Consider the following 60,948-nt stretch of genomic DNA (forward strand, 5'->3'; position numbering starts at 1 on the left):
GGTTCATTAGACGATTAGATCGGCAGTTCGGCATCTACAACACAGATCATAGGAATTTTAGTGTTTGTGCCATAAGTGCTTATAATTCAGTATGATTACATGATTTTGACGATTTAAAGAAAAACATTTATACTATCCAACACTCATTACAAAGAAGTAATAAGATCCAAAACATTCATTACATGGGTTTATTACATAGCATCATCTCTAGTAGCTACACTTGAAGACTTACGAGAATCGTACTACGCATAGTGTCACATATTACATCTCATAAGGGGTACATCATGGGGTACAACTTATGGAAGCCACTAACATGACTCATGACCACGCAGGGTCATCTACTCTAACTCGTACACCGCAGCTGGGATACGACTGTTCTCGATCTCGATCTCCTCGTCAGACTTGTAAAGTCGGGACACGTACTTCAAGGCCTCGGTGAGCTCCTTAGTAGGCTTGGCTCTAGGTAGGGTAGGGCAGGTGTCTAGGTTGAGGTGAGTCGGGGCTAACTCAAACTCCTCTATCCTAGGCTTTGTCTTGCTACGAATCTCCTTGGGTAGCTGATCCCACATACCCTTCATCTCCCTGAGACGCTTCCTGTCAGACTTCTGCCAAGCCTGCCATGTCCTCTCACACTTGTCCTGTAGGTACTCGTTCTACCTGAGTGCCTCGATCAGGTGATCCTGGTTGAGAACAGCCTTCTTTCTGAACTCCTCTAAATCCTAAGTCACGGTCTTGTTCTGAGATTGAATTTTCAGCATATCAATCCCCTTAGACCTTTCTCTATCTCCTCTACGGTTGAACTCGCCTTCTTGTCATCCAACTCTCTCTACAACTCCAAGACCTTGCTGTCGAGGTAGCAGTTCCTGTTGCCTAGGTCGGCGGCTTTGTCCTATAAGTCTACGACCTCAGCTCTATGGACTTCTTCATGATGGTTGAGCTCGTCATGTAGCTTGGCGACTGTCTCAAGCAGACTAGCTCGCTCCTGTGCTCCCTACGAGTCTTGCTCCTAGTACTCCCATAGAAGGGCCTGATCCTAACGTCTCCTCTACTCCAGCTGGGTCACGTACCTATCCTGCTCTAGTAGGTGGATAGCCGAGACGCGAAGGCATCTATCCTCCTCGGCAAGGATAACTCTGCCAGCTGCGAAACTCTGCTCACTAGGGGTAAGGCTGAGGTCGAGGGCCTGGGGAAGTAGACGGAACCCTATCGTCTTCAGGTGCTTGTAGTGGTCCCTCATCACTTTGTGAAGTGCCTTGTGTGAGATAGCTTGCAGTCCCTCCTCGACTGTGTCCTCTATAGTCAACTCAGTGAAAGCTAGGACATAAGGTAAGGTAGTGCTAGCTAGGAACTCGATTGAGGTGACAATCGATCCTTCGATTCCTCCTTCCTGAGCTGGCTTCCCAATGCAGGTGACCTTGACAAGCTCGTTAGGGACTCCTAACATGACGAGAACTCGACAGAGGGTCTATGCAAAACCCCCGAGCTCATGTAGGTCGAAGGTAAGCTTGGCGTGGTCCAGAGGTAGCGGTCCTAGAGGCGGCCAGTCGACGTTCATTGCCGTCTGCATGTTTTAAGGAATAGGTGTTAGCAGGTCAATAATAGATAAGCCTTGCATAAAGTAAATTCATGGTCGGTATATAACCGAAAGAAGGGTTGTTCACGTCCTATTCTATCATCCATTTCTGAGGGTTTCATCCTATGGTCAAGTATGGCTCTGATACCAACTGAAACGACCTAATTTCCACGAAGGGAAATCCACAGAGTCGAAGTGTAATAAGACCGTTGTAGATCATATTACCCAAATTTCCAGTCGAATACCACATCCATACAATGATAATATCAGAGTACAAATAGTGCAGAATTACATAATTTATTACATCGCCGCATTGGCAGAATCAAAAGTAGCATTCATTCAGAATAGCTTAAAGATAAAATCGCCAAACTCGAGCGTAGGAACGAACCCCTCAACCGTCAAACTCCTCGGAGCTATACTCCTCAGCAGAACCTGTGTGCCAAAATTTATCAGTACGATTTGTACTGGCCACTCCCACCCTATGAGCATTGCTTTGTGGAAATTGGATGCAAGTTGGATATATTCAAAAGGAACCTATAAGGCTAGGGTTTCCTATGTTTTAGCATATCAAGTGTATAATAATAGTTGGTCAAGTTTTAACACCATCCCCACACACATTCCACACCATTCCCTTTCCAAAGCCAGGTTTCGATCCTGGGATCGATATACCACCATCCACACCATCACCGTACCATCGCTTAGTCGATAGGCCAACTCCCTCTCGGCACTATCTCAAGGCCCGTAGCCCCTGGCTACGTCCGACACTCTCTCATGGGGGAAGGAGAGAAGGACTCATCTCACTATCTAGTTTAAGCGAAACCCAAGAAAGGTCCATAGCCGACAAGTCGGCACATGTATCGATCGATCAACCATACACTCTGCAGAGGTTTTACATAACCACAAGATCTGCCTTCTTCATTGACCATCGTCAACTGGGCTAATTCCGGCCGCTTGCTAGCCTAGGATAATGCCACTCTACCATTCAGCCCTGGTACACCCCAAGTTTAGTCTGGGGTGGTTGAAACTGTGAGTCATGAGCTGGGTCCACAAGGTCTCCATGAAGTCTCAGAAGGGTGTGGGGGAATCCTCTATGCCCCGTACCTCCTTACACTATCCGCTATCAACCTAGTAGTAGTGGCAATATCCTACCAAGTAGTCCGGCCGTCCCGCACCATATAGGGCGAGTGGTACGTAAGGCTTCCTGGTGAATCTGAGTACTAGTAAGTCCTTAGGGATGACCAAGCCAGAATGTCTTCATCAGGGTTTCCATTTACCGTGCCACCATAGCACCTCCATCCCGGACTCCTCCCATCACAGGTTCACACCTAGGACTACCTCATATACCATTTACACACCACAGGTATCCATTTCCAAGGGTGCCTAGGTAGCACCCCATGGCAAGACTTGCCCTAGGCTTGTTGTATACTCCAACTTGGTTGACACAACCCTCACCCTCTACACACCTAAGTCACACACGCAGCACTCTCCCCATAGTCCAGATAACACCACACATTAATGTAGTATAAGCGTAGTAGAAGTACAAGCAATGAAATATAGCAGTAATCGTGTGTCTATCCTGATAGCAGGGTATGCAGGGGTACGGTTGCGTCAAGGTAAAGGTCATCAAGTAAGCATACTACCATGCAAGTCCTATCATTGTATGATTATAACAGTAAGTAAAGCAATAGCAATTCTATATTAGCCATGCGTAATAGGTGCTACAAGATTGGGTGGGATGTGGCACCTTCAGTATAGTTGTCTCCATTCTCCTCATGATACTCACAATCCTCGTCCATCTGGTTCTCCTCTGAGTCTGCAACGATCGCATTATAGTCGCGTTAGCGACGTCTATAGAGTAGCATAAAGAAGCAATGAAAATTCAAAAGAGCCAAATGCACTCAAACATGGGTTCATTGCGTAAAGCTTGATTTTAGATGAATTTTGGTCCTGGTTTTGTATTTTTCTAAGGTCGTATGAATTAGTTATGAATTTCCAAAGTTTAAATCATCTCTGAAAATGGAAAAAGGCTGAATTAATCCTAGGCTGACACGTGTCACGCTGTGACTGGTCCACGTGGCAGCATGACATCAGCATGACATCATCATTTCGATTTCGAGCTGACAGGTGGGGTCCTGCTGACGTCAGCATGACGTCATCCGTTCCGACAGGTGGGGCCAGAGGCTCTTGGGTCACTGACTTGTGGGTCCAGTCAAAGTCAACATCAAGTCAACAGGCGAGTCAGCGGTCAATGGGTCATGGTCACTGACAGGTGGGGCCAGAGTTGCTGACGTCAGCATGACATCACCTCATCTGTGTTGTTACTGATAGGTGGGACCCACGTGACGTTGTCATGATGTCAGCATGACGTCACTTACTGACATGTGGGTCCAGAGTCTCTATGTCGCTGACATGTGGGGCCAGGTCAACCATCAACGTTGATCGGTCAATGGTCAACCAGGTTGGGTCTCGACTGGGCTTTGGTGGGCCTAGACAGGGCTGGATTTGGGTTGGGCCGGCCCACCATGTGGCATGTTATGACGCTGCCACGTCGTAGCCAAGGGCCCCCACTAGGCTTCGTCTACCGTTCGACCCACACTGTGTGGTTCACGGTGGACTCATGTTCATGGTCCATGGACCGTTGGCTATTCTTCGGTGGACCGAGTCCACCCTTCTTCCCTTTGGCTTAGCCTACGTGCACTGAGTGCAGGCGCGTGCGGTCGGTGAGGGGAGCCCTCTACTTCCATCCCCGGCGCGTTCCCGTCAGTGGTGTGCTCACCGGCGAGCTCCTACGGTGGCGCTGGCATCCAATTAAGGTGGGGGAAAAGCTTCACCAGGCCTCAGCGAACATGGTGGTGGGGTCTAGGTGGTGGCCAGGGCTTCCCAGGGCATTGGCCATGGTGGTCGGCGACTTGGTCGTGGCGGTGCTCGCCGGCGGGGCAGCTAGGGGCTGTTCTAGGGGGTCCAGGTGCCCCGTTCCCATTCATATGGCTAGCGGGCGACAGGGTAATGTGTCGACGATGACCTTTGGGCGTGGCGAAGTCCGCGCGCGGTGATGGTGCACGGCGGAACTCCGGCCGAGGTCTGGTGCTCATGGCTAGGACGCTGTGGCCGGCTAACGGGGTCTCGGTCTACGTGGCTACCCTCCGGGCGTTATGGTGGTGCTACAACTACATCCTAGTCTAGTGAGGTGGCTGGGTGCGCCAGTGGTGGCCGTGCCATGACGGCGATGTCGGGAGCGCGGCGTGCGCATGCTCTGCTACTGCATCCAAGGGCTGGGAGGAGGTCTCAGCCAAAAGACTCACCGAGCGGTGCTGGCAGTGTTCGGTGGTGGCGCGGTGGCGAGGCGCGTTGTTGGGGTAGGCGCATGGGGCGGCGCTCCGGCTTCGGTGATCGGCGCCTCCGAGCTCTCTCTGCTCGCCTCCCCCTCTTCTGAACTCCTTCTCGGCCCTCTTCTCTCGGTGCGGTGTAGGCTATTGGGCCACCAAGCGGCGGCGGTGGATGAGGAATCCCTAGGGCTCTAGGCATTGCTTTATAGCCCCGGGGTCCGAGCTCCATCTATGGCGGACGGGGCGGAGGGCTGGCGATGTACCATTGGCATCGAACAACATCGCGAGCGTGGGTGGTTGGTGCGGAGGTTGCATGGGCATGGCGCCAAGGGAGTAGGGCTAGACGATTCGCATGACCCTAGACCCACGCCTGTCACTTTGGTCGGGTCTCGGTCGAAGGCGGTGCCGGCGTGGGGAGGAAGACGACACTGTGGTGGGGTGCGGCTAACGTGTGGGGTCCGATGGCAGTGGCAGCAAGCGAAGCTAGGAGGCGCGCGGGCGTGAGCAGCGCGCTGGGCTGCTTGCTGGGCTGGCCACATGAGTTGGGCTGGCTGGCTGGCTAGGCCGGCTGCTGTTGCATGCTAGCAGGCCGAGCCAGCTGTGGGCCTTTTCCCCTTTCTTTCTCTTTTCTGTTTTTATTTTTCCTCTCCTTTGTTTAAATTCAAATTTGATTTTGGAATTTGAATTCATAATTGGTGTACCTTATTCATTGGAGTTTTTGGTATGAGGTCCACAACATTCTTTTATATATATATTAGGAATTTATTTAGCTATTTTGTATAACAAAAATAAGTATAGTTTTGTTATACAAAAAATGGAAATAGTTTTCTCTTTAAGCATTTATTCTTTGGTTTGATTAATAATTACTTTATGGTTTATTTCTTTTTAGGAGTTGTTAGGCATTATATAAAACAAATGAAAATCCAAATCACCATTTGAGTTAACAATGTATGCTATGTTTCATTTGTCAGTATTTAAGTAAACATGATTAACAAATGACATGCCATGCTCATGAAATTGTTTAGTTGGTTTACAACTAATGCAACACCTAGGGTTGGCTCCTACAGATGTCACTCAACATTGCATGGGGTTATAACAAAAATTTTGTAGTTGTGATTTTTGGTGTGTGGATTTTTTGGTTGTTACATCTTCGCTACATGAAGACACAATGGACATACTTTCCATTGACTCGATCTCAAGTGCATCATCACAATTGGATTTTCCATATAAATCAAAAAGTCTAGTCCAAATGAGATGAGCACTCTCTGAAGGTGGTTTTCCATTGAAGATTGCCTCATCTTGAACCTCTACACTCAATGTACTCAACATGACATTAATAGCTTGAGCATTGAGTTGCACGCATATCTCTTCCTCTTTTGACAAATTTTTGTAGTTGCTCCAATCAACTATAGGAAGAGGTATGCTTGCATCTACAATATGCTCAATAAGAGGACTAATATCTCTAAAAGCATTAAGTACATGAATTGACCAAGATAGAAAGTTTGAACCATCATTTTGGAGAAGCACCGGCTCCAACTCGATAGGCATCGACATCCTTTTCTCACGGCGGTGAAGCTTTAGGTGAGAACCTTGTCTCTGATACCAATTAAAAGGACCTAGGATGCCGTCTAGAGGGGGGTGAATAGGCATTTCTGAAAATTAACACATTTAAATACGGAAACAATTAGAAAAGGGAGTTTTCAAAATGGAAACTCCAGACTAAGAGTAATACCACCCCTCACAAGTTAGCCACAGAGTAAACAAGGTATAAAGAATATATCTAGAAGTTACAACCCTGCAACACAAAGTTAGAACAAAGAATAAATATTTTCAGCATAGGTAGGAAATACCGGATGTGTCTGGTAGGTGTACGGTATACACGGTTTTAGTGGAATAGCCCTAAACTTGCTCCTTTCGATTTCTAACTTCAAATCAAATTGTAGGTACCTACTAGATATGACAATATACATAGATAACCTACACAAGAGCAAGAGCAACACAAATATCAAATGAAATATGAATTGAGACACGATATTTGTTTTACCAAAGTTTGGACTCGTTCGAGTCCTACTCTCCGTTGAGGGGGCTACGGGTGACCCAGCGAAGGTCAGCCCTAGAGGGTACCACAAAGGTCACTCTAGCCGGAGTCTTTTCCAACTCCTTTTCCTCCTTCCACTAGTTGATTTTGAGGCAGTGGAATCGACCCTTACAAACTTTTCAAGGCACACCACAATCTCTTGGGTGCTCTCCGGTGATGCCTAACCGTCTAGGACCAAAGAGTCCAAGAGTAACAAATGCAAATCATCAAATAGACAATATGCACAAGTGCTCAAGTGGTGGCTTTCTCTCTTTTTCAAATTCTCTCTTAACCCACAAATGGATTTTGTGATTTGGATCACACACTCACTAAGAGAGGGTTTGGGAGAGTTAGCAAGGCTAAAAACGTGTATGTGTATCAGCAGAATCAGCAGCCTCCAAAGGTGGGGGCTTGGAGGTATTTATAGCCCCCTTGAAAAACTAGCCATTTTATAGTCGTTGCCATGCATACCAGATACGTCCGGTGTGACTTACACTACGCTAACAGTAACAAAGTTACAGTGACGTTGTGAGGCATTGGAACTCCCAATGAATGCTAGAACTTCTGACCATCGAAACTCCCGACTCTCAGCACATTTGAAAACTATGGTAACTGAGTTAAAGTATGTGGGGTGTCAGAACTCCTGACTTATGCCGGAACTTCTGACCATCGGAACTCCCAACTCACGTCGGAACTCCCGACCCTCAAGACATTTGAAAACTAGTCGTTGGCCTCTGGACGTCCATATCGGACATGTCTGGTATGAATACCGGACACGTCTGGTATGACCACCACAGTAAACTCTCTAAGTCAGTTAAGCGCAAGATGTCAAAACTCCCGACCATTGTCAGAACTCCCGACCGTCGGAATTCCCGACTCACATCAGAACTCTCGAGGAACCAACCCGAGATCAACAATATTACAATTGCTGGGCAAATACTGGACACGTCTAGCAAAAACCAGGTTAGCTTTTTTGTCTCTCAAATACTCAAAACTCACATGGGTTGGCTTGAGCACTTATGAAACATTATCTATCAACATGATGCATCCCTCTTAATAGTATGGCATTCCTATTAACTCAAATTTAAAAGTATAACAAATTTAAACATTTTGAATTGATCTCTTTCAACCGAAGCCGTGTATTCCATTCTTCATCAAGTGAGGGTGCCAACATGTCAACTTTAATCTTTTTCACTTGAGCATAGCCATCTTGAGCACATGACTTGATTCCATTCATTAAATATGAATAACTCCAAATGCATCAAGTCACTTTCAACACTTTGTCCAATATAGATTTGATCCTCCACATCAATATGACCATCATAGCTTGATTAGTACCTCAACTAAATGCAAGTACTTTCTTCTTCACCCTAGCTAGGTTCTTCGGCCGCTAAGCCATCGCTTGTCCTTTACCCTTGCTTAGTACCTCGAAGCCTTTCCTTGCTATCTTCACCATATCAAGCCATCAAGTCACATCTTATGTTGAATCATCCATTCATTTGTATTGTTATCTTTTTCATTTCAATTTAGCAAGCTTCAAATATGATACTATTCCATATGCAATCCCTCATGTCTCATCAACTAATTTTTACCGGGCTTGCTTTCACATAGTATATGGAAATCCCACAATAAATAAGCCTTTGCATGAATTCCATTTGCATTGTTGTCTTGTGCTTGAACTAGATTGTTTATACAACAACACATCATTTTGGCTTTCATTAAGTACATGTGAGATAACCTATTACCTGTCCACACTTAGCAAACGGGTTAGACCTTTAATCGCGTTGTCATTTAATCATCCAAAACCCACTAAAGGGCTAGATGCACTTTCACTCACCACCGCCTTCGCATGGTGGGCTGTGGGCTAGACATGGTTCGCTCCTCGGTGGGTTTTTTGTCCGAATGAGTTGAGTTGATGGGTGTCTTTATTGTTTCTTTGTGCAAATCAGCGTTGAAAAGCGCCTTTCGGTGAAATTTTCCATGCATTTATGTTTATGTCCTGCAAAACAAATGAGGGCACCAAAACTCGTGGAACTTGTTAGATAAAATAATATTTTGTTATGATGTAGCCTGAAATATTATCATTTTAATGCACTTTAGTGGGCAAAATATTTGAGTTAAGGACCGCCAATAGCTGCCTAGGTTCTAATCCTATCAACTAGCCTATCAACTAAGTTAGGAAGGTAAAGCACACAACCAAGGTATACACAATGTAAATGAGGAAGCCTAATTGATATAGAGATGCAAACTTCCATCGATGACTCTGGTATTTTTACCGATGTATCGAGAAGCGCGCAAAACTTTTCTCTAGTCCTCATTGGAGCCCCTCACAAGGAAGTCCTCGCAAGGGCCAAGCTCCTAGTCAGATAACTCTGTGGATGGCATTAGACTGTCCCCATGTGCAAATGGGTCTCCGAAAGCCTCTCCCAGACCGCTCCTTTTTGTCTTCACTATCGAGCTTTCGGCCAAACTACAGTGGGCCTCATTCCCTCTGGTACATAGTGGTGGCCACATCACAAACGCAATTGGTGTGGTCTCGCAATACTACAAGCCCTATCGAGTGCAAACATGGTACGCACAAGCACCTTTCTATTCAAGGTGGGCAAACCTCACTACACACTAGGCCTAAACCTAGAGCAAGCGCAATTAAGCAGTTCTAACTAGCCTAAGCACTTCGCAAAGCACTCACACTAATCACCTAATCTTCTCTTAAGCACTTGTGGTGGTTAGAGCACTTGGTGGGCTGTCTCAATACTCATATAATCTCAGCACACTCCAACAACTCCAAAATGGCTGGTTGGGTCATATTTATAGCCCCCAAATGAAACTAGCCATTTGGAACTTGGACAGCCTTCGCTATGAGGCAGTGCCTTCGCTATGCGGTCTGATGTTGGATTGTCAGATGACTAATCTTATCAGAGTCTGACGTCTTTGTTTCAGGTGACCGTTAGCTAGCCATTGTTGACCATTGTCGTCGTCTGAGTCACTGACGACTGGGCCATGTCATTAGATGGTTCGACGTTGCCCCTCGGATGGGTCCAACACCCCAAAACCTTCTCTAGAACCTCTCTGTTGCCCATCGAATGCTACCTCTGATGGTCCGTCCCCCTGACTGTATACAAGGTCTTACGCCTGCTGCTCTGCTTGCTGGCTTCTATGAATAGTGCTACTAGTTAGTCCAACGCCTTGATTCTCCTTGGTCCAACGCCTACCTAGCTTACGCTAAGCTAGGGTTTCCCCTCTACCAATTGGTCCAACACCTCAATGCTCCGACGACTTGCGCATGGACCATGTCAAGACTTGTAAAGATGAATTCTCTAACCATATCAAGGAGTTAAAAAGATATTTTGTAGAGACATTAGTTGCTTGCCTATGCATATTGATACACATTTATAGACACATTTATATAACATGTGTTATTGTGTAGTTACATTGTATAGCAGCGCTTCATTACGTGTTAAGATTAATAGAGACGTTCTCATAGATATACATCTATATTATGTGTGTACTAACATAGTCCATGTTGTGTATAGTGACAAGATATCATGTACTAAGAAATATAGAGATGGTTTAGTAGATACATTTATATTGTGTGCCTACCAAAATAGATACATTGTACAACGTGTGGTTGAACTTGCAACCTTTTGCATGCAACCTTACCACCACTACCACTATGACAAGTATGGTTGAGCAACTAGAGGTAATAACTTTACGTGTCTATACGCTATTGGTGATGAAAAATGAGTCTAACACCGTGTCATTTTGAGACGTTTTCAATATCATTCTAAAAAGTGTTTTTACATACCTATTGATAGTGAAAATGTGTCTAATGTTGTATCATATTGAGATGTCCTTCAAATTGTTTCAAGAAGTGTCTTTATGTACTCATGTAGAGACACTTTCGGCCTACTTTACTACGAAAGCATGCCTAGAGCGACTTTTTCTTGTAGTGTACTTGGCTATTTCCCAAGATGCCCTTACATAAAGCACTTGTCCAATTCCCCCTAGGGGCAAATCTATCCAAGTTTTTCTTCAATTGATCCAATGGACCCAAAACCTTCTTGACTCTACTTTTTTGCATCGACACAAGCTCCAAAATTCCACCACATGTCTATTGATCTCACAATCTCTAGTTTTGAGGCCCAAACCGGTCAAACCTATCGTCGATGGTTTTAAGGCCCAAACCACTAAACCGTCCATGCCTGGTTCTAAGGCCCAAACCAAAGAACCCTCATCCAATAATTTTGAGGCTCAAACCATCAAACTGTCCATCCCTGGTCTTGAGGACCAAATCAGCAAACCCTCATGCATGCCTCGCCAAAGCATGACTAACTGATGTCAACGTGTGTCTGACATTCATGTCCTCGGCTCGGCGACCCAAGTGCTTGCGACACCTCGCTGTGACCTGGTCGAACCCCACCCTATGACTTAGTCAACGTCGTCTCCATTACCCATGTACTCTTTCTCTTCATGTTCCTAATGTGAGCCACACACGGTTTGTTCTCTGGCCTCTGGTCCTTCGGCTCAAGCCTTCTCATCCGCCCTTCACTGCTCCCGGTCCATCGCACATTGACTCCACACTTGACCTTCTCCATTGCCGATGACCGTCTTGGCACACCCAACACTTGCACATTCACAAGCCAAGAGACATGTTGCACAACACACTCAATGTAACAGAACATGATGCCTTCGTTTAACTATTAGCATAACCAATCATATATGAATATGAACTCAACCAAAAAAGCCTTAAATCTCTCACATCTTATGTCAATCATTCATCACGCATGGATCATAGATGAGACCAAGACACTTCTCAACTTTGGTCTCTCATATATGGTATGTCAACTTTGGTCTCTCATATATGGTATGTCATATATTCTCTAATTCATCAATATATCTCTCATCGTTTTGTTAATAGGCAAACGAGGTGCTTTAGACTGTCTCCAACAAGCCATGCATACCGCTACCCAAACCCATTTTGTGTCCTGCACAGTGAAAAAACGGCATCCAACAGAATAGACAAAGGGAACACCTATTTTGGATAGAAGCCAGATATGCGTCCTCTTTCCGTCGTATCTCTCCTCGACCCAAATCCTTCGCCGTCGACATGCTGGGCCCGTAGGAGGTGGCGAGGAGCGATCAGCGCGGCGAGGCGGGTTCACGATAGGGAGCCGCCGTCGCGGTGAGGCGGGACCGCGACGGGGAGCTGCCGGAGCAGTGAGACGGGTTCGCGATAGGGAGCCGCCGGCGCAGCAAGGTCCGCCTCGAGGCGCTACCGGTGGGTACCGTGGCGAGGCGGCAGGCACGACATCACCCACGTCGGGGCCCGATCGATCCGGAGACAGGCGATGGAGACGCGAAACCCTAGGCCGGCGTTGTCGTCTCGCCAGGGGCCGGCTGACCAGCCGGCGTGTCGGGATAGGTCACCACGCGCGTGCAGCGCGGGGATCAGTGGCGTTCGGGGCGAGGAGCGAGGAAGAGAGAGAGGGCAAGGGGAGAGACCGAGAGAGGCAGAGAGAGAGAGGAGGTCGAGAGCAGAGAGAGAGAGGGAGGAAGGAGGGGGAGGGGGCCACCAACGTGCCACCCGCGAGGGCGGCCGTCGCCGCGCCAATGTCCGGGCAACATCGAGGTGCGCTCGCGCCGCCGCCCTGTTTGTTTCGGGAGATCGGGAGGAAGAGGGAGGGAGGGGAAGAGAAATGACAAGGGGAGAGAGAGGAGAGTAGGAGTTACTGTAGATGGGGGAGTTATTTACGTTGCCGTTGGAGAAGCTAAATTTTAGTTGCGAACCAATTTTTACGTGCATGACTCGAACGGGTGTTTTTGTTTAGGTTCTCTAGACAGTCTTATACACCCTCCTGCTGACTGAACCACCACCCCGTGCATCCTCTCCCCCATCGGCGGTCTCCCCCCAAGTCGTCTAAACCCTAATCCCCAAATCCCCGACGCAGACAACACGACGCGCACCTGCGTTCGCGAGGAGGAAGCATGAGGTACAGCTCGTTGCGATCTTTCCGTAGTTCTTGTTCCTGGATTCATGAGACGTGGTGTGGTTGTTTTTGGTGCTCTTCTGGTTGCGGTGTGTGTGGGACGTGTGATTGTGTGCGAATAACATGGCGCTATTTTGCTCATAGGTTCTCAGAGGGTCGCCTGTTCTAGTTTGTTGGGTAAAATTGACTTGGAGACACGGATGCGCCTGAGAAATTTGTTGTTACTGACTTGTTTAGCGTGGTCGCTAGGAAATCTGAAACTATCAATCTTCTGATTGATGTAGCCATGCTCTTGATGCTTTCCGTAATCCTACATCTAGCGCTTATGTTTGTGCTTAATACTGCTTCCTTAATCGGGGTGAAATATGAGATGATTGCGTCAAACGGCCAGTAACCTGCAAGTTGCTGGTGTTGCGAGATTCGAATATTCTGTGGTAGCATCTCTTGGTTATGCAATACCTGCTTAGAGGATGAGATATATATGTTGATTTTTTAGTATGGTTTTGAGGAATTTCATGGGTCCGATTTTGCTTTGCAGTCGCCACCCAGTCACTAAGTGGGCACAGAGGTCCGACAGGGTGTTCTTGACGATAGAGCTGCCCGATGCCAAGGATGTGAAGCTGAACTTGAAGCCTGAAGGCCATTTCAACTTCTCGGCAAAGGGCTCAGATGACTTGCCCTATGAGTTTGACCTTAAGCTGTTTGATGCTGTGAATGTGGAGGTTGGTTTACTATTTAACACATGCTTTCTCTTGTGGATGTAGCATTTTTTCAGGTTCTAATTCTATCGGTCTTGCTGTTTGCAGGAGAGCAAAGCAGCTGTTGCCCCAAGGACCATATGCTACCTGATCAAGAAAGCTGAGAGCAAGTGGTGGCCAAGGCTGCTGAAAAAGGAGGGCAAGCCACCTGTGTTCTTGAAGGTTGACTGGGACAAATGGCAGGATGAGGATGATGAGGATGTTGGATGTTAGTATTTCAGTTTTGGTTGATTCTGTTTTTGTTTCCTTACTACTATTTAATTTAGCTTGAAGTGACATATTATTCATAACATTGCAGTTAATGACTTTGGTGATATGGACTTCTCGGTAAGTGTCTAGTGAAAGTTTTTTTGATGATTAAGATGGGAGCAAAGTTTCATGGTGCCTTGTCATTGTAGAAACTGGACATGGGAGGTGCTGATGATGACGATATTGAGGAGGATGAAGATGATGTGGTTGAAAGTGCTAGCAAAGGTACATCATTCTCCTTGTCATCCCAATTGTTTATTTACTTAAGGGCAGCTGTTCCTAGATTTAGCCATGGATTTACACTATCATGGGGGTACAAACATTCTACTACATATTTGGGTGGTTTGGATACTTGAATAATCTCTTGTTGATAGTTAACTTGTAATCCAGAATATTTCTGAGGGTGTATTGACATAGTAGTAGAAGCTCTTGCAACCTCAGTATGGCTCATGACTCTTTTCAAGTGACATCAACAGTAGCATACAATAGCTCAATAGCTCACATCAGTATCACCCTGTCAGAAAACAATGACGGTTTCTAGAATTTCAATTTTCTTAGGTTGTTGCTACATCTTGATGTTTGGCTGCTAAAATTTTTGACAACGATATCCTTAAATGTTCTGTTGACTGTCGTGGACACCACATTTCAAGCTGCTAGACCCAGTCATTTGCTGCGTGTTGCTTCTTAGGCAAGACTGTGCCAGTCTTATGTGTTGATTTCTGCACAGTGATGTATGGTCTAAGTGTAGTGGTCAAGTGTTGACTTGTTTACCAAAGTGATGTGGGGAGTCATATTAGAAGTCCAAATTGTTTTGCTCCTGAAGACCATTTCAGCCTTCACTGGTTCCATTTCTTTGCGTTTTGAAGACATTCTACTGTGGTACTAATCTTGTTTTGCGGATAAAATGCAGATGAAGAAGGTGGTAAGATAGAGGAGAGCAAGGGGGAGGACGCAGCAGCAGCCGCAGAGGAAGTGAAGCCATGAAGAAGCATTTGAGTATCAAGCTAGGCTAGATGTTCCCTTAGATTTTTGGTGTAAAATCTGATGGATGAATCACTCACTGCCTATGAAGTAAAGAATACAAAACAGTTGTGCTGTTTTAGTTTTTGGCTGAACCTTGTGAACTGCTGATATGATATTTGGTCAGAGCTTATTTGCATCCATCATGGAACGTGACTCTTCATGACTCTTGATGCCGCTCGTCAGACGTCAGAACATGTGATACTGCTTGAACAGGTGTGATGCTGATAGTGTAATCAGAATAGAGGAACCGACACTCCGTAAAACTGGATGCAAGTTACCATATCACTATGTCGACTTCCCAGCTCGACTCAAAAATCGACCTAGGTCGGCCAGGAAATTTTAAGGAGTGGCATGCCACCTAACTAATTTTAAGGAGTAGGAGTGGCATGTCACCTAAATAATTAAAATTAAAATAATCAAAATGACATCGACATTTATATTCATGTCAAAGAAAACCGTTAAGTTGATAAGTTTATAGAGAATATTATTAATTCTGACACTATTGTGTTATTAAAATATAGTTGACGATGCTTATTTGATGTCATAAGTATATTTTCTTTTGTAAAAATTTAGTTAAATTTAAAATTATTTGAGTTAGGTAAAGTTAGAGACTTACAAGTTTCTAAGAAAAATATAGTAACTACTCCCTCCATTTAAACTATACACTATTTTATCTTTTTATAGATAATTAGTAGCTTTTGTTATACACTTAGATATATGTTATATTTAAATATATATAGTAAAAACTATGTGGCAACCTTCGCCTCAAAAAGGTGTATATCTCATCTCCTGAGAAGTCAACCAATTTTAAAATAAATTTGACCAAATATTTTTAAAAATAATGTAATATATTTTGATGGTAAACATAGATAGAGATATAAATATTCGTACTGCTTTTTTTATAAATCTAGTTAAATTGGAAATTAATTCTCTTCAAAAACGATCTGTGCATTCTTATCGAGACGAATACAAAGGAGGGAGTATCTATCTATCTATCTGTCTAATTTGTCCAATGGGCGTTATTATTGAGGCGAAGACAGAGGAGGGAGTATATATCTATATCTATATTTAATTCTCCAAAAACGATATGCTTGTTCTTATCGAGATGAAGACATGATAGAGTATCTATCTATATCTATACCTAATTTCTCCAAAAATGGTATACATGTTCTTATCGAGAAGAAGACAAAGGAGGGAGCATATATAGATATAGATATAGATAGATTCTCCCTTCGTTCTAAAATAAATGCACATCTCACAATTTGAGGAGTCGACCAATCTCAAGTTTGACTAAATTTATAAAAAAAATGGTATCAGTATTTGTATCTCTAAATAAATTTACCATAAAAATATATGACGTGGTTAACAAATGATGTCTATTTAGTATCATAAATATTAAAATATTTTGGTCAAATTTAGAATTAATTACTCTTGGAAGTGAACACTTATTTTAGAATGGAGGGAGTAATATTAAGGTGCGAATTGATTCTTTTGGTCCAGCTTTTTTACTTTCCAAAGGCACCTCACCCTCTGTTATGTATGTGACCTGAACTCATACAAGTCAGAACAACTCATACGAAGTCCGATTTTAAAATATATTGGTTTCGTTGCAAAGTACCGATAACACTAGAAGACACCGTTGGGAAACTGTTGGCACTGACACCCCCTACTTGGCTACTTGATCGCTGACGTTGGACATGGTTGGCATAAGAGAATGGCACAACCGGAAAGAGGCATCTTCGTTGTGGACAAATGGAAAGGTCAAGGCGGACTGTAACTGTTTCCAGGTAGACCGAGGCAGATCGATCGGCTGATAAGCTTGCTGTTTCTTCTGAAATCCAAAGCCCGTCGCCCGTCGCCCGTCGGAAAGCTGTGCCGGCAACCCCCACTTGTGTGCAGCCTGGGCATAAGCATGCCCAAGCAGTGCAGCCAGCTGTTCGGGCTTTGATCGACATAGTACTTGTGAAACCTTGGGACCAGTACCGGAACTGAAAGTCCGCAAGAACTCATTCTGAGCCCAGCTTTGTCCTCCGGTCCAAAAAATTAGGAGGTGTTTGATTGGAGAAATATGGTAGTCCTACACCTCTTTTTTTATTTGATTTGTGCAACAGAATAAGTTCATCCAGCACCACTTCATTTCCTAAGCATTTGGACCACCAAATTTAAAATTGGACTCACGATGCACCACCTTCAGCCTGTTCGGCTGGTGCTGATACGATCATATACGATCGTGGATTATTACTGCTGGCTGATTTGGTGTGAGAGAAAAATACTGTTCTGGCTGAAAATTTACGATCGTTTACGACCCAGCGAACAGGCTCTTATCCGGTATGAGTTGGCTCCTCAAACTAAACACCATATTTAATGCTTTGACAGATTGCAAGGCCAAACACAACACCATCAGATCTTCAGAAGATAAAGAACGCCAACAACAGAATTTTGTATGGAGATTCATTTGTTGGTAACTCAGTTCTGCTCCAAACACTTGCTCCTGTCAAAACACTTTGCGGATACAGCTGACCATGGTTCGCTCAATGTTTTCCATTTAATCACAACAGCTCCTATGATAGATATCACAACAAATGTCGATACAGATGCAGACAACTAACTATGAAGCACAGACAGACCACGCCTAGAGTGAAGATTGACACTTCTATGCACTGGCTCAGCTGTCAGGTAGTCTCATATTAAGCACTTCTGGTGGTGGCCGAAGAGTGCAAACCATTTCTCTGGTCTTCCCGAAATAAACCTGCCAACAGAATGATATTGCATGCAGCTAAGGAATTGGCAAGTTGCAAATGACGTCGGCAACTTTGGAAGATCTCAATATTCGCCATAATCATTGTCAATGCAAAACTGTTACCTGGTCCAGTGAATTTCTCAGCTTCCCCTCCATTTCTTCTATCATTTTCCCCATATTAACAAGGTGTCCATCAGCTACATCAAGGGTCATACTCATCTGCAAATAGAAACAGATAGTTGTCACATTAGCTTCTTCCAATTGTCTATATACCTCGGTAGGATTTCTAATCAAAGAAGTAATGCCCTACATAATGCTTATTTAGTTCAGAAACAGATTATCATACCTAGTTTGGTAGTTCCTAAACAATTGAACAGTTGCTAATTATTTTTGCTTAGCACATGCTATCTTGTTTCTACTGACCTTCTAGGCTTTACTAAACTGCAAGTAATTTAGCAGTTCATTCGTTTCGACTTTGAAGTATACATTTCTTGTTAGTTCATAATAGCTAGCCTACAAATTCACAAAAAAAAAAAATCAGTGCGTATTGTTAAGTGCACGAAGTCTCAGACGTATTAAATAAACAACAAGAGCAGTGGAAAATAGGGATGAGAGTTAGTTGTGCCCCTAATTAGAAGTAAGACACGGTGCCCATGGTATGGAAAACATTTAATACTAGATGGACTAAGAAGAGAACAAGTGGGAGACAGAACCTGCCGTCTAATTGATCCAGACAAGTTGAAGGTTCCAGACTGCTTGTTGTCTGTTGTCAATGAGAGCATCACAGTGCTGTTCAAGCAGTAATGTGCCGCTCCTTCTTCAGGACCAACCTATTAACATCAAACAAGTGTTTAACTGTTACACCAAAACTTAACAAAACAGCAACACCAGGAGACAGAAATGAGGCAAAAAAAAAAACTATTTGCCAGCAAAGGTTAACATGAGGAAAACAGATAGTCTAATAATTGGTTATTCATAAGCAAGGCTTCCATAAGTTACCTGAATAACATGAATAGCATCCCATGAACCAATCTGCATGTACCCTCTTTTTCCTTGTCCGTCTGAAATAGCCAATAAGAAATTCAAGTAAAATGAGGTTTAACCGGTCTAATTTAAAAACTATATCGCTTCAGGCATTTGTGTAGACCTTTCTTAATTAAGAAGCATGCGATAAACCCATTATCTTCATCCTCCCAAATGTAAACAGATGAGATGCCACCTTCATAGTACCTAATAGTTAACGGGAGATCTTGTTACTTGTTTTATATCCACATGATAGATATCATCAAAAAGAATAAAAGATACTAAACTAAGGACCATGCTGATCATAGCCTTCTTTCATATTGCATTTACTTAGCACTGCTGCTTTAAGGAGACAACAACATGTAACATGAATCTTACTGATCACGATACACTGAGAAAACTTCATTTGCCTCAACCTCAAGATTCCTCATCTCTTGAGAAGGAACTGTCCCGTCTTCCAAAGGGGGATCATATTTGTTTGACCAAGGAGATCTGCAAATTGACCACACAGTCAGCAAATGACAAAACAAAAGAGACCCGCAAGATTTGAAGTTTGCCCAACTACCCAACTGAATCAGTCATTGTTTTTATGTTGATATAAATACTGAATCAGACTCATTAAAGCATCCATGGATCTCGCCCTGCGCACTAATTTTATTGATTGGGAATGCCAGACAGTTTTAGGTCGGAAATAAGGGCTTCCTTCAAAAAGGATTTAAAGTTCTGTCGTGGGGTCATGTTTACTCGTTCAGATCAGGCACTGCAATGAGCCTTTTTGCAACATGCGCTACAAAATAAAAATAGTCCAGTCTAACAACTACTGCCCCCAACCTTCCAATGCTAATGGAGAACAAGAACATGAATAAAATGTAAGGCCTCATTTGGATCCTTGGAATTGAATCTATTCTAATAATCATAATTTAGGCACAGATCAATTAAGCTAATATGGTTGTATGCGAAATATATTTGTATACTACCTATTGGCCATATGAGGGAGATACTTATGTGCTGCATTTCTACTGTAAGGGAGCGAGCCGAAGAGTATGCTATAAGTTGCAGAGTAGAAACATAGCATGGTGATCTATAGAATCTCCCACCCTATGAATTTAAGATATGCTTAGTACATCTAAACTTTGGAAAGTTATGGAATGTCAAATTCCAAGCCAAATAGCCTGGAAAGTTGTGGAATGTCAAATTCAAAGCCAAATAGCCTGAGGTTCCAATTCCTCAAAAAAAAAAAAAACGGCCCCTAAATGGCTAAATGTAATCATAGGGGAAATCTTGATTCTGACCTGTAGGAGTCAGCGTCACGGTTATATTCACATAGAATGTATTCCTTCAAGCCCTCCTTATCCATGCAAACCTGAAAAACAATAAACCGTTTGACCCTGTGTTTCAGTATAAGAGGATGGAAGCACAGTGAGATGAGAGAGAAGCAACGAGAATTGAAGAATCTAACAGCACGCGACAGGGAAGCATTCATTCGGCGGGTAGCATGATTTGGATTCAGTGCCATTGAAACGTGTAAAAATGGGTTTGGACCAGCGCGATGCCACCTGACCTCGATTCAGACGAACCCATGCGCACTACAGGCGCGAAGGCAAGGAACACGCATTTCTTGACGAACACGGTGCAAAATGGCAGGGCAAACAAACCCACGCCCGGCGGAGCGTCCAATTCCGGCGAGCGATTTGAGACGAAGGAAGCAAATGCGTTGGCGCAGTTTAATCCCTATCCGAACCAGAGGAATTAGAGGCCCGAACCGGGACGGCGGAGGAGGGATACCTGGAGCGGGAGGTCGACCTGGGAGAGGAGGTCGAGGGAGTGGTCAGGGAGGACGGAGAGCAGCGCGTTGAGCGCCGTCTCCGCGCTCCGCGGCGGCATCCGCCGCATCAGATCCATCGCCGCCTCCATGCGGAACGGCTCTCTGCTCGCCTTATTCTTCCTTCCTGCCCACCACCCTCCTCTCGTAGATCCCTCGTTTCTTCCCTTCTCCTGCTGCTGCTACGACGTCGTCGTCTTCCTCTCCACTCGCTTCGGTTTCGTTGCTTTCGTCCTAATTCAGCTGGTCGTCCCTCAACCTGCTGCTCCTGTGGCTCTCCGATGGTCTTTCCATTTCAGTCTCTTTTGTTATCTTTCTTGGATCCCTCTCTAATCTCTGTTTGCTGCTCATGTCACCAAACTGCGTTTTTTTACGGTTTAAGATAGGAGTACAGGAGATGGTAGCCAAACCCCACTACGGCCTAACATCAACCATTTGCTTGTTTTTAAAAAAAAAAAATCACGTCAAAAAGAGCTCAAATTTGAGCGATGTACTGATATAGACATGATAAGCTCCCAACAGAAAAACAAATCATACAGTACTTTGATAATATATCATAGAAATACTCGGACAATGTAGTCAGACTGGGACAGCATAAGTGACACATAGCTTTATTGCAGAAACCCTCTAAAACCTGGTACTCTCCTGTCATTTGATTGGCTGTAAAACTGTACATAGGTGTCACTCCGTATTAGAGCAAGACTAATAATACAGCTATCTTGTTGGTGGTAAGGTTCCTTGTAGCTTTCTCTCAGCCTACTCATATAGTAGTTAGCTCTTTACAGTTAATATATGGTCCACTTGTCTCTCTCACAGACTTTTTTGGTTCTTGTGCCCAAACCGGCTATAAGCTTACAGCCTGCTTCTCCTCTCTTCTCCTATCTATTCTCCACCTCAGCATTTAGTCGGACTATTATACTTGCTCTTACACTACAGCACTTCTCCCATTTGATTTGCTGCCCGTGGGAACAAGAAAAATCTAAGGCTCAGCAATCCCGGTGCACGAGTACTAACAGCTAGCATCAACAACCACGATACCGACTAGCGCAAAATAAAGCTTTGCCATCATATTGTAGCAAACGACAGTCACCACAAGGGATGGGATGCCCTGGGAACAAGGAAAGGATGGATGGCCACTTGGGAAACCAAATGATTCTGACTCAAAGTAGCGTGCATTCGTTGTAACAACAAGGAACGCTGCTTAAATGGGAATGCAAGCCTGTTCGTTTGGCTGTGGCTTGTCGTAAACGATCGTAAATTTCCAGCCGGAACAGTATTCTTCTCTCACACAAACCAGACGTCGTTTGGCTGTGGCTTGTCGTAAACGATCGTAAATTTCCAGCCAGAACAGTATTTTTCTCTCACACAAACCAGCCAGCAGTACTTCTTCACGAACCAGCAACGATACGAACCAGCCAACCGAACAGGCTAGAAATAATCCAGCTGGAAATACATAACTCACATGAAATATTTCCTATATAGTTTCTCTCAATTACTAAAAAAACATACAGGGCTTTGCCACCCCCTCCTCGCAAGGGATGCTTAGTACAGTTTTGGTACACCAGCATGTGAGAACAAAATCACATGGTTCCTAGACTATTTTACAGAGAATTCAGAAAAAAGCACAATGCACTTGCGCTACTTTGAAAGAGAAAGGCACAACATGACAATACCCGAAATGTGGGGCTTCATATGTTTTAGTCTGTATATATGTTCTACATTCTAATTGCTGACGACTAGAACAGCTAAAGAATCTAAGATAGGCAGCACGCTCTAGCACCTCAAAATGGTGAAATCCACTCAGCTCACGTTTCCTGATAGTTTCCATCTCCACATGTTAACAGATCCAATTCTGCCATCAAACCATGCACATCACAAACCTGCCAAGCTTAAGAAGCGAAGACCGGCATAAAGAGATTGTCTCCTACAATAGCAAAGTGTTTATGGGAAAACAAATGCATGGCTCCAGAGTGAAATAAAATAGTAAAATTATCTGAGCATACATGTAGGCTTTTGGCTGTGCCAGAATTTGCACTAAGAAGCACAAATCTTCAACAGTTTCATCGGTTTTCTTCCAAGTATTGGTGTAACAACTCAAAACAGTCGCTCTACTTGAGATTATCAGCCAGCTTCGTTTTGACTTTTGATATACGCTCCTCATAAGAAGCTGAAATAAGAAAATCAAGACACATTTGTTTCAGATGTACAAGAGAAAATGTTGAAACTAAGCATTGCATCGGAAGTCTGAAAATGTATTGTAGTGTCCTTATATAGGGATGGACATTAGGTGCACATGCACAATGGGCTAATTTATGGTTTAGTATTGGCCACCAACAGTCAAATATACTGTCAGAATATTCAAGATGATACTGGAAACTGATGGTCACACATAAAGCATTGGTTTCTCCTCCATATAGAAACGTAATGTCAGGAGAAATATTCTGCAAGTTCAGCCCATAAAAAGATCACAAACTTACGCTCTGTTTGTCGTGACAGGAGAGGAATATGGTTCCTCTTCTTCTGAAGCGTTTCTGATGAATTTGGTTCTGCAGTGGCATCTCACTTTTAGATTTTTAGGGTATTAAATAAAACAAAGAAAATATTTGATTCTATGTACCTGGAAACGGTAAACATGATGACGCTATGTGAAATATTTCAGCTTGGAGCATATGATGATGATATTCATCATTTAAGTGCTCAGTCAGAGACTGGCTGGCATCTGAAATCAAATGATAGTCCATCACAATTGATACCCATACAAAAGACAAAAATACAGTGAACAAATAGTGGAGAAAATACAACAGAGAGTCTAGCTTTATACACAAAAGAGAACTGAGCTGAGAATACTTTTTCCCCCAAATTACTTGCTTAAATTTGCTGAAAATACCATGCCATGGTTAAAAGTTTTCTGATAGTCTGATACAACTATATTCTGTTGATCCCATTTAAAGCATAAGCAGAAAAAGAAATGGATTGCCTAGACCTAACATTTTCAGTTAAATTAAGAATTGGAAGTAAATTATAAGGATTTTTTCCCCGAATATGCAGGAGAGCTGCATATCATTGCATTAAGGAGAAAACATGGTAGTTACAAGTTTACAACACACATGCAACACAACTACACACAATAAGATAAGTCATCTCAGGTCCTGAGCGAGACCAGCCATAGAGAAAACAAGAAAGAGCGACCCCAACCAAATCGAAGGAAACACTACAAGGCTCAACCAGAAGCATCAAGCTGTGCCAACCCTCTAGGCACCTGCTAAACACCACAATGCCTGTTATGGTGGGCCGCGTCTACCAGCGCCGCAAGCGGAGCCGTGGCTAAACGGGCCAAACGACGTACGCGGAGGACATGCGGCTGCATGGTGGTCACGGCCACGGGCTCCAGCAGTACCTTGAGTTTAGGATCTCATATTCACGTTTGTTATTCATTTGAGTTTGTTAGTCAGTTAGAAAAGTGTGGAACGCTCGGCTATATAGCCTAAACGATGGAATAATGAAAAACAAGCTGGAGATTGAATTAACCTCTTCCGCTCCTAAACCCGTTGTCGCTCCGTGTTCGACGCCGGCCTTCAGGACAGCGTCGCGTGCTCGCCGCCGAGAACCCAAGCCACGTCCTCCCATCTCCCACGATTACTTCTTGAGAAGGACGAGTAGTGATCGCAACAATCTGGTATCGATGTCAGGTCCGATGACAAGTCCGACGACCAGTGTGCCCACCTCTGGCCTTCCCAGCACCACCACCACCGCACCCACCACCACTGCGTCGCCTGCCACGGCTGAGTCCTCCGCCTCCGATCCGCTCACGGCCACCATCCTTGGACTGCAGCGCCAGATGGGGCAGTTCGCCATGCGCCTCTCCGCTCTGGAGGGGCGCGCCTCGTCGTCTGTCACTGGACTGTCCGCGAGCAGTCCACCCCTGGTGTCATTTCCCTATGGCATCCCGGGCTACGGTGGCCTCCCGGCGGCGACGGCGGCCACCACCGGGTCCGTCGTGATCCACACCACGGCGCTGCCTGCGCCCCAGGTACCGTCCGCTCCGCTGCCCATTACCCAGATTCCTTTTCCGCATTCGCCATCGCCGCTGCAGACGTTCAGTGCACCGCCACCGCCGAACCACTACGACAGCTACCCCGACGGTCGCGCCTACTCCGATGACCACGGCGCGCCGGGGCACTACGAGGGCCACCCGGACGCCCGCGGCGTACCCCGCTTCCAGAAGCTGTCCTTCCCGACGTTCGACGGGGCGGACGACCCTCTAGCGTGGCTGAACAAGTGTGAGCACTTCTTCCGCGCCCAGCGCACGCCGGAGGTCAACAAGGTGTGGCTCGCGTCGTTCCACATGAACGGCGTGGCCCAGCACTGGTACTGCATGCTGGAGCGCGACGCCGGCGACGTCAGCAACATCTCCTGGCCCCTCTTCAAAGCGTTCTGCCACCAGCGCTTCGGACCGCCGCTCGCCACCAACCACCTCGCCGACTTGGCGCGGCTGCCGTTTCCGGGCTCGGTGGCTGGGTACCAGGAGGCGTTCCAGGCCCGGATGGCGCACGCCGGGCCACTCTCTCCGCTCCAGCAGGTCCAGCTCTTCACCGGTAGCCTTCCGGACCCAATCCGCACCGACGTCGAGCTACAAGGCCCTACGGATCTTCAGCGCGCCATGGGCTTGGCCCGTGCCTACGAACGGCGCGCCGGAACACAGGCGGCGGCCGCTACTGCTCGCCCACCGCGCCCTCCGGCGCGTCCTCAGCTGCCCGCGCTGCCGGCACCGGCACCTCCGGCCCCGGCCAAGCCTGTGACCGCGGCACCGGCGTCGCTGCCCGCGCCTCCACGTCCGTTCCGTCGCCTCTCGCCCACGGAGATGGCAGAACGTCGGCGGCAAGGCCTGTGTTACAACTGCGATGAGCAGTACGTGCGCGGGCACAAGTGTCAGCGCCTGTTCTACCTGGAGGTCACCGACTTCGACGACATCGAGCCTCCCCTGCCGGATGAAGACCATGCCCCTGGGGAGCCGCGGGACGAGCTTCCGCCGCTCATTTCCCTCTCGGCGATCACCGGCATCCGGACTGAAGACACGATGCAGGTCCGGGTGTCCATTGGCAACTACGAGCTCATGACCCTCATCGACTCCGGGTCGACACATAACTTCATCAGCTCGGGGGCGGCGCGCCGCATAGGCCTCCACTTCAATGACAGCCAAGGCGCCCATGTGGTGGTCGCTAACGGGGACCGCGTCGCTTGTCGCGGCCTCGCCCACGACGTCGCCATCCGAATCGGCGACGAGTACTTCAACGTCGACTGCTACGCCATACCGCTCGACTGCTATGACATGGTGTTGGGCGTCAAGTTCCTGCACACGTTGGGCCCCATTCTATGGGACTTTGACGACCTCTGCATGGCCTTCTGGCACCACGACAAGCGTGTCTTGTGGAAGGGGATCGGGTCCACGCGGACCGACATTCCTCCCACTGGGCGCCTCCACGTCGCGACCGGCACCGAGCCCGCCCTCCTCGACCGTCTCCTGGAGTCCTTCGCCGACATCTTCGAGCCACCGTCGGGCCTGCCGCCACCGCGCGCCTGTGACCATCGGATCCACTTGCTGCCAAACACAGCGCCCGTGGCGGTCCGTCCGTACCGCTATCCCTAGCTCCAGAAGGACGAGCTGGAGGCGCAGTGCAAGACCATGCTGGAGCAGGGCCTCATACGTCCCAGCACGTCGCCCTTCTCCGCGCCCTTCTCGTGAAGAAAGCCGACGCGTCGTGGCGCTTTTGCGTGGACTACCGCGCTCTCAACGACCACACGGTGAAGGACAAGTTCCCCATCCCTGTGGTGGAGGAACTCATCGACGAGCTGCACGGTGCACAGTGCACGGTTCTTCACCAAGCTTGATTTGCGCGCCGGCTACCATCAGGTGCGCGTCCACCCGGATGACATCGAGAAGACCGCATTCCAGACACATCACGGGCACTTTGAGTTCCTCGTGATGCCGTTCGGCCTCACCAACGCGTCGGCGACGTTCCAAAGCCTGATGAACGCTGTCCTGCAACCCTTCCTTCGTAAGTGCGTCCTGGTGTTTTTTGACGACATATTGATTTATAGCAAGACGTGGACCGAGCACCTGCAACACCTGCGCGCCGTCTTCACCGTCCTACGCGAGCACCAACTCCGGATCAAACGCTCCAAGTGCGCCTTCGCCACATCCTCCGTGGCCTACCTCAGCCATGTCATCTCGGCGTCCGGGGTGGCCATGGACGGTGACAAGGTGGAGGCCGTGGCCTCCTGGCCACAGCCAGCGTCGGCGCGTGGCCTGCACGGTTTCCTCGGCCTCACCGGGTACTACCGGCGCTTCATCAAGGACTTCGGCACGGTGGCCGCGCCCCTCACCAAACTTCTTCGCAAGGAGGGGTTCCGCTGGACCGACGAGGCGACTGCGGCGTTCGCCGCGCTCAAGGAGGCTTTGTCCACGGCGCCAGTGTTGCACCTCCCCGACTTCACCAAGGCCTTCATGGCGGATTGCGACGCCTCCGGGACAGGCTTCGGCGCCGTGCTCCACCAAGGCGCTGGACCGCTGGCGTTCTTCAGCAAGCCCTTCGCCTCGCGGCACTTGAAGGTGGCGGCGTACGAGCGCGAGCTCATTGGGCTCGTGCAGGCGGTTCGCCATTGGCGGGCCTACCTCTGGGGTCGCCAGTTCGTCGTGCGCACGGATCACTACGCGCTGAAATATATGCTCGACCAGCGCCTATCGACGGTGCCTCAGCACCAATGGATCAGTAAGCTTTTTGGTTTTGATTTCACTGTGGAGTACAGGCCGGGGCGATTGAACACAGTAGCAGATGCTTTGTCTCGGCGCCAATACGATGTCGAGCACCTGGCCGTGCTGTCCGCGCCGACGTTCAGCCTCTTCGACGACCTCCGCGCGGAGCTGCAGGCCGATGCGCAACTGCGCCAGCTGCGTGACTCCATCGCCACTACGCGCGGCGAGCCATGGCACGTCCAGGACGGCCTAATCCTCAAGGGCGCGTGCGTCTATGTGCCCCCGACGTCCAACCTGCTCCAGGTGGTGCTTCAGCTCGCACACACGGCAGGGCACGAAGGCGTCCAGAGGACGCTCCAGCGACTACGTCGCGACTTCGCCGTGGATCACGACCGCATCGTGGTCCGAGACTTCGTCCGCTCCTGCCCGACGTGCCAGAAGAACAAAACGGAGGCCCTGCACCCGGCCGGGCTACTGCAGCCTCTCGACGTCCCCACACAGGTCTGGTCTGACATTTCGATCGACTTTGTTGAAGGCCTTCCCAAGGTGAACGGCAAGAGCGTGATCCTCACCGTGGTGGACCGCTTTTCCAAGTACGCGCACTTCCTTCCCTTGGGCCACCCTTATACGGCGTCATCAGTCGCGCGCGCGTTCTTCAACGTGGTTCGCCTTCACGGGTTTCCGGTCTCGATCGTGAGCGACCGCGACCCCGTCTTCACAGGACATGTCTGGACGGACCTCTTCAAGATGGCCGGGGTGCAGCTCCGCATGAGCACCGCCTTTCATCCGCAGACGGACGGGCAGTCCGAGGCGGTGAACAAGACTATTGCAATGTACTTAAGGTGCATCACCGGCGACCGGCCTCGTGCGTGGCTCGACTGGCTCCCCTGGGCCGAATATTGCTACAACACGGCGTTCCACTCGGCGCTGCGCACGACTCCATTTCAGGTGGTCTACGGGCGGCCGCCACCGGCGCTACTTCCCTACGCACCGGCCACAGCGCGCACTGCAACGGTGGACGGTCTCCTGCAGGACCGCGACGCCTTCCTCGCCGACGTCTACGACCGTCTTCTCCAGGCTCAGAACTACGCCAAGCGCTACTACGACGCGCACCACCGTGCCTTGACGTTCGACGTCGGGGATTGGGTTCTACTCCGCCTTCTTCATCGTCCGGCCCAATCCCTTGTGCCTGGCCGGCGCGGCAAGCTTAGCCCGCGCTACGCCGGGCCGTTCCATGTGCGGGAGCGCATCGGCGACGTCGCCTACCGCCTGCAACTACCGGACGGCGCCCGCATCCACGACGTCTTCCACGTCGGCGTCTTGAAGCCCTTCCATGGTGTGCCTCCGACAACCACTCCGACGCTGCCTCCCCTGTGCAACGGTCAGCTTCTGGAGGTTCCCGAACGTGCCATGCATGCTCAGCTGCGCCGCGGGGTGTGGCACGTGCTCATCCAGTGGGCAGGGCTGCCGGAAGCTGACGCCACCTGGGAGCCGGTTGAAGAGTTCCGCGCGGCCTACCCGGACTTCCAGCTCGCGGACGAGCTGTTTGTCGACGGCGGGAGTGATGTTATGGTGGGCCGCGTCTACCAGCGCCGCAAGCGGAGCCGTGGCTAAACGGGCCAAACGACGTACGCGGAGGACATGCGGCTGCATGGTGGTCACGGCCACGGGCTCCAGCAGTACCTTGAGTTTAGGATCTCAGATTCACGTTTGTTATTCATTTGAGTCTGTTAGTCAGTTAGAAAAGTGTGGAACGCTCGGCTATATAGCCTAAACGATGGAATAATGAAAAACAAGCTGGAGATTGAATTAACCTCTTCCGCTCCTAAACCCGTTGTCGCTCCGTGTTCGACGCCGGCCTTCAGGACGGCGTCGCGCGCTCGCCGCCGAGAACCCAAGCCACGTCCTCCCATCTCCCACGATTACTTCTTGAGAAGGACGAGTAGTGATCGCAACAATGCCCCTCTTAAAGGATTAGCCTAAGGACTCGTTACACTGTTTCCAAAGGATCCAAGCACCCAGTGTGACTAGGGAGTTGAGGCTTTTCTTGGAATTACTAGGAGTTCAGTCACTGGTCCGCATCGAAGTAAAATTATGTGATCAGGTGAGCAAGTGAGTAAGTAACACATAAGTGATCTCCAAAAGTCTAATAAGACAAACCTGATGAACACATAAAGTTGGCTTTATCAAATAGACAAGATCGCAAAATCAATGGAAGCTCTGGCGCCATTTTATATTGAGGTTTCCTAGGAGTTTTCGTAATATCCAATAGTGAATCAACTACCTGCGGTAAAATAAGAAAATTAGTGGAGGTAAGAAATCCTTATAAAGCCAACTACAAGCATGGTTTCACCAAAAGTATATCACACCAATCGACAATCCATGGACCTGAGGGAACATGTTATTGACTCTTTGACAAAAGGAAGCTTAAGAGGAAATTTTACTTACAGATGGTGACTCAAGGCCTTGACCTATTAGAAATAGCACAGCTACCATGCAGCGAACTTGATGCCACAGGAAAGCGGTACCCTTGATCGTCATGGAGCACAACTCATCATTGTTGGACCTAGAAAATATGAAGCATTTTTACTGGGCATTAGAGGATAGTACATGCAAAATGAAACGAGTGTTCAACTACAATATAAATTTAACCTTCTGTCACATGCAGAAATAGTAAATTCTGTAATGCGCCGCCTGTAATTACTCACATTTGCTGCATCCATCTTACAGAAATTCCTAAAGTCATGTTCTCCAATGAAATTGGATGCAGCTTTCTGCATTTCCTGCTTGCAAATGAAAGTTGGTAGCTCAGTGGACATGACAAGTCTTAACTCACTGGGCAAGTATAAAAATCAAGGGTAGTGTAAGTACCAATATATCCAAGTCCCCCTTCCAAAATAAGTATTTGTATTCCCGGCTCAAACAGGTGAATCTGCAAATAGCAGTGGGAGAAAAAAATCAAGTGGCAATCAGCAACCACAAAGTAACACCACCATATAACTGGACACATAATAACCTGATCACAAAAAAGATGGAGCACTTTATCTCCTTAGAATTAACACTTGTCAATAGATATAATCATATATGCTTGTTTGCAAAATAGTACATTCATCCTTGCAAGAAGAAAGAACAATATAAAACATGGAACATAGCTAACCTTGCATGAAAATCTTCTGGAACAGGACACCAACCTAGTACACGTATATCTCTTGGAAGAATTCTATTTAATACCTTCACATAATCAATTTCTGTGGACAAAAAAATTTTAGTGTGACAGAGAATAATTTGCAAGTGAAGCTAAGATGCAATGAGACATCTGCTAGGAAAATATGATACTAGGACAGGAGCAAACAAAATGTATTTGATAGGGGAAGATGGAGGTTTTTCCCTTAGCAAGATAGCAAGTCATTTAAGAAACAAATCATATCATTACTCATGTCACTGCATTCCTTGGTGTCTACAACACCACTAAGGGAATACAAGGCAGAAGCATACCGGGTCTTTCATCTAACATGTCCCCTCCAACATCCTTTATGTTTGATCGCAGATATAAGGAAATCACCTGCGTGTGGAGAAGGGGTAAAACATCTCTTCAATGCACACTGCCCACTACAGATAACTCCATTTCAGCACACTACCAAAAAAAATTATAGAATACGAAATGAAACAATTTCCAGCAGAATGCATACAGTCAACAGTCTGTAAATCTCAGACTAATTATATTCTTTATAAAAAATTTGCCTATGAAGGGCAGGCCTGGTGCAGTGGTGAGAGCTGTCTCACTGAGTCACCAGGTCACGGGTTCGAAGCAGCCTCTCCGCAGATTTTGTGGGGGAAAGGCTTGCCTCGGTTTTTCCCTTCCCCAGACCCCACTCATGTGGGAGCCTCCGGCATTGAGTCTGCCCTTTTTTTATAAAAAAATTGCCTCTACATTCTACAATGTGATGCATAAAAATGTTTCGTACAAATTTGAAACCAAATAGTTAAAGACTACCCATGCAAAGGGGGGGGGGAAGGAGAAGTCGTTTTTATCTGGATTTGACAAGTTACATAGTGATCACTCCTATAATCAGTAGCAACAAGTATTGGTTCAATAGGAATGATTCTTGTAACCATGTTGTCAAAAATTGTATTTTTAGCACTAAAAACAGACAAGCATTACTTCAGAATCAGAACACATATAAGCCCGGACGGGTGCTCTTAATAGCATGAAACCCAGAGACAAAGCATTACTCCAGAATACCTTGAAGTTTTGAGAAGTGTTCTTTATATAGCATTAAAGTCGGTACCAAGTATTAGTCCAGAATACATAAAAGCTAATACCATGATTTACATGTATAAAGAAGCATATAATCAAACAGACATTCATTAGACTCTGGCGTTTGAGTTACTCGCCAGAATAACAGGGATTCTGTGGCTACCTGTCCAGTAGCAGAAACTCCTTTGTCAGTTCTTCCACACCTCGAATAGCACGATTCTTTCCTATTGCCAACCATAAGTTTTGCTCTTTCCAGTGCTTTAAATATCTCCGACTGACAAAACAAGAAGATAGAGCTTCTTGAGGAAATGACTTAGGAAATAGCAAAGCAAACAGCTCAACAGGGAAATCACCTCAACGGTTGGCTCAGTGTTACCTTCCGAAGAAAAACCATAGAATCTGCACAAGAGCAAGCAGAGCCATATGAACAGGGAGAAAAGACAGATCACAGATCACAAGTAATACAAGTTGAATAAGAACCAGCTAAGAACAGAGCATATGAGCAGATGCCAAGAGAAGGTCAAACATTTTAAGGAAAAATAAAACATGTTACAAGATTAGAGAAGGAGCATGTTTTTTTTATAAAATATATTTTGTTTGTTTGGGATCAAAGGTAAGCAGTTTAGTAACTATATTGAATATCAGCAATTGCTTTTAGTACTGACATGAGTACATGACTTGATCAACAAAGACGGGCAGTTTAAACAAAAAAACTCTTGACATGCAGCATTATAGTAGTTTGTTTCCACTGGATCAGAGAGTAGTAGGATTCTAATGAAAGAATTCACCAGAAACCACTGGACCTGTTTGGATCACCTTTGGATTACAGTAATAAGATAAAATAATCTCTAGGTCATCCAAACACCCTAGATTATGGGTTGGGTTATAATAATCCTGTCCACAGACTACTCGAATCCTATAATCCATCTAAAACCTGCTAATAGGAGACTATAGGTGCTGAAAAGAACCAAATCCTGTAATCTAGCACATAAAATCCAAGGATCCAAACAACCCAGATTATTTTAATCCATAATCCAGATTATTATAATCCCATTCAAAATCCAGATTCCAATAATCCAAAAGTGATCCAAACAGGCCCTAAAGAGACGATTATCAATTCAAAATGGAGCGTGCATATTCTATTTGGAGAATAACACACCTCTGGCCGAAGTACATGACTTTGAGAGCAACTAGTCGCTTTGGGCAGTGACTTAAAATCCCCACATGGCGACCTGTGCATTAAACAAAAAATTTCATTAAAATTCTGCAGAACAGTTGAAAATAGTTAATGTTTCCAATAGTCAAGGGGTAAAAGGAAAACTAGAAGCAAACCATGATACAGACATACTGAACACTTATGAAAGCAAACATCATTGATTCATTTCTCATAATAAAAAAAATAACATAGGTGTAATTGGCATATCTTCAGTAGCACCTGTTCTTTTAGTATGTTTGCTAGAATCGTCAGGCAAACCATTGCCTTCCGCATTTATGTTGCACTGTAGATCAAAGGCAAATATATTAATCATATAATGCTCATGATAAGAATGAACTAGATCCGATAAGAATTTCTTCGAAAATATGTACCTGTACTTCATTTGCAGTGGATACTACTGTGTGATCAAATGGAAAGCTTAAATCTTTCTCCGAAGTGCTACTTTGATGAAATTCCTCATTATGTTGTGTAGTAACAGATCCAACACTGCCCTCCTATGGAAGAATAAAGTTAGGCAAAACATCAACAGCAAGAACCTCATGGTACATGTTATACAGTACATTGACTTGCTTTCGGGAAAGATACCAACATCAATCCTACATATGCAAACGGGCAGACCCAGTGCCAGAGGCTCCCACATGAGTGGGGTCTGGGGAAGGGAAAAACCGAGGCAAGCCTTCCCCCCGCAAAATCTGCGGAGAGGTTTTGAATCTTGTGTGGATGATGCATCGTACTTGAGTTCCACACATTTATATGAGTATGCATATAACAGTGTCAAGGATTGCCATAAAGATATATCAAAATTTATTTTCATATAGTCATGGTCACAGCCAATATTAAGGACACTGATCTAAATTAAGGACACTGATCTAATGTAATTATAAAAGAAAGAAGGGAAACTTTCTTTTAGCATGCATTCTCTGGCAGCAAACAATCAGTACATGTTTCTCAATTCTCCCAGTAATTCATGTCAGCACAAAAATGGCATGCTATAACAAACATTAGCATCTTGTAACAATTTATAGGCAGGAAAGGTAACCCTGAAAGAACCCTTTTTGTCAAAACCAGCGAGAAAGGTTATAACTAGGTCACACAAAACCACAGTGCCAATCACACCGTCTGGAGCTAAATCGAATCGTTATTGGTAGTGATCATCTTTCCTCAAAGATGCCTTATGATCTTATCTCTTGAGTCTTAACTAAAAACAAGAAAACTGCAAAGCCTTCATTTTCTTTTCCTTTTTGAAACGATATGCTTTTCATTTTCTAGTCAACAAGTAAGCGCACGGAACAGTTATTGCAAATTGTACCGGTACCTCACACTATATTACCCTCCAAAGTTAAAATGGTACTGCGTATAAGATTGTAAGAAAACAACTAATCTGGTTGTCAGATCCCTCGTGTCTATAAGGCTTAAGGAACAAAAGAACAAAACCGCTCTAGCATATCTTTGCAGCCGAAAGAGAGTGAAGAGCCATCACCTTGAATCCGCAGGTACAGCTCGAAGCATTCCTGGCCAGCCTCTGGTTCTCTGCTTCCAGCTCCTAGCCACACCCAACCCACAATTTAGGAGGAGAAAAACGTACGGAACTCATGAAGTCGAAGACACATATATAGCAAGCAGACATCCCAACTGCAGCTAGGGTTCCACACCTGTACGCGCATCCGCAGCGTGGCGACCTCCGCCCGCAGCGCCGCCGCCGTCTCGGGGTCAGCCTCAGCCGCCGCCATGGCAGCCTCGCCCGGTCAGAGGAAACCCTTCGCTGGCCGTGGCCCGTCTGCGGGTCGGGTCAGGTTAGGAGGAGGCCCCGCCTGTCTGTAGACCGCGGGTGCGCCGGGGATTTGACTGGTCAACTTGAAGCGGTATCGGCGCCCGTTATGTTATCTGATTTGGCGGCGAACGGGAAAGAGAAGATGAGATAGATCCAGTTGACTAGGACACTCATCCTCCCCCACTCCTCCGGAATCACAGTGGCTCAGTTAACAGCCTGTTCGGTTGGCTGGTTCATATCGTTGTTGGTTCATGAAAAAGTACGGCTAATTAGTTTGTGTGAGAGAAAAATACTGTTCTGGCTGAAAATTTACGATCGTTTATGACAAGCGAACAGACTGATCGTCGTCGTCCACCGTCCTCTATAAATAGGCAATCATATCTCGGTGGGAGAGCATCCAGCTGCAGTGCAGATAGATAGATACTGCGGTGTGCGGAGGAGTTGGGTCAATTAGATTAGAGGAGAGTAGATTGTTCGCTGAGGCATCGTCGACCCGATCGGTCAAGAATGACCGGAGGAGTGAAGAGAGTCCTGCTGCTGTGCCTGTGCGTGGCCGTCGTGTTGGTGGCGCTCGGGAGTGGCGGCGTGGAGGCGAGGAAGCGAGGGAAGCAGTCCCTGGGGTTCTACGAGCTGCGGCGGGGCGAGTTCTCCATGGTCGTCACCAACTGGGGCGCCACCATCCTCGCCGTCGGGCTCCCCGACAAGAACGGTGAGCAATCTCGGCTTGAAGATGATCTTGTGTCTCATCTTTGCGCGTGAATTGATCGGTTTTAGTTTCTGTCTGCTGCAGGGCACATCGACGACGTCGTTCTTGGCTACAAGGACATCGGATCTTACGTGGTGAGAATATACTAAACTGAATCCCCCATGCATGCATGTCATCTTTTTTTCTCCTTCTCCTTCTTGAGATTTGATTGGTGAATGGGAAATGTCGTGTTTGTTTAATGATGATCACTGTATTGTATTGCTGGCAAACTGAAACGTGCAACAGAACGACACGACCTACTTCGGCGCGCTGGTGGGGCGCGTGGCGAACCGGATCGCCGGGGGGAGGTTCACCATCAGGGACCGCGCCTACCACACGTACCGGAACGACGGCAACAACACGCTGCACGGCGGCCACCGCGGGTTCAACCAGGTGTTCTGGTCCGTGCGGGAGCGCGTCACGGGGGAGTTCCCGCACATCACCTTCGCCTACCGCAGCTACGACGGCGAGCAGGGGTTCCCGGGGAACCTCGACGTGCTCGTCACCTACAAGATCGACGGCGACTACTCGTACAGCGTCACCATGTACGCGCGGCCGCTGGACAAGCCCACGCCCGTGAACCTGGCGCAGCACACGTACTGGAACCTCCGCGGCCACGGCAGCGGCGACGTCCTGGGTCACGCCGTCCAGATCTTCGCGAACGCGGTGACGCCCGTGGGCGAGGACCTCATCCCGACGGGCGCCGTCACCCCCGTCGCCGGCACGCCCTTCGACTTCCGCGCCCCGGCGGCTCCCGGCGCGCGCATCGCGCAGGTCGAGGGCGGTGGCTACGACATCAACTACGTGCTGGACGGCGAGACGGACGGGCAGGGCGTGCGCAAGGTGGCCGTCGTCAGCGAGGCCGACTCCGGCCGCGTCATGGAGCTGTGGGGGAACCAGCCGGGCCTGCAGTTCTACACGGGCAACTTCCTCAAGGGCGACCAGGGCAAGGACGGCGCCGTCTACGCCAAGCACGGCGGGATGTGCCTGGAGACGCAGGACTACCCGGACGCCGTGCACGAGCCGGGCTTCCCGGCCGAGGTCTACCGCCCTGGGCAGCTCTACAAGCACTACATGCTATACAAGTTCTCCATCAACAAGTAGAAACTACTAGTAGCTCTCGTGCCTGATGCCTCATGGAGGTGAGTGCTAGGCTGATGATAGCTTGTTGCAAGTAGCAGGCTTCGCCTCTCTTTTAGCTTAGAAGTTGCAACAAAAATGTATGGTTGGATTTCATCCAAAGTTTCTAGTTAACATTTCTGCCATTGAATGATTTCTTTAGATGAACCCATAAATAGTAGTACCACTTTCAAATGACAATTCCATCCAAAATGTCTCATTTTCATGATTACATCACCGAAAACAAAGGAAAAAATGGCGGAATTGCAAAAACAAGAGAAATGGCAAAAATTCAAGCAGCTCTTTTCGTGTGACTTATTTACAAGGAAAAGCAGGCTTCACATCTCTTTTAGCTTAGAAATTGCAACAAAAATGTATGGTTGCCCTGCATTTCATCCAAAGTTTATCTAGTTAACATTTCTGCTACTGAATGATGTCTTAGATGAATACCACTTTCAAATGACAACTTCATATCCAAACTTGTCTCCGTTTCATGATTACATCACTACGAAAAACAAAGGAAATGGTGAAATTGCAAAAACAAAAGAAATGGCGAAATTTCGAGCTGCTCTTTTTGTGTGATTTATTTACAAGGAAAGCAGGCCAATCAACGATGCAAACTTACGCCCTGTTCGCTTGAATTTATCGACCTGCCTTATTAGTCATGGAACAATGTTTTTTTCTCACAACAAATCCATTTCAGTCGGCTTATCAGCCACACAAACCATCAGCCGAACAACTCGTTAGGATGCAATGTGTGATGAATACTCCACCTGTCCTAGAGATTTTAATAAAGAAAACAAAAACGTATGTCCTCCTAACAAATTTAGTTCCTTTACACACAAAAAAAATAGTTACCATGTGTATAAACACCGTCATCAAAGCGGAATGTTTTGAATTTAATGCAAAATTATCCATTCGACATGATCTTAGAACACAAAGTTTGACTACTGACGGTATATAGTTATATACTGTGCTACGCTAATAAACCATAGCAGAAAATAAAAAAGGTCGTTTCAATATTTATGTATCACCTACACCAACATCACTACTACTATCAGATTAATTGTGGTTAAAAATTAGCGTTTGACAATAAAATTTGTGTAACGAGTTCGTTTGAAATCACAGTAGAATTCGAAAAGACAATGGAACAAGGGTCTATTTGGCCCACAGCTTCGCGAGCAGCCTAAAATAGACTCGGGCCCAACCAAACAAAACAGGCCCTAAGTGCATTGCTATATATCAATAAAAAAACTTTGAAACAACATCGCCCAGATTTATACACAGGAGTACACACTAACATCTTCCTGACGGGAAGTGTGTGGATCTCGTTTAAGCAACAGTGCAAACATTCCTTTGAATTCTCACTGAATTAACATGTTCATCGATAAACAACTTCGGCAATGAAGAGTCTCAGCAATTACAGTTCTCACGAATTTAAATTGCAATTTCAGACAACCGTCGGCAGCCAACTTTCGTTTTCATGTAACAAAATTAGGTCCTAACAAAGCAAGCAAAATTAGGCCCTAACAAAACAGGGAGGTATGATCACTCTTCCTCCTCATCATCACCGCCTCCACCAGAAGCCTTCTTTGAGTTCTTTCTCTTCACCCTTCCAGGTTCACCACCACCAAGTGGGCTGGTAAGGGAGAAGTCAATGTGCTTCTCTGAGTCAACTCTCACCATGAATGAGGGAATGTTGACAAGTTGCCTCCCAACTCTGCAGAAATAGATTTGAGTTACATTTAAGTAAAATTGCTGCCGAAAAATAATGTATGCTATTGAACAAGCAATTGGGAAAACAATGCATACAAAAGAGCTGAAAAAAAATATCATAATCCCAACAGGTATGATTCAATGAAATCGGCACCATTGGTGTGGATTCCAAAGAGTACACAAAATCAATCTTGTTCATGCATTTGAATTAAAACCAAGAAAACTTAAATGCATCATACATCCAAACTAGTTAAGCAGCAAGACTCAGGTAACAATAGCTTGAAAGTAGCCCAGATGAAAATACAAGGTTGTGTGCATTATAGCAATATTTGGTAAAGATAAGGAATAAACTAATCAGCAGTAAACCAGGTTGACAGAGTCACTAAGTCAGTTTGCGTAGTTCTCACATCAGGAGCTGTAAGCAGCAAAAGCGAAAAAACAAAAATATTGGCACTCAGAATGAAAAGGACATTTGATTCACTGGCCTTTTGACCTCATAGATACATTAGCAAAATTAGTTCCTCACTGTGCCACCTATAATATACCAAACGCATCTCACAAGAAAGAAACACAAAAAATGCCTCAGAAACAAAGACAAAGGGAGCATCAGAGAAAACATGACTGCAACATTACACACAAAGTGTCTCAGACGACCGTCGTGAGTTGCATAAAGTTTCTCATCATATGCCCAAAACACAAACAGGAAGATAGTTTAATTCACAATACTTATAACCAGTGTGATAACACAAATTGATATACACCCCCAACATTGTAAGAGAAGTTATCCAATAAAATACAGATGCAAATACTACACATTCCATGACATTAGCCTGTTCAAGTAAATGTGTTACTAGTTAATCGTAATATGACAAAAACATAATCTCCAGGGGAAGAAATGTTATTGTTTGTACCTAATGTGGCGTTGCCTGATGAGCACACGAGCATGATGAATGGACTTCGCCATGCCATTCTTGAAGACAATGGTCTGAAGGCGGCGCTGCAGGAAGTTCTCAACAGTGAGCGCAAGCACATAATCAAGCTTGTTCTGGCCCTCGCCAAGAAGACCATGGCGGTTCATGCGGCGCAGGAGTGCCTCGCCCTCAAAGATACGGCGGGGATTCTTCTCATCGAGGGTGAGCAGCTCCCTTGCAGCATTTCGGATGCGGCTGAGGGCATACTGCACACGCCACAGCTCACGCTTGCACCTCAAACCATACTCACCCACCAATTTCAGCTCAGCATCAAGGCGCTCCTTCTCATACGGACGCCTTGGCTTCTTGAAAGTCTTACCATCTGTGTAAGACACACATTGTTGGAATGAGCAAAATAAATAATGATGGCATTGTTGGAATGAACAAAATACATAATGATGAGATTCTGAGCATCAGCATTCAGCAAAACACAGCAGCTCTAAAGTAACAGTACGGCAATCACAATCTATCGATTCATTTATCCAACACTAACGTTTGTCTGTTTGATGAAGCTTAGGCTCAGCAAAGAATACATACATGAAATAAATAAGTTAAATAGATTTAGAAATAATTCCTGAATCCAAACAACTTGGCGAGCATTCTAAAATGAAATCACTACAACGAAGCTTTTGCTTTTAAAGTTTCTATATTGATGATGATAAATAACAGCCTAACAGACAAACCAGACACTGTTAAGCACTCAAACCACCAAACTATATTTTAGACGCTATCTTCCAGATTCAAATAACAAAGAACAAAAGATAGTCCTCGACATTAGAACCTACCGCCAGAACATAGTTAGTCCTCAACATCAGATCCTACCGCCATTACGCTACCATGAGATCAAACGGATCATGACAATAGGGAGGCAAGCAGCTGGTCGCTTACAGTTGCGATAGAAGCTCACGTGCACCATTGCTGACGCTGCCTCCGCCGCCCGCCGACGGTCTCGGTCGCCGCCGCCGCGAGGTGTGCAACTTGTGAGGGGGAAGGCGAGGGAGACCGTGGAGGCGGCGTTCTTATAGAGGAGGCGCTAAAACCTAACCCTAGCGCTTAAGGTTATATGGGCCAACCTTTGTGGGCCTTTTTGCGTTGGCATGGGCTGGTCATCCTCACGGTCCTCCGATCCGGTGGTACAGTTTCTCATTTCTAGTCTAGTTTTATTACTTTGATTTGAAAAACACACCATAGGCAAAACCCTAATTTATTATCTTAGCACTCGGTGTCTCAGAGTGAATATATACACATGGTTAAGAGCGACCTAGGGAATTAGGTTAACCTGTAACATCTTTGTAAGTTTCGCTATTTTGCTCTTTATTTTCTCTCCTCTAGCTATTTGTTCTGGTTATCATAAATAGGTGTGAGGTTATCCAACAAAGTGTATATTTTTTTCGCATGAACAAAGTGTATGAGCGCGTTCGGCTGGCTGGTTGCCGCGGCTGGGGCTGGCCAGTCCACTCATGCGGGCACTGTTCACATAAACAGTGTCCTTCAGACAGAATAATATTTTTCTCTCACAACAACCCAGCTGAAACAGTATTTTGGCTTATTCAACCAGCGAGCCGAACACTCTCTATAGTTTTAGGGTAACTAGATTGAATCGAACCCACTTTTACTACCTTTGGTTTGAGAGGCTGCGAGGCTTGGTTTCATCCGTAAAAAGGAACGAAATATTCCCTCTAGATGCCAGCATACTTACTTTAGTGTAAGCACATTTGCATGTGACACTGGTAGAGAACCGAGCTTTACTCCCGGTGGGGAACCCCCTCTAGCCCGGTTCCCCACCCGGGAGCAAGCATCCGGGACTAAAGGGGGGTCCTTTAGTCCCGGGTCAGGAACCGGGACTAAAGGAGGACCTTTAGTCCCGGTGGGTAATACCAACTAGGACTAAAGGTGCCTCCTGACATGCCACGATGGCCGGCACCTTTAATCCCGGTTGGTAATACGAACCGGGACTAAAGGTTTTTTTCTTTTTTCTTTTCTTTTCATTTTTTTGTTTTCTTTTCAAAATAGGTTTTCGAAGTCGTATTGTACGCTGCTAATTATACATTTATACGCGCATATAGTATGTTTTGGTTCAAGCACAATGAACATATTAAATCACACAATTCAAGCATAGAAATATATATATATATATATATATGCATGCATGCATCATATATATATTTACATGCATGCATGCATATGTGTATTTTACATTATATTATTTCATGTGCATATATTACAAAAGATTACATTACAGTTGTTGTGACATAACAAGTTTTCTCTCATCCTCTAGCTTGGCTTCAATGGCAGTGTTGGGTCGAAGTAGAACTCGCCCTTGGAATCGATGACCTGCTCATTAAAAAATCCGGCTATAGACTCTTGAATTGCTTTGATTTGGTCTTGCCGTATGACCTTTTCCTCCAACCATCGAGTCTACAGGTTTGAATTAAAGGAAAATAAATTAATATATGTACATATATATATATATAAAGACATAGTAACACAATCAATAATAATAATTAAATGAATATATAGTGTATTTTTAACGTACTTTGAGTCTCTCTGTAGGAGTTCTTTGGGAGAGCACCTTGATAAACTTGCAAACATAGTAACCACAGTAGTTGTTCCCCTATTCCTGCCTCAGACACTACTTTACGAGAAAAAGATTTGTCATCCAATCTGGTGATCCGGTGAAAGCTATATGTTTAATTAATAAAGATGATGCGATTCAGGGGACTTACTTTCAAAGGGATTACATTCAGTGGCGCTTTGCATTTTTCTATGTGTTGCTTCTCAATAAAGGTTTTCCAAACACTGCCCAATAAAAAATTTGCCACGTCATCAGATATAGTTAATCATCATGTTTGTGTGTATATATAGTTGCTAGAGATCCTGAAATTACCTCTGGATAATATATATCATATCTTGGTAGTCTTGTTGTAGTTTTCTCATCGAGTCATAGATTATCAAGTGACTTTTCACCAGATCGATGTCCATCAATATTCAGTGATTGTTGCATGTGTTTATAGGATATAACGCATAACACTCATTAATTAACTAGAATCAGCATATGAGCCATTAAGGATATGATCGACATGATTAACACTCACTTGAAGTTATAGGGAAAGAGTATATCCTTCTTGTGGCGTTGGTTCACTAAGAAGTTCATGAGGTTACTCTCTGACTCAGACTTCCAATTAGTCTTTGGAGTAATTGGGTCTTTGAATACTATATGGGGATCAACAAAACCAATTTCATTGCAGCCTTCCTTTCTGAGCTCTGTCATTGTAAATCTGCATATATATAGTACTTGTTAGGATAATTTATATGCATATACACACATATGATGAGTTTAATAATAGATCGAAAGAATTATTACTTACAGGCAATAGCAGCTAATGATAACTTTGTCTAGAGAGGTCAGGTGGCATAGTTGATGAAATTCTGCAAAGTCAACATACATAACATCATCGCCACGGAACCAATGTCCGTCTCTAATTCTGACACCAACGCAGAAGTCTCCACTGGTAGACGCCTGCATGTACCACTTGTTTAGTAGGTACATTTGCGTCCCCAGATCAGATAAGGCTTGAGGGTTGTATAGACTCTGGCCTAGTACAAATTTTTTCTTCCAAATATCAACCTCCGCCGCACTCTCAATGTTTCCATCACCAAACATCTGGTAAAGGTCAAGACCAGTCTCATCAAGAAATTCACCAAGGTGATCCAAATCGACATCCGGAGGTATGTTTGCCTGATGCATTAATCCTAAATTCGAACCATATTCATTACCAACAACTAGCGGGGGGATTGATTGGTGCGCTTGTTGTCCGAGTTGGGCAACTCCTTTCCCTGCCCGCTTCTTTTTCTATGCCGCCTCAATTGACTTGGTGAGAGTGCGGTCATAGTCTGATAACGTTGATTTGGACGGCTTACGAGATTCCCGCTGTTGTTGCTGGTAAGAAGTCACCTTTTTCTTAGAATATCTAGAGCTACGAAGAAGTACGGTTTCTCCGGGTTTCTCCTTACTTCTTGATTCATTTTAAGTTTGTCATAGAATCTAGACATGTCTTTTTTATATGCATCAGTTACTTCTTCCTTCTCTTTAGATATTATTTTGGGAATAGTCCTTGGTTTCACGGTGGCTTTCTTTGCAGGCGGGGACTGGTTCTTCGTTTGAGGGGCTGGCCTCTTGCTAGGCTTCTTGGTAGGCGGGGGCGGGGGAGGCATTGGAGACCTCCTTGGAGGTGTTGGCAGCGGCGTTGGAGACCTCCTTGGAGGTGGCGGCTGCGGTGTTGGAGACCTCCTTGGAGATGGTGTGGATGCAGCCTCGTCTTCCAACACAATGTCATCGTACAGAGCACTATGATGATCTGGCGATTGAACAATTGGATTTAGGTTGGGGGAGGATCTGCTACAAAAAAGGAATGACATATTATTATGAGCAGATTGTTAATTATTTAAGCCAATACAAATTAATGATGTAGTGTTTTCATCCGCACGTACCTATGGTGAGATAGTTTAGGAGGAGGTGGAGCCGACATCCCTGGAATGATGATGTAGCGCTTGCGCCATAGAATGAATGTCTTCTCCGCTTCTCCTAGAGTCTTCTCGCCATCACCTCTAGGAATGTCAAGAGGCAAATCACTAAAACCTTTTTTAGCTTTATCTACCGAGATGGTAGCATATCCTTCTTGGATTATATTCCCATGAATCCTTGGTGTCTTGGTTCGGTCGATAGGATTAATAAGATCGATAGCCACCTTGATTGTGGAATTCTCCTTCGGAATGTGTAGCTCACACGTTGTACAAGGTTCAGTGACGTCATCCACAGGGAAGCGCAGTCCTGTGTCCCCTTGATTTGGTATCTCCGTGGAAGTGCAGCTGCTTTTCAACTGAACAGATTGACTAATGTTGATTCCTGGCTCTGATGCCTGCTTACTTGCACTCACTGCTATTTACACTTGCCTTCTGATTTCCTCCTGCATTCTCGCTTCAAGGTTTTTTTCCCGCTCTTGTGCTTCACGCACCGCTTCCTCCAATCTCTGGAGCCGCTGTGCCTCTTCTTCCTTCTTTCTCTGGCGACTTCTGTAGGAAGGTCTGTCCTGAGGGAATCTATGCTCCCACGAGACACTTCCTTTGCCTCTAGTTCGGCCACCATGTTCAATAGTCCCGATGGCGTATGTCAGCTCATCCTTCTCTCTGTTGGGCCTGAACGCACCACTAGCAGTAGCTCTCTGAGCATAAAACAATCTTTCTGCTGCTTCTAGCAGTCTTGCGCCATAAACGCACTTCCCTGTCTCCTGGTCTAGTGTTCCCCCATGACCGAAAAACCAATTCTTTGCACGTTCTCCCCACTCGAGTGATTCTGGTCTGATACCCTTGGCAAGAAGGTCTGCTTCCATTTTGTTCCACTTCTTAATGGCAGTCGGGTAGCCACCTGATCCCAAGGTATGGTGGTATGTCTTCTGTTGGGCATTACGTTGGTTCTTTATCACCTGACTCACACCCTCTTCCGAAGTCTTGTACTGTACAAACTCATCCCAATAGGGCCTCTGCTTTGAGATCAGGCCTGGGACAGTAAAATCTGGTGCTATGTTCTTCTTGACATACGTCGTGTATAGGTGTTTCTTCCAAGTCTGAAACTGGGTGGCCATCTTCTTCATTGCCCAATCCCTAACTCGCTCCTTCAATTCATCACCATCTATTATATCATCATAACCATCTGTTTGGAGCGTGAAATGTACCAAGACATCATTCCAAATTAACGCCTTATCACGATCGGAGACAAAACTGATATGAGGAGCATTGGTCTTCTTCTTCCATTCACGGGTACTAATCGGGAGCCGGTCCCATACAAGGTAACCACAGTGGTGCACAAATTTCATTTTATTCGGCCCCCCGGTTCTCCTGTATCCATATTGAACTCCGAGATGATGAAGCGGCCCTCCAATGGCTTTTTGGGACCTCGAACATTTTTACTCTTCGTTGTAGTTGTTGATGTCGGTCCAGAGGGCTACAAAACATAAACATTATTTTTAATGTCATGAGCACACATAAGACATATGATAATATATATAGCTAATAATAAAAAATATATACTTGGCCAATTTGTTGTTGCTCATTTTGTTCAAGAGCTAAGTACTGACTCCCGTCATCTGCATCCTCTTGCACGTTATTTTTAGCACCATCATCGCTGGCAACTTGAGTGCCAGTGTTGATCAAATTCATCATCAACTCCTCCTCATCCATGTTTCTCGGGTCGGCCATCTAGCTTCAAAAAACAAAACCAATATATAGTACATCAACAGCGCGGTTCGCCCTGATGTGATTGTTTAGCATTAACGATAACGATAATACGAATGTTGATCAACTAGGCCACGAGAAAGGGCGGTGTGACAAGAGTGGCGGTGCTCCACTCCGCCGTATATATGTCTGTACACATGGGTGAACGAGGGCGGCGGTGCTCCGCCGTATACATAGAAACGCATGGACGAACGAGGGCGGCGGTGCTCCGCAACGTATATATACATGCATATGAATACAAATGACGTATATATACATGTCGGCGCGGTGGCCGGTGTGCTGACGACGACGACGTGAGGCGGGCCGGCGTGCTGACGACGACGACGACGTGAGGCGGGCCGGGGCGGTGTCGGTGCGTGATGTTGTGATCCTATGTACCATGTGAACCATGTAGTCATTCATCATATGAGAAAATTCTATGTTGATAATGTAAGTATAAGTCATTATGAAATGTAAGTATATGTGTCATTCATCATATTACTTTAGCAACATTAATATATTATATCTGTATATTCAAAGTTCACAAATGAAGAAACGTTGAAGTTTTCCTTCATTTGTCTGTAGCCATGCATGCAAGTCCAACCAAAACTGCTTACATCATCACATGTGATATTTTTTATAAACTAAAAAACGCTTAGTTTACAAACTGGGTATCAAAATTGAGTTCCTATTTGACCATTATATATCCTACAACAAATCCTTCAAAAAAAAGACCCTACATGAATATATTTGGATAAAATTTCGTTAACAAACATTGATCTATGAAGATAGAAAAAATTCTTCTATTGAAACTGCATCTTGGAATAATGGCATATCATATAGTGATGAATATATGGCGGTTGATGGGCTGGATCATTTTCAGCTTTAGTGACAACGACAATGGTTTCCAAATAATATATAGCGTGTTTATTATACAAGCCATGGATTTACATCGATCTAATTAATTTCTAAAGTAATTTCATTGGTGGTCATTAATTAAACTTGTCATGAGTTTAGGTCCCAGTGATCTTAAAATGTATTTTAGTACCATAAAATGCAGTTTTTGACACTCTAAACTTGCTAATTTATCCATATAATATCCAAATATTCAAAACTTGCGTTAAGATATGGTTTTGAGATGTGAGCTTGACAACTCCATCTTTCTCTCTTTGGCCTCGCTCGCTGCATATATAGAGTTCCAAATATTCATTTTCAGTTCCTAGATTTTGTGATTTAAAATTTGGAATTTTCAATCGACCTCGAGCGTTGACATGGCTTCCACCAAAGTTGTAGTTTTCGACGTGATCTATAACTCGGCAGTGGAGGGCTCAGGCGAATGTACAAAGAGATCGACGAACATATCACCTCGAGCTCGGCAGTGGAGGGCCTCGGGCGCGGTGGGGCCACGGGCGCGGTGGAGGGGCCTCGGGCGCGGAGGAGGGCGCGGTGGAGGGCCACGGGCGCGCGCGGAGGAGGGACACGGGCACGCGCGGTGGAGGCCGCATGAGGAAGAAGAGGGCGGCGCCGGTGTCACGAAGGCGAACGGACGCGGTGGAGGCGGCGCGAGGAAGAAGAGGGCGGCGGTGTTCGACGAGGAAGAAGACGAGCGGATCGATCTGCGCCAGGCGCTGGAGGTTATATATGATAGAGAATTACTCCCGGTGCCAGCCACCAACCGGGAGTAAAAACCCTTTACTCTCGGTGCGTATTACCAACCAGGAGTAAAGGTACCTTTACTCCCGGTGCGTGTTACAAACCGGGAGTAAAGGTATACCTTTACTCCCGGTTTGTAACACGCACCGGGAGTAAAGGATTTTTTTGGTGGGCCACGAAACTGCAGCCCACCTTTACTCCCAGGTGGGCTTCCCACTCGGGAGTAAAGGTGGCCTGCAGTTTCGTTTCCCGCCTGTTTTAAGCAATAGTCTTGTTAAATACAATAGAAATGCAATAGTTTTTGTTAAATACATAGTAAATTAAATAAAATGCATAAAATTATTTTGTTAAAAATATGAATTTTCTTTTTGTTTATTGCACATAGGAAAAATCTATAACCTAACTTTTTTATTTTTTGTTAGAATTATAAAACATAATGTAACTAATATTTATTATTTCGTTAATGCAAAAATGTAGTGTTTAATTAAAATTATTAAAACTATTGGTTTTGGACAGGAAATTTGTTTTCACATCATTTTAACGTTAATATTTTAATTTTTCATCACTCAGTATCCTAATTTATCTTTTTGAGAGAGAAATCCCACCAAATCAAACATTGATTTAATTTGAAACATGACATAATAAACATCTGAATTCACAATTATTACATAATATCTCAAACACACACTATATTAAATCACTATATCATCAAGTGGGCACAGCAGTGAACTTCTTCTTTACGTATGTCCCTTGGTTATGATCGCTTCGTAACCATGGAGTGTCCTCATCATTTACCAAGATGCTAGGGTCTTTGTTCACTTTGAAGGGCGGAATTCGGTCATCCTTTTCATATTCTTCTGACATGTCTGACTTGTCCTCAATTCCCACGATGACTCTTTTCCCTGAAAGAACTATGTGGCGCTTTGGCTCTTTGGTTGAGTCATTATCGTTTTTCCCTCTTTTTGGTTTGGTAGACATATCATTGACATAGAACACCTGATTCACATCCTTGGCAAGGATGAATGGTTCGTCTTTGTACCCAATATTACTAAGGTCTACTGTTGTCATTCCATACTCGTTGTCTACTGTTACCCCGCCTCCGGTCACCTTGACCCATTGGCACTTGAACAATGGGATCTTCAAAGTAGGTGCATATTCTAGTTCCCATATTTCATCTATGCGTCCATAATATGTCTGCTTATTCCCATTCGGGTCTGTGGCATCTATGCGGACACCACTGTTTTGGTTGGTACTCCTTTTATCTTGGGCTACTATGTAGAATATGTTCCCATTTATCTCGTACCCTTTGTATGTGACGATATGCCATGATGGTTGCATAGCCAATAAATACAGTTGCTAATGGATGCTCTCATCACCTTGACATTTTTTTCGCAACCAACCGCCGAAAGTTTCCATGTGCTTATGCGTAATCCAAGCTTCAGTCTTCCCTGGAAACTTGGATCGTAAGAGATCCTTGTGTGTCTTAATATACGGATCTACCAAAGAGGAGTTCTGTAGAACTGTGTAGTGCGCTTTATTGAAATAATCATCATCCGTACCAATATATGGTTTCCTCCCTAGTGTCCCCTTTCCGCTTAGTCTCCCCTCATGTCTCGATTCAGGAACACCAATCGAGTCAAGGTCGGGAATAAAGTCAACACAGAACTCAATGACCTCTTCTGTTCCATAGCCCTTGGCGATGCTTCCTTCTAGGCGAGAACGGTTGTGAACATATTTCTTTAGGACTCCCATGAATCTCTCTAAGGGGAACATGTTGTGTAGGAACACAGGACCGAGAGTGAAAATCTCCTTGACTAGGTGAACTAGGAGGTGTGTCATAATATCAAAGAAGGAAGGAGGAAACACCAACTCAAAGCTGACGAGACATTGAACCACATCATTCTGTAGTTTAGCTAGATCAGTTGGATCAATTGCCTTCTGAGAAATTGCATTGAGGAATGCACATAGCTTCACAGTGGCTAGACGTACATTTGGAGGTAGAATTCCTCTTAATGCAACTGGAAGTAATTGTGTCATGAGAACGTGACAGTCATGGGACTTTAAGTTACAGAATTTCTTCTCTAGCACATTTATAATACCCTTTATATTCGAGGAGAATCCAGATGGTACCTTGATGTTGTTTAAGCATTCAAACATGATTTCCTTCTCCTCTTTGCTTAGAGTGTAGCTAGCAGGACGTAAGTAATGGCGTCCATCATCTGTCTTCTCTGGATGCAGGTTGTCTCTTTCTCTCAAACAACGCAGGTCCTGTCGTGCTTCAAATGTGTCCTTAGGCTTTCCATACACACCCATAAAGCCTAGCAGGTTCACACAAAGATTCTTCGTCAGGTGCATCACATCGATCGAGCTACGGACCTCTAGGACTTGCCAATAGGGTAGGTCCCAAAATATGGACTTCTTCTTCCACATGGGTGCATGACCGTTAGCGTCTTTTGGAATAGGTTGGCTTCCATGTCCTTTTCCAAAGACGACTTTCACATCATTGACCATATCGAGTACATCCTCACCGGTTCGGTTGCGAGGCTTGGTCAGGTGGTCTGTCTTCCCTTTAAAATGCTTGCCTTTCTTTCTTACAGGGTGATTTGCAGGAAGAAATCGACGATGGCCAAGGTACACGACCTTTCGACATTTTTTCAAGAATACACCTCTAATATCACCGAAGCAGTGTGTGCATGCATTATATCCCTTGTTTGACTATCCTGAAAGATTACTTAGAGCAGGCCAATCATTGATTGTTACGAACAACAATGCTCGCAGATCAAAGTGTTCCTGTTTGTACTCATCCCATACACGTACACCTTCTTTATTCCACAAAATGAGAAGTTCGTCAATAAGTGGTCTCAGGTACACATCGATGTCATTGCCAGGTTGCTTCGGGCCTTGGATGAGCACAGGCATCATAATGAACTTCCGCTTCATGCATAACCAAGGAGGAATGTTGTAGATACTTAGAGTAACAGGCCAAGTGCTATGACTACTATTCTGCTCTCTAAAAGGATTGATACCATCTGTACTTAAAGCAAAACTTAAGTTTCTTGCGTCATTTGCAAACTCCGGGAATTCTCTGTCGATTGCTCTCCACTGGGACCCATCAGCAGGGTGTCTCAACATATTATCTACCTTACGGTCTTCTTTGTGCCATCGTAACAATTTTGCATGTTCTTTGTTTCTGAACAGACGTTTCAAGCGTGGTATTATAGGAGCATACCACATAACCTTGGCAGGGATTTTCTTACGCGGACGTTCGCCCTCAACATCACCAGGGTCATCTCGCCTGATCTTATACCGCGACGCATGGTATAACGAGCATGCATCCAATTTCTCGTACTCTTTGCCACGGTACAGGATGCAGTCATTAGGACATGCATGTATCTTCTCTATTTCTAGCCCCATAGGACAGACAACTTGTTTTGCTTCGTAGGTAGTGGCGGGCAATTCATTGTACTTCGGAAGCATCTTCTTTTGAATTTTTAGTAACTCTCCAAATCCCTTGTCAGATACACCATTCTTTGCCTTCCATTGTAGCAATTCTAGTGTGGTTCCCAACTTTTTCTGCCCTGCATCACAAGTTGGGTACAACAATTTCTTGTGATCTTCTAGCATCCGCTCGAACTTGATCTTCTCCTTTTCACTTTCACATTCTCTTTGTGCGTCACGAATGACCTGACAAAGATCATCAGCCGGCTCATCTTCTGCGGCTACCTCTTCTTCAGCTTCTCCCATTACAGTATCATTGAAGCACGCACCATCAAGAATAATATCATTGTCGTCCCATTGTTCTTCTTCACCTTCTTCCATTACAACACCGATTTCTCCGTGCTTTGTCCAACAAATATAGTTTGGCATGAAACCCAACTTGAACAAGTGTGAATGAAGAGTCCTTGAGTAAGGATATTCCACCGTATTCTTACATATGGCACATGGGCAGCACATGAAACCGTCGCGTTTGTTTGCCTCGGCCGCACGTAACAAAGAATGCACGCCGTCAATGAACTCTTGGGAGCGGCGATCAGCATTATACATCTAATGACGGCTCATCTGCATTACATGACATAAATATTATATTAAAACCTAGATCATAATTAATTATTTATACAACATGCGTGCCACCACAAAAGATATAAATTTATGAAAGCATCGCTATAATGTAGACAATCCCAACTACCACTAAAAGAACTAAAGCTAAAATACATTTCAGGAGCACAAGGATTTCGTGACCAATCTCAACTAAAACAGACAGATCTCCCGATTGTGCAACATCTTTGGGCTTCTTCGGCTGGATCACTGCCTCATTAGCCGCCGTATCTGCCTGTTGTGCAAGATATTTTTGCACGAGTTCAACATACTCTTCCTCCTAGTAGAAGCCTAAACATCGTCCACTGCCATCCCACTGAAATTAAAACAAAAAATTAGAACTTTAATCACAACCATCATGAAAATAGGTATAAACTAACCATAATCATTAAATACGATAAAATAACTTATATTACGATCCGGACACTTGTAGAAGATACGATCCTTGTTGGGACCCTCCTACTTCACTCGATACTCCATCACAATCTTCGTCTCATCACGACACTTGCCGCATGGAATGAGAGGAAGGCCCGGCCTAAGTCGCTTTGGAAACCCATGAGAGGCCGAGGACCCGGAAGCAGTTGCCATATACTCTCTATACTCATTTTTTAATACACTATAAATTTCTCCTTTTATAAACAAATAAAATTAACAAACTATAAAATTATCTAGATCTCTAAACAATGATATTTTTAATGGTCATTGTGTTCTCGTCTTTTACTGCGGCAGGTAAGTAATTCACATGATATTTCCGTAAATTAACAGAAGAATGGGAGTGTACACACATAACAGACTACTGCGACGATATCGGGACGTGTGAATAAATAACCATCCGTACTAGTTGACCTTGCTTACGTGATCATCTCGGCGAGCATTTCTCCACCGGACGGCACCGTACTTGGTCAAGGAAGAGCTCTGATTCTACGAGGAAGGGAACACGGTCTTCCACGACTGTTGTCGCTCTCCCACGTAGAATCAAAGCTCCTCCTTGACGTCCGTTACCGCTCGGCAGAGAACATGCTCGCCGAGATGAACACGGTCCGCAAGTTCAACTAGTATGGATTTTCTATAATTTTCTAAGTTTTTCATTTCATAAAAAGTTAAAATAAAAAGTACGGTGATTGACAAACTACTGCGACGATATCGGGATATGTGAATAAATAACCATCCGTACTAGTTGAACTTGCTTATGTGATCATCTCGGCGAGCATTTCTCCACCGGACGGCACCGTACTTGGTCAAGGAAGAGCTCCGATTCTACAAGGAAGGGAACACGGTCTTCCACGACCGTTGCCGCTCTCCCTCGTAGAATCAAAGCTCCTCCTTGACGTCCGTTACCGCTCGGCAGAGAACATGGTCGCCGAGATGAACACGGTCCGCAAGTTCAACTAGCTACTTTAACCTTCTTTCATGTAAATATGCAAGCTTGAAGTGATTTTGAGCTCAAATTGCTTACAAATGAAAAAAACCACAATAAAGAACCATAAATATATATAGTGAACAAAATGGCATAAGAAAATGGTGAAAAATGAGAGTATGAGATTGGTAACCTTTACAACTGAAGAATCGACGGAGGAATCAAAGAAATCGACGGAAGAATGGATGGAGGAACAATGGAGGGAGGGAGGAAGCAAGAACACTACTGCAGTGAGCTTCAAAATGTGCTGAGCTCGGGCTCAGGGAGGAAGGAGGAGACGGCCGATTTATAAAGGGAGAACATTTAGTCCCGGTTGGTGGATCCAACCGGGACTAAAGGTAACTTTCCAACCCCGGGCGCAGCCACGGCCCGGGAGTAGACCTTTACTCCCGGTTGGAGCCACCAACCGGGAGTAAAAGTATACCTTTAGTCCCGGTTGGAGGCTCCAACCGGGACTAAAGGTCCCTGCCACCTCTGTCTGGCGCAGTAGCCGTTGGGCAGGGACCTTTAGTCTCGGTTGGAGCCTCCAACCGGGACTAAAGGTATTTCTAGTCCCGGGGGCAAAAAATTCCGGGACTACAGCCCATTTTGACCGAGGATCAAATGTCTGTTCTCTACTAGTGTGAGAAATATAGGCTTAGAGAGATGATGATGCTGAAAGTGGGCCCGTTGTCTCCATGGATGTGTGGTAAAAGAGAAGAGCGTGATAGCTGGCATGTGAGCCCGCGTTTTATCCTATTAATTAAAACCTTCAACCAAACAAAGTTATGAACAGTCTCTAACAAATACGAAGTCGAACAAAATAATCCTCAAACACTCAGAGATATAAGTATATAACTATTCCATCTCGTCCACGAACCGAACAAGTCAGCTCTAACCTTTAACCCAGTAATAAGGTCATTTCGGTTTCTTCTTTCTAGTAGCTATTTTCAGTAAATTGCCACCCCTCAAAGAAACATAAAAAAGAAAAAAGAGAGAGTAAACGGTAAACTCATGCTCAAAGAACAAACATATTTTAACTCCTATATGGGTTTCTTATATGGCCTTCACAAGGTTGAATTTTCTAATTTAATGCTGACTTGAACTCTTGTGATAAGGATCAGACTCGCGGAAGGGTACGTGGTGGTGGGTAGAAACTAGAATCACTCGGAAATCACTTAACAAGATCCATGCTCAATTCTCACATTATATCAATATCAACTCCCTTCAAATGATGAATTACATGGTTTATTTATACTAGGAACATCCCTCTCAGTTGGATGTGAACATAAGCATAAATAAAAGCAAGTGAAAGATCATCTTAATGGAGAAATTGAAGATTCTTCTTTCATTCTCGCGTAGCCACTAACAGTCTGTGCAACCTCCACTAAAATAGCCATAACTCCTCGTTTGGAAGTCCAAAAGATATATTGTTTATTGCTTTGGAAATTAGACTAGCTGATATAACATATGAATACTAAAACCATCGAAATTGATGCCAGCAAGCCACGAAATCCTATACTCTTATAAAGCTAAACACCACTAGAGATTTCTCTCAACATGCAAGCTATCTGCATTAACAATCCACTAGAACTTACAATTATAGGCAACTAGCACATGTAATTATGATAGTTATCTCTTCATCCACTAACATACATTTAGCTGTCCACATTGATATGTCAAACCACTCACCAAAATTAATTTAAGATAGTTTCATTTATATAACTGTAAATATAAATAGTCTAATTTCTTTTTAAATTATCTAGAATCCTCGCAGCAACACGCGGGGTATTCTCCTAGTATACACACTAATTATGTATGCTTCTCATGACCTTATCATCTTGTCTCTAAATTGACCTCGTCATTTATTTCTAGGGCAATCCTAACGTAAGCATACAAAATTACTTATCTTAGACAAGCATTCAAGAAGCTATCACACACAATTACTTCAACCGATGTAGACACAAGCCCTGTCAATCCTTTTATGCGCCCCCTAGTACTTTTGGCATAATAAAGCTTTGGTCAGCTGTGTGCCCATAGATTCTATTATTCAACATTGTGCTGCAAAAAAACCGTGTACTCTAATCTTTTGTTAGACGATGCTACCATAACTCTTGTAGGGTTCTTTGGGGGCAACCGCAACGCTGGCTAACATGCGTTGGCCTAAAAAAAGAGAGTAGTAGGCTAGGAAGATATAGCTGCTAATTTCTCCAACCGAGGTAAGTGCTATATTTTTTCTCTTTAACATAGCAACATGCGAGTGGTGGGGTGGGGTCCCTGAAACATGAAACAGTATGCTGGGGTGTTGCTCTATCTCGCTCCAATGTATGGCTCGGTGAGTGCTTCGAGTCTTTGTCAGACAAAGCTCTTGGTTTTGCAGGATATTCTCACATACTACGAGCCTATCGATGGATGTGATTTTGACATTGACGGGCATGTTTGGATATAACTCAGGATCAATTTTGTCTGGACTGGTTGTTGCCTGTACCCTGCTTGGAAGTTGTTTGGTTGGTGTCCTGGACAGCAGCCTCCACCTGGCAACTCCTCCTGTCAGGCAACCAAAATCGATCGCCTGGTGTTGCATGCGTTTTGCTTGGGCTTCAATTAATATGACTACTCTCTATTAATGAGCTAGGGGGCCCACGGTCCTACTCTCCGGGCAACACGTTTGAACCAAACAAGCATCGTTCTAGCTGCCTGACCAGGCAAAACCAAAAGCATTCACAGGCAACATGCGTCTTGTCCCAGGCAAATGATCCAGGGTTACAACCAAACATGCCCATATATATACGTGGAGGTCGAGGCTAAGAGGCACGGTGACAGGGTGAGGAAGGCTTAGGGCGTCCAACGGGAATCAAATAGCCAGCCCAGGTACGGTTTTATTGGATGGAGAAGAGAGAAAGCAGCGCGCTAGCGAGTTGCAATAGCTAGTCTCACACGTGTTCCAAGAAAACTTCTCTCTCAGCCAGCTGCGCCCATTCGGGTTACCCTATATTCGATTTGTTCGACTTTTTTTTAGCCGAAACAATATTTTTCTCTCACAACAATTCAGCCAAAACAGTATTTTTCAGCTAGTTTTAGCCAAAATTCTACCGGCTGAACGGACCAGCGTGGCTCCCAAATCTAAGTGCTGTTTTTTTATTGTTTCTAGGGATGACTTTGCCTGCTGATTTGCTTCTCCCGTTGAGGACACCCTTAACGACCTGCGAAGCCAATACCTGCGATTGAGAGGAGCACATCAGTTTATGCCCGTTCGTTGCTACAGGTTTAAAAATCCATACTTTCTAGTATTTCAAGAGATCAAGTGATAACTCTAATTGTAAAAAATAAATAACTGACGTAATCTCATAACTCTATTTTCGAAAGCAACTTATATATTTTGCCATTTTTCAAGCAAGCAAGAAAAAAAGCAGCTTTGCAAATCCGTAGCATGCATGGTGCTTGTCATGCTTCCACTCAAGTTTTTGCTTCCATCTTGCAATCACAAACATACATTCTGAGAGCAACATATCTATACAATTGCCTAGTCATCACATGAACATATTCAGCGTTCATATCCAAACAACAAGAGTCAAATTCATAATTGGTGTACATTCAATGTCCACCTTCTCAAAGACAACGTTACAATATTCAATGTCCAACATATATTCTGAATATTTTAATTTTCACTGTCCAAACAACAAAAATTGCAATTAACATTCTTAGATTGACACAACAATCAACAGTCACAAATTGACAAAGGCATTCAATCATTAAATTCAATATTGAGATAAAATCTCAATTCAACAATAAGTTACAACTTCTCTACTTCTGAAGCTTGGCTTCCTAAACTACTTACTAATGTCGCCCTTCTCCAGAAGCCATATCCTATGGTCGCCCTTCCTCCTGCACTTGTGTGGCAGCTGTGGCCTTGCTAGCAGCGGTTACATCCCTCCCGGGGCCCATCGAATCAGGAGCCCTCTTGCTGTAAGCTCACATTGTTGTTTGCTAAAACCTGCTAATAGATACATCGGTTACAAGCCAAGCCATACTAAGGCCATTTTATTTGCTCATGCAATAAATAATTTGACTGTTGTAGTTCTCTTGGCAGGCAAAAGGCGATGCTTGCAATTTGCTGACAGAGAAAAGACCTTATAGAGAAGAATATTCACTATTATTTGCAAAAGTTGCATCCAGGTGGATTCACTAACTGCATTGTTTGATGCATGTAGTGAATTGGGTGCAGATTGAAAAAAACAGATTGCACACTACACTCAATAGGCTGTATCACTGAAATAAGAGCAGGATTAAAGGAGAGCATGTTGGCTTTCCTAAGTACAGACCTAATCTAGCTAGTACATGCAAAACTGTAGAATCACTTTTCTGAACTCTAGTTATGTGAAATAATTATTCAGGATTGGCTACAAAAGTGAATCTAAGAGATAGAGACTGAGAATAAATATGCGAACCTAAGCTGAATTTAAGAGAACTGCTTTTGTAATATGAACAATTGAACATGATTATTTCACATGCTGTAGTAAAAATGTACATCAGTAGAGCACAATGTGCAAGTACACTAAAAGCATAGCCAATCTAGTTGAAATGGCAATTCTTTCAGGATAAATGAAAATGTGAAATCTCAGAATCTTGCATAACACATGGTATTGCCTCACCACTTTCTTTGTATATAAAATGTTTTCGAAACAAAATAATACGGAGTAGCAACAAAGCAGGAGCCATGTGGATGGGAGATATTGATGCAAAGCTGCATGCCAAGACTGAAGACCTACACTCCTACAGGCTGAAGCCATGCCAATCAGTAAATTCTGGAGCTACTCAAACATCATAGTATACTATGTTCAGGACCTACTCTAAACGTATATATGACTGATTCATCACATCATTTTGAAGCTCAAAGTATGGAATCAAATTGCCTGGCAAAATGACAGCTCTCAGCTCCAAACATTGTTATGATATATGCAAAAAAGCTCACAAATGAAGCTAGCAACTCAGAAATCTAGTTCAATTAGAATTTTGACATGGCTCTAGTGACCAATCCGGCTTCCTGAAACAAATTAAGCTGAAAATTTTCATTTAGAGTTGACAGTTGCTATTGCTAGACTTCAGCAGCAGTAGCGAGCACCGCAGGGAAACAGAGCTACAGCATATTCCTTCCTTCTCCTTACCTCCATCTTTGTTGCTCCCCCCTCTCCGATCTGGTCGATGGCAGTTCCAAGGACCAGGGCAACACAGCTCCAAAGCTGACATATAGAAGTACCTGTAACCAAGGTATGCCTGCTGCTGCAACAAAAAAAAGGAACCAAGAAAAAACAGATGCAGCATCTAGAACCAAGAAAGCAGGATTTAGAGCAGACGGAGCTGCATACTAACTGAAATTAAGATTTATTATTTACGTCAACTTTGTTAGTATTTGGTAGTTCCGTAGGTGTACTGTTGTTGACTTGTTGGTCCTAAAACTGAATAGCTAGCCACATGCTACCGTCCTTTCCAGGTTCCATTAGTGGTTATAAGCGAGTAGCATCACATGAATTGCTAGAGGAACGTGAGAAGCAGTGTTCTGTGTAGCAGCAAACTGAATAACCAATTGAGTCTAACCCACTCAGCCGTGCCCTCTAGAAACCACAGTAACCAGAACAAACTGGCCACTACCAGGCTAGGTTGAAAAACCAACAAATCAATGTAAACCATGAGTGGACACTGCAGCCTATAAGGAAATTAAATGTCTGATCATACAACAAAACTATGATTGATTTTGCAGAGTCCAATTAACAGGGACCAATGAATCATAGATAACATACGCGAACAAAGTGATCAATACCAATTTAGACATGCAAATATTGTCCGGGCAATAGAGTGTAAGTTAAATAAATAAGAAAAGGGTTTCTTTGCGTATTCCTGTAAATCTTTATTTTATTCAATTCCAATCCAATTAATCCAACCAGACCAAACAACAACAAATTTAGTCATCTATTCATAGAGACTTTCGAGGATTCAGATACATTCTCATGGCAACGCCAAATCCAACACAAGTTTCCGTTTTTCCCCCAATTAATCATAGGCTTTTAGAAAAGTATGGCTCATGCTAAAGTCAAAATTTCTTGAATTAGTCAGAATCTATACAGTACTAATGCTCGTTGACAGAAGAAAGTATCCTACATCCTGGAATGCCGCAACCTCCACGGCCTCCGCGACGTTGACAGGCGCCTCAACCATATGCAGCCGACCGCGGTCGTGAGGTCGCAGGCGTCACCTCATGCCACGCCATGCTGCAGGAGTGAGAGGGGAGAGGGGCACAGGAGGAGGATGACAGTGACAGCATACCAGGCTGCATTTGGGTGAGAGGGCGTCGTCATCGAGGACTTGCAGCCACACCGGAGCTGCCACTCCCCGAGGGATCGAGACGCATCCTCCCATGGATCCGAGCGCCGCTGGCAAAGAGGGAGAGGGCACGCGCGCCGCCGCTGGATTTGGATTTAAGGTGAGGCGGCGATGGAGCGAGGTACAATGGCGGCAGATGGGAGGACGCGGTGCGGCTGTGGCAAACGGGGATGGGGGCGCGAGGCAAGGTGGGTGGCGACGGGCGGAGAGGAGGGCAGGAGGCGGCGGATGGGGAGGGCCGGAGCCCGGCGGGGCAGTGCGAGGCGAGGTGGGCGAGTGCGCCCGGGCGAGTGGCCCACATGTCGGCGCAAACAGGAGTTAAAGAGTGCTATGGCGGAGCAGCTTCACCGTGATAGTGGGACGTGTCCTGACGACTCTTTTTTATATATATAAAACATATAGAGATATTTATCATAATATTATAGTAAATCTATTAGTACGTTATAATCTCATAAATTAACATAGTAATTATTATAACTCAAGAATAAATTATTTGGTAGCCCGCTATGGAGAAATAGTTATATATATATATATAGGGGACATATCTAGTACAAACCAATTTCTCCGTGCAAACCGTGCAAACCAACTGCGGGAGAGAGGTGGGAGGGGGATTTACAAAAGTGTGATTACGCCCGCTCCTAATTACACTTTTGCAAATCTCCCCTTCCACTTCTCCCCCGTAGTTGATTTGTACGGAGAGGTTGGTTTGCACTTGATACGTTGCCATATATATATATATATAAAGAGAGAACTCGGACGGATTCAAAATTCGAATTATGAGATCTCGAGTTACTATTCACGGCACTATTCAAATTCAAATTCACTATTCAAAGTCGCGGTTACTATTCAAATTCGGATTATGAACCGTGCACGAGGGCGGCTCAACCACTTTACTATTCAAGGCACGATGCCTCTGCAAGTATGGCGAGACGTTGCTTTCGAGCGCGAATATTTTATTGACACTGGATGGGATAGCGAGGGAGTAGACCGGGTTAGTCTAGTTCTGAAGCAAGTTAGTGATGCATACGGTGAGTACCGAGTAGGACTGTCACAAGCATAGTACGCACGACCGGCTGAACTGTTGGTCTCGCCAGCCTACAAAAGATCCTTAGAAATAATCCGCATAAGCATATTCACTAAGCACTAGCTTAACTAATCGCGAAAGCGACATATCAATATTTATATTCGCGCGAATATTTTATTGACACTGGATGGGTGAGCGAGTGATTAGCAAATATAAATATTGATATGTCGCTTTCGCGATTAGTTAAGCTAGTGCTTAGTGAATATGCTTATGCGGATTATTTCTAAGGATCTTTTGCAGGCTGGCGAGACCAACAGTTCAGCCGGTCGTGCGTACTATGCTTGTGATAGTCCTACTCGGTACTCACCGTATACATCACTAACTTGCTTCAGAACTAGACTAACCCGGTCTACTCCCTCGCTATCCCCAGCCACGAACACACAGGACTCAGGCTCTATCGTCTCCCCAGGCAGTTTCACCCAAGGGGAACACTTCTCTGCACACATAGGGTTCTCTACAAATGCCGCTACAAGGGCTAACACGAGAACAACACACGCAGAGATTTCTCCTCTAGGGTCCCTAGCATAGAGACATCGCCCCATATGAACGAGCTTGAAGGGAGGCAAGGATTCAAACAGGAAAGCTTAATTCATTTCTACAGAGCAAGCTTACATACGGCTTTCACTTTCGAGAAACCCCAAGCACTTAGCACAAACCTTAGGGATTACCTTACAAGCACAGGATGATCACGGGGACCTCCTTTATTCTCTAATTTACAAAGGTGGAGTGATACAACGGTAGTGGGTGATTACTACTAATGGTGGATTGATTCTCAGAGTACTTCTGAGATCATATGTTCATGGTGTATGTGTGTAGGTGGAGAGTTGGTGTAGTGGGTGGTGGATGAGAGTGCGTGTCTGAGGCTTCGGTGTGATGCTTCTTCGGTGAGTTTCTTCGATGATGGTCTGGTGTGGTGGTGTTAAATGAATGCGCCCGGCGTCTCG

The 60,948-nt window shown here is 45.0% G+C and overlaps 5 protein-coding genes and 2 non-coding genes across 10 annotated transcripts; 2 read left to right on the plus strand and 5 right to left on the minus strand.

The window, feature by feature from the left end:
• The first annotated feature begins 12,808 nt into the window (after positions 1 to 12,808).
• On the plus strand, positions 12,809 to 15,136 carry LOC136539779 (co-chaperone protein p23-1-like). The gene is made up of 6 exons (XM_066531757.1): positions 12,809 to 12,966; positions 13,502 to 13,685; positions 13,770 to 13,929; positions 14,020 to 14,048; positions 14,120 to 14,195; positions 14,881 to 15,136. The coding sequence occupies exons 1-6, from the start codon at positions 12,962 to 12,964 to the stop codon at positions 14,952 to 14,954; spliced, it is 528 nt and encodes a 175-aa protein (XP_066387854.1). The 5' UTR covers positions 12,809 to 12,961; the 3' UTR covers positions 14,955 to 15,136.
• Positions 15,137 to 17,408: 2,272 nt separating this feature from the next.
• Positions 17,409 to 20,928, minus strand: LOC136539780 (probable F-actin-capping protein subunit beta). Its single transcript, XM_066531758.1, has 8 exons — positions 20,542 to 20,928; positions 20,049 to 20,119; positions 19,135 to 19,248; positions 18,881 to 18,963; positions 18,733 to 18,794; positions 18,447 to 18,563; positions 17,857 to 17,952; positions 17,409 to 17,742 (listed from the first exon to the last, which is right to left on the minus strand). The coding sequence occupies exons 1-8, from the start codon at positions 20,668 to 20,670 to the stop codon at positions 17,659 to 17,661; spliced, it is 756 nt and encodes a 251-aa protein (XP_066387855.1). The 5' UTR covers positions 20,671 to 20,928; the 3' UTR covers positions 17,409 to 17,658.
• Positions 20,929 to 22,032: 1,104 nt separating this feature from the next.
• LOC136530727 (uncharacterized) lies at positions 22,033 to 34,683 on the minus strand. 4 transcript variants are annotated; one of them, XM_066523465.1, is made up of 17 exons: positions 34,459 to 34,683; positions 34,287 to 34,349; positions 33,178 to 33,300; positions 33,026 to 33,089; positions 32,750 to 32,822; positions 31,944 to 31,989; positions 31,754 to 31,864; positions 30,828 to 30,894; positions 30,490 to 30,580; positions 30,204 to 30,264; positions 29,985 to 30,115; positions 29,781 to 29,898; positions 29,493 to 29,616; positions 23,196 to 23,297; positions 23,056 to 23,124; positions 22,582 to 22,745; positions 22,033 to 22,430 (listed from the first exon to the last, which is right to left on the minus strand). In XM_066523465.1, exons 1-16 carry the CDS (start codon positions 34,534 to 34,536, stop codon positions 22,687 to 22,689), a joined length of 1,380 nt encoding a protein of 459 aa, XP_066379562.1. In that variant the 5' UTR covers positions 34,537 to 34,683; the 3' UTR covers positions 22,033 to 22,430; positions 22,582 to 22,686. The 4 variants fall into 4 exon arrangements, with proteins under 4 accessions (XP_066379562.1, XP_066379555.1, XP_066379546.1 ...); XM_066523458.1 differs by having other exon boundaries at positions 22,033 to 22,458; XM_066523449.1 differs by having other exon boundaries at positions 22,034 to 22,466.
• Positions 34,684 to 35,000: 317 nt separating this feature from the next.
• On the plus strand, positions 35,001 to 36,592 carry LOC136539782 (uncharacterized). The gene is made up of 3 exons (XM_066531760.1): positions 35,001 to 35,286; positions 35,368 to 35,417; positions 35,569 to 36,592. Exons 1-3 carry the CDS (start codon positions 35,085 to 35,087, stop codon positions 36,424 to 36,426), a joined length of 1,110 nt encoding a protein of 369 aa, XP_066387857.1. The 5' UTR covers positions 35,001 to 35,084; the 3' UTR covers positions 36,427 to 36,592.
• A 1,068-nt stretch (positions 36,593 to 37,660) lies between these two features.
• LOC136539781 (small ribosomal subunit protein uS4y-like) lies at positions 37,661 to 40,161 on the minus strand. Its single transcript, XM_066531759.1, has 3 exons — positions 40,017 to 40,161; positions 39,069 to 39,450; positions 37,661 to 38,161 (listed from the first exon to the last, which is right to left on the minus strand). Exons 1-3 carry the CDS (start codon positions 40,042 to 40,044, stop codon positions 37,990 to 37,992), a joined length of 582 nt encoding a protein of 193 aa, XP_066387856.1. The 5' UTR covers positions 40,045 to 40,161; the 3' UTR covers positions 37,661 to 37,989.
• On the minus strand, positions 38,605 to 38,692 carry LOC136541073 (small nucleolar RNA Z162). Its single transcript, XR_010780177.1, has one exon. It is a non-coding gene; the product is annotated as a small nucleolar RNA Z162 (small nucleolar RNA).
• Positions 38,759 to 38,847, minus strand: LOC136541072 (small nucleolar RNA Z161/Z228). The gene has a single exon (XR_010780176.1). It is a non-coding gene; the product is annotated as a small nucleolar RNA Z161/Z228 (small nucleolar RNA).
• Positions 40,162 to 60,948: the final 20,787 nt, after the last annotated feature.

Source organism: Miscanthus floridulus, chromosome 2 (genome assembly GCF_019320115.1).
Source record: "Miscanthus floridulus cultivar M001 chromosome 2, ASM1932011v1, whole genome shotgun sequence".
Taxonomy (NCBI): domain Eukaryota; kingdom Viridiplantae; phylum Streptophyta; class Magnoliopsida; order Poales; family Poaceae; genus Miscanthus; species Miscanthus floridulus.

Bases quoted from the DNA above. Each gene is read 5' to 3' on its own strand.
- LOC136539780 (XM_066531758.1), bottom strand. From the start codon at position 20,670: ATGGAGGCGGCGATGGATCTGATGCGGCGGATGCCGCCGCGGAGCGCG. The intron at 19,249-20,048 runs GTCAGAATCAAG...GTCAATTTGCAG, and splicing joins CGTGACGCTGACTCCTACAG to ATCTCCTTGGTCAAACAAAT. The intron at 17,743-17,856 runs GTAACAGTTTTG...TTCTGTTGGCAG, and splicing joins TGAGAAATTCACTGGACCAG to GTTTATTTCGGGAAGACCAG.
- LOC136539781 (XM_066531759.1), bottom strand. From the start codon at position 40,044: ATGGTGCACGTGAGCTTCTATCGCAACT. The intron at 39,451-40,016 runs GTAAGCGACCAG...TGTCTTACACAG, and splicing joins CGTGAGCTTCTATCGCAACT to ATGGTAAGACTTTCAAGAAG. The intron at 38,162-39,068 runs GTACAAACAATA...CTATTTCTGCAG, and splicing joins ATCAGGCAACGCCACATTAG to AGTTGGGAGGCAACTTGTCA.
- LOC136539779 (XM_066531757.1), top strand. The intron at 13,686-13,769 runs GTTGGTTTACTA...TGCTGTTTGCAG, and splicing joins TTGATGCTGTGAATGTGGAG to GAGAGCAAAGCAGCTGTTGC. The intron at 14,196-14,880 runs GTACATCATTCT...GATAAAATGCAG, and splicing joins GGTTGAAAGTGCTAGCAAAG to ATGAAGAAGGTGGTAAGATA.
- LOC136539782 (XM_066531760.1), top strand. From the start codon at position 35,085: ATGACCGGAGGAGTGAAGAGAGTCCTGCTGCTGTGCCTGTGCGTGGCC. The intron at 35,287-35,367 runs GTGAGCAATCTC...TGTCTGCTGCAG, and splicing joins CGGGCTCCCCGACAAGAACG to GGCACATCGACGACGTCGTT. The intron at 35,418-35,568 runs GTGAGAATATAC...AACGTGCAACAG, and splicing joins AGGACATCGGATCTTACGTG to AACGACACGACCTACTTCGG.
- LOC136530727 (XM_066523465.1), bottom strand. From the start codon at position 34,536: ATGGCGGCGGCTGAGGCTGACCCCGAGACGGCGGCGGCGCTGCGGGCG. The intron at 34,350-34,458 runs GTGTGGAACCCT...GGGTGTGGCTAG, and splicing joins CGCTGCGGATGCGCGTACAG to GAGCTGGAAGCAGAGAACCA. The intron at 31,865-31,943 runs GTGATTTCCCTG...TTGTTTTGTCAG, and splicing joins ACACTGAGCCAACCGTTGAG to TCGGAGATATTTAAAGCACT.